Genomic DNA, 68,999 nt, shown 5'->3' on the forward strand with positions numbered 1-68,999 from the left:
GCAATAGCATGCTTCCTTCATAGTTGGCTAATCATGGCAGAGCGTTAATAAGCATTCTGGGTTTTTTTCTAGTGTTGCAGCATGTTAATTAAGTTAATTTAGCTCTGTGCTTCTTCTGAGTCACCAGCTGGTGACTGCATTGGTGGAAAACTGCAATTAGTCTTTATTTTTTCCCTTTTTTCTTTCTCTTTAAAAATTCTTTGGCATGTATGGAATGTCTGAGAGTGGGTCCATTACTATACACAAAGTAAGTACTTGTGTCTAATTATATAAATGCACAGCTATATGATTATATATGCAAATCTCCTTTCTTCAGTTTCATCTCATTTGCCCACATTAATGCATGAAAAATTAAGCCGCCTCTTCAAAATATTTTCTTGATAGGGAAACTGTAATTTCCCAATAAAGTTTCCAGTCCTGCTCCTATTGATTTTAAGTTGTCATTGACTTCACTAAGAGCAGGATCTGACTCAAATAAGGACAGAGAGCTGGTTTCCATTGGACTTTATCTTCCATGCAATACATTGTAGTTCAAAGGAGGTTACATTTTGGGCCTTTTTTTTTAAAAGGCCCCTCTGTTTTATGGGTAGAGTATGTTGGAACTCTGCATGTTCACGTTTGAGTCCTTTTGTTTTTGTCATTTGCCTCTTACAAATAAAATATCAACACACACACACACACACACACGGTGGTAGCAGCTGTCTTCTTTGACTTGCCCTTCTGGGAGATGAGCCATCTGCTCATGTACTAGAGAAACCTGAACTGCTGAAGAGAAGATGACCAGGCGGCTCTTCCCACTCCACAAAACAATGTTATTGTAATAAATCCGAGGAAGGTCTGGACTTCAGATGATTTCACTGCTACCATTTCAACTCTGGCTTCAGCTGAAAGCATTTACATGGCATGCTCAAGCAGCTTGCTGTTGTTGGAAACAAAATCGTCAGTCACCGGGAGCAGGTAGCTGATGGGGTTTAAATAACTTCTTAGAAAGTCGGCAGTGGCATCTGAAATGTCTAGTTATTCATTTTTAAATAACCTAACCAACAGATTGTATCATAAGGGGGAATGAAGGAGAATATACAGTATATTTTCTTCTTTCTAGTCAGAGACTGCATTTCGTTGGAGACAGCTATGTATGTTGAGGGTTGCAGGACAGTACAATTTACCACTACCCCAAACCTGTGTTCTTATATCAGTACTGGAACCCTTTGCATGGTGGGCTGTAATCACATCAGCCAAAAAGGTGTTTAAAATGTTGGGTGCCAACATGTACACCACCCAAAAGTCAGGTAGTTGGTATCTAACTCTTACCTCTGACATCTTGAGATACTCGTGAGTCTAAACTAGGTGACGCTTTGCTCATGTAGCGGTCCTATACTAACAATCATAGTTCTCTTTTGAATACTTAATGAGCCATTTCCTAATCTAATATTGGACACTAATCTAGGTATTTGTAATAGTAAGAACAACAGAGCTGACTTGCACCCCCCACCCTTCCCCAAAAACAGGCTGTAATAGGAGGCCACCACACTAAAAGCTAAAAGGGCACAGCTGAGCAAACACCTATTGCTGGAAGTTTCAAGCTATTAGGAGCCTAAAAACCAGGCACGGGACTATATGTGACCTCCTGTGGTGGCCATTTCTATGCCTAACAATTCATGCATCCCTAGCCCTATCCCTTGTCATTGCTTTGAGTCAGGTGGGTGGGAAGGTGATGGGGGCCAATCCGGGTGCCATTTCCCTGCAAGCCAGAAGCATGGGGAATAGTTTCCCATGAGGCAATGGGGAGTGTATTAGTTTAGTACAGCTGGCATAAAGAGGGCTGCTGATTTCAGACACAGCTCCCCACTCAGTCAAACCGCTTCCTGATGGAGGAATTCCTGAGACGGCAGCTTTGCTTTGCTTTGCTTTTTGTGGGTTGATGGGGGTGTGGAGTGAGACGTGCAATTGTTTAACACCGAGGACAGATGATATCTGGTCCTCTTCACTCATCATCTCCCTCTCTGCGAAAGAATTTTGTAACCAAACACAAGTGTTGCCCGAGGAAGGAAGGAAATGTGTGGGTTATGGAAGGCCCTGTATTTTTTAAGTTGAGTCCTGACTACAAGACCTTTGGAATTTTTGATATGTAATCACTGTTTCATATGGCTGAATTGGTGATAGCTGCAGTGCTGGCTTTCCCACAGACATGTTTTCAGTCAGTGGTGTAGCAGAAGGCTTTGACCAGAGGAGCCCTTTAAAGGCATAGGGATACAGTAATTGGAGTGTATATCTTTACCAAGACAGTAACAGCTAACTAGCCAAACCCTTTGGGCACGTGATGTTCTCATGAGAAAAGGTGCTAGGCTAGACAATGGATTTCCTGGTGACCAGCTGGGAAGGGTTATGTAATAAAAGCTTTCAGTGCTGAAAATGGCATTTGCATTCATTCTGTACCAATGCTTTAGGTTCCCTTGTTATTGTGATCCTAGAGCATATTTTAGTGCTGAGTGGGGAGCTTTCCCTTGTGAATGTGGGGGTCTAGATGATCTATTTCTGCAGAATTTAAAATTAAAAAAAAAAAAAAAAAATCTAGCCCTTATGAGATCTTTTCAAATGTCATAGCAAATGTAAACTAATACCGTGTTGTCTGACTGCAGACTCAGGGAGACATCTCTGGTGTTTTTGCTGCTGCTCATAGCTTTGCCAAGCAGCACAGAATGAAATCAATGTTCTGGCTGGTTTCCCTGCTGCTCTTGAGAACCCTAAAGGCAATAGTGACACTGTTCAGTGATCATGTGAAGTTTATGCTGCTCTGCTTTGGAAATCTCTGGGTACCAGAGGCAGACACTGGAATATGTTCAGTAAGGAGTAGGGACTCTAAAAGGAAGCTGAGGTAGGGGTAAGCTAGCAAAGTCCTCTTGTTCTTTTACCTGCTCCCAACTACACTCACAAAAGAACCAGGAGGCGATGCAAGGGGTGTGAGAGTAGAGACCTGCCCCCCTCAAAGACAGAACTGTGGAGAAGAGAGAAAAGACACATGCTCCTTCTTCCAGCAGCTGAACTGGGGGCAGGATCTCTAAACATATCAGTCACTTGCTAACCATCTGGCTGGTACCTTTTGGGAAATCTTCCAGAGCCTAGAATTTCTACTTTTTAAAAAAGCTCCTACGTAAAATACATAGGCACAGAATTCTGATTTTTGCCACTCAGCTTGTATGAGCCATATCGGGATCCCTGCTGGCTGCAGGCACTTTTTTCAGCGCCATATCAATTGGCATGGCAGCCTCTCTGCTTGGACTCTGAACTAAGGGTTTAACTTGGTGGTTCTCAACCTGTTTATCCTGCATGTTGAGAACCACAGCACCCCCGACCCCCCCACCCAGAGACCCCTCCACAGAGGGGGCAAAGAGTGGAGCCGGGCAGTCAAACTAGGGATCCTGTAGCGCAGGGCTGGACCCTGCCAGCCAGACCCCGTCATGCAGGGCTGGGTAACCAGCAGCCAGACCCCAGGTGTGCAGGGTCTGGCCAAGAGGTGCTGCAGCACCCCTGCAAACCCCTAGTCTCAGTGCTCCCCATTTCCTCGCTGCCCAGAGACCCACTCTTCCCACCTCCTCTCCCCTGCAGTATTCACCAGCCCCATGCTGGCAGGAGTGCGCCTGCAGGCTGCCTTACGCTGTCTCCCCCTCAGCCAGCCCTGCTCCCTGCCAGACCAGGGTGGTAAATTTTGAATTTTTTTTATACACCTGGGTCGCAGCTGTGTGCTAATCGGTCTGCATGTGGGCCGTGGGTTGAGAAGTGCTGGTCTAGCTGAACCAGTGGTAACAATGGCATGAAAATTCTCTCAAATGTGTCTAGCTTAGAGGAGAGGTGAAATTTTCAAAAATGCTAGGGTACTTGGGGACTTTCAGAAACATTACTGAAGACCACTGTAGACTTCCACAGCATCCTGCTTCAATCTGGTGACCCTGATATGGACAGAGTCATTGTCCTGCTTCCTTTTTTTATGAAGGTCAAAAAGCCCCAGGGGCTGTGGCCAGTAACATAAGCATAAGTGGCCATGTTTCTGGAAAGCAGAGATCCAAGGAGAGCTGCTTCTGGCTACATCAAAATATGCTGGAGGAAAATTCAGGAGAACAGATGGGCAAAAATAGTGACTAAGACCTGGGTGGGGGACCCCAGCTAAACCCTACCATGTTCCGGGAGGTGTAAAAGGGAATAGTAACTATATTGCAAAGGTAAACATCCCTCTAGAGACTGTTCCACAAGCACTTACAGTAAAAGAGTCAGTACAGAAGAAGAAAATAAAATGGATCAAGGAGAAACTTCTCCAGAGGTGATGTTTCCAAGAAATCCGTTCACATCACAAAACAGACATGACCCCTAGTACAGCTGGGTGGTAAGACTCTCCTCCTTTGTAAAGAAATGGCTACCCACCAGATTAAGCAAATGGTTTAGCATGAGACACGTACTCAGCAGACTTTACCAGAATAATAATACCAGAGGTCTAGATAATACTTGGTCCTGCCATGAGTGCAGGGAACATGACTAGATGACCTCTCGAAGTCCCTTCCAGTCCTATGGTTCTATGAATACACAGGACTAGCTATTTCTTGTAAAGCAGCACTACTGTATTTTTCGTGCTGATAAAGACAGTTCTTGGGGGCAAATTCAGGGTTTGTCTCAAGTCAGTTGCAGATCCTCTAAATCAGGAGAGGAGGTAACACTACAATCTTCCTGTCTCAAGCCATCATGGCCAACGGAAAAGCTACAGTAGGCTTGGGATGTCCACCAGTGATAAAATATATTTTCTAAACAAACATGAAGCATTCAATAGATCATACTCATTATTTGTGCTCTGTCACCTGGCTGAAAAGGAACAACGTCTTTAGCGCCTTCACCATATAGGCCATGCAAGGAAAAAAGTTTGTCAGCTTTTGTCATCACGCCATAGTCCCAGCCTCTTGGGTGGAGGCATACGCATCTTAAAACATCTGTAAAGCAGGCACCTGGTCCCTCATGCGTTCCTTATAAGTTCTTCAAAACTGATTTGCAAGCTAGGATTTGTTTGCCAGGAGGGGTGTAGCTCAGGGTGCAGGCGGGGTAGCAATGGGTTGTGTGCCAGGAGGGATGTAGCTCAGGGTGCAGGGAGGGATTGTGTCAGAGGGGATGCTGCTGCTGCAGAGCCCGGCTGTGTGCTAAGTCTCTAGTTGGCACAGTGGGGGCAGCTCTACTTCTTGTGGCTGTGTGCGTGCCAGGCAGGGCCATGCCGTCCTACACTGTCACCATAGCCATTGGAACCCAGTGGTTCACGGGCACCAAGGACTACAGCTACTAGAGCCAGAAGGGCACAGTGGCCATTACCCAGCCCACGTGGGGAAACTGATCTGGATGCAGCGAGGTCCTGGCATCGCTGCTTGCCTGCCTGAACATTCCTCTGTACCTAGGTAGGGGCTGGCCCTGCATAGCTGTGCTCGGGGAGGGAACAGGGCCAAATGGAAGTATGGAGGGGGCATACTGCTCCATGTTCCCCCAATCTCTGTCCATGGGAGGGGGGAGGTGCCTCCTCCTGCTCTACCTACATCGCACCCCTTCTCGTAGAAGTCAATGGGAGTTGGGCCTGGTCCAGATGACTAGTGATTTTGATTAGGCTAAACCAGGGGTGGGCAAACTTTCTGGCCCAAGGGCCACATCTGGGAGGGGAAAGTGCATGCAGGGCTGGGTCAGGGGGTTGAGGTGCGGGAGGGAGTGTGGGGTGTGAGTGCGGTGTGCAGAAAGGGGCTCAGGGCAAGGGGTTGGGGCAGAGGAGGGGTGCCGGATGTATGGGGGGGCTCAGGGCAGGGAGTTGAGGTGCAGGAGGGGTGCAGAGTGTGGGGGAGATCAGGGCAGGGGATTGGGGTGCAGGGTGGAGGAGGGGTTCAGGCTTCAGCCTGGTGCCGCTTACCTGGAGCGGCTCCGGGGTAGCAGCGGCGCACACCAAGGCCAGGGCAGGCTCCTGGAAGCGGCCGATACCATGTCCCTACAGCCCCTGGGGGAGGGGAGGCAGAGGGCTGCGGTTCCCCATTCCCGACCAATGGGAGCTACAAGGGGAGGTGCCTGAAGGCGAGGGCAGCGCATGGAGCTGCAACCTCCCCCACCACCCCCACCAGGGCCACAGGGACGTGGTGCCAGCCGCTTCTGGGAGCAGCGCGGGGCCTGCAGTGCCACGGGCGTGGCAATCCCACAGGCCAGATCCAGCGCCCTGAGGGGCCGGATCCAGCCCGTGGGCTGTAGTTTGCCACCCCGGGCTAAACCGTTTTCCTTCCCAGTTTACAAACTGCGGATGATCATCTGTGAGCTTTGCTGTGCTGAAGCACAGGAAAATGTAACTGTGCTTAGCTCAAAATTTCCTTTCTTGTAAGCTGTGCACAAGCCAACCTAGGTGAGATAAGGTTTGTGGTTTGGTAGGTAAGGGAATAACACATTGCATATGCACTTCAGGAGGCATAATTAGTCATTCATGCTATGCTCATAAGAATGTATTTGGTTAGAAGGGGACACAGTTTTCACCATAGCTGTGTAAATGCTAAACTGGCAGCAGAATTGTATCTCTGAGCCTGTGACTGATGGAACTGAGTTCTGCACCCACTACTGCAACAAGCAGGCTATAGGCTCTTATGGACCTGGCCAGCTGAGGAAAGGAAACTTTAGGTTAAGCATATATAAATTTTCCTAATACACATTGTGAAAGGAACATACGACTTGACCTTGGTGCCTTTCTAGCATCACTTATGGCGTCACTATTGGGCAATAAGAAGATAAATGCCTATGGGTTTTATAATCCTGTGACAAGCTGCTAATGTTAGCCTTCATCTAGTTATGTGGATTTAAGTGTTCAGTTTGTTCTTTCATCCTGTGTGTAAGTGGATTGTGCTACACTCCTTCATTGTCACAGAAGATTCCATATCTGTTTGTATTGTGACTGAGTGGCTAATTGTGGAAGTTTATTTCTGTCAGGTTCAAGTACTCTTATTAGTTTTTGGTTATGATCCTAAAACCTATACTTTATGTAAATCCACATTGTAATAGACTCTGCTTTTCTCTATTTGTTCTTTGGTATCTAAGGGCATTGCAGAATCCAATCTTTTGGGAGTCATTCTTCTGTTGTGGAAGTCTGTCTATGTTTTGCTATCCAGTGTGCTTCTGTTGGTTTCTTGGATTGTTTCTGATGGGCTATGTTGTAAGGTGACTTTGCCACTTTGTTGGATGATCTACATTTCATACCAAAATAAAGAGAAACTGTGTGTTTCATACTCCTATAAGAAGTAACTAGGTTTTTAATGCTTTATTCCTTCGCTGTGTGACAACTCCAAGGCCCACTAACCAGACTGAATACCCAGTTGGCGAAGAAGTTATGAAATTCTCTAATTGCCAGTCATAGCTATAATCTCTTTTCTGTTACATATAAATCATGCTTCATCATGACGAGGCTCCTAAAAATAAGGAAGAATTGCCTCAGCCCCTGTTGAGAGGATACTGTGGAGTGGAACAGGGCAGCTGTAATAGGTATCCCACCGTAACAGAAAGTGCCATGGGATCTTTAATGATCACACATGGTCTGGACTTATGTTTTACAGCTCAAGTAATCAGAAACTCTCTACTGCACCATCTTTGATCAGAGTTCAGAACTTGAGCATGTTCCCAGGCTAGCAAAGGCCAAGGAACACCTAAATAACATTTGTGTAAAGTCAGGTAGTATGGTTACCAATCTTTGATCAGCTCCAGAGGAAGCCACATCTAGCCCCTCTTAGCTGGAAGGATGTCTGGCTATGAGTTTGGTGGAAAGAAGTAAATGGAGAAGACAATAGCTGTCTTGCTGGGGATAGGGGTCTAGGAGGCTCATTTTGTGGTAGCTTTTCTCGTCCACATGATAGGTTTCCTACTCTTTTTTGTCCTGTTTACAACTATTTAAAGGGCCATTAAAAATGTATTCAAAGAACATTGCAACTTGGACATGAAAGTGGTTAGTTCCCTTCTAAGGAGAGCAGAGTTCTCTTGAGAACATCTACTGATAACATGGGGTTAGCAGCAGTTTTCTGTGTCCCATTGGTTATTGAGAAGGGGAAATGTGATATAAAGCAAGGAAAGATTTTTGTCACTTTTGACAACCAAACATCCTATTTGTCTTGCATTTAGATTGACAATGAATAAAAATGCCTGACACCTTTAGAACTACCTTAGTAGAAATCCTGATACATAGATGAAACCTGCCCATCAATCTGGAGATGGCAATTCTCTCCTGCTGGGCTGATTTCAATGATACTCAAATGCTTGGCTTTCTTACCTTGTGATTCTTCCCTCTTCTTTCCCCCCCACGGCCCCCACCCCCTGCTGAGAACAGTCTCTCTGAAGAGCTGTGTAAACCTGCATATCTGACCGTGGCCCCTCGCTCCAGTAGGCTGGATTCAAAACCTGTTCTTACACTAATAAGAGAATCTTAAAAGCAAACCGTGCAAAAGGGGTTGAGCATAGCTTTCTAAATAGCTTTTACTCACCCAGGGCTGTAATATCCCCTTGGGAAGCTTGAAATTGCAATTACCTAGATTGATTTTATTTCCCTCCATGGCTTGGCACAATGCTGTAAGTATCTCATCAACACGGAGCTCCATGCACTGTTCACACTTCTAGGAACCAGAGTTAAACCATTTTGGAGGAGGATGAGGCAAGAAATACATAGGAATTCTGTTAAGGTTTCAGATACATAAAAAAGCCAGTGGAAATGTGTGTGAACCATTTATCTTGTAGAGATGGCTGCCAGCTCCCCTGGTTTTAGGTTGCTTAACACCTTCCATTATAAAGAATTCCTGTGACATTTTTGAGACGGTGTGCAGCAGGCCTTTGAAATTTGGCAGGAAGTAAGCCTGAGGGCCAGAGAAGGGCCTTTTCTTTGGCTAATGAAACTCTGTTCAGGTTTGACAGAGAGGAATAACTTTGGAAAATCACCATTTCCCTTCTGTAGTTTGTGTTCGTGGGGAACATGATGGCAACATGCTACATTGAAGGCGAGCATTATCATTTAAGACTAGACCCCCACACTGCATTAAACCCAGCAGCGGAGAATGTCTCTCTGGAAAGAGAATTTGTCCAAACTCCTCCTGACCACGGTATTCCAGACACCGCACACAGTCTCAGTGGCCCATTCGCCCCTCTGGAGCACTACATGGAGAAGGAATTTCTCATATCTACATATCTTCTAGGGAAAGGGGAAAAGAGACATGCTAAGCTCTCCCCTGACCAAGTCTTCAGCACATAGCCCCAGTGTCACACCTGGAAACCCATCCCTCTAGTGGCACCACATAGGGAAGAGGGTCCCCTAGATATTCAAGGAAGGAGTGGGGAGAAACTGGGATGGGTTCCCTCAGTCCTGTAGCTCAAGGAGTGCTATGGGTGCTGAGTGGTCGAGATTCAAACCTTGCTCCCTGTGCACGATGAGAATGGTATTACAGTTGCAGAAAATAGATTTTTTTTTTCCTTTTTAAGACCCAATGAGTTGTATACAAAAAACTCAAATGTTATTTAGGTTGCAAAATCAAGCACTCAAAAGCTAGGAAATTCCAGAATTTAGATGATGCTAAGTCATTAAATGGAAAGTTTGGCTTTATGGCCACATATTCTTCATTTTCTGGGTACCATCTTGAGACACCCAGTGCCTGGTTTGCAGAGGTACTGAGCACTCAGCTGCCATTAAAGTCATTGGGAGCTGTGCACGTTTGACCCCTGTAGCATTTAAGACTGTGTGGGCTGGAAGAAGGACACAGAGTTGGGAGGTACTTAGCTCTAATTCTGCCTCTGCTACTGAGTCACCATTTGGCCTCAGGCATATCTCTTTGTTTCTGTTTCCTGGGGTAAAAATGCAGCTGGAAATACTCTTACCTCACAGTGGAGATGAATTGTTAATATTTGTGAGGCACTCAGATCCCATGGTAATAAGCGCCCTAGAAAAGTCAATGAGGAAATGACTAATTCTGTAATCATTGCATTGTATGCAATAAACAAGGCAGAGATTGCTGAATGATGGGGATAACAATATTCAACTGCTACGTTCCATGAGCATCATCCATCTTTTGCACTGAATGAGGCCATGGATTTCTGGAGGGAAAATAACGTGTGATCATGAAATTGATGACTGTTCCTTCTGATTCATACACATAAGGAGGCTGAATTAAGATTGCTTAGGTAACCTAAATTCTGGTATTTACAAGCTTTCAACTGCTTGAGTGTAACCTAACATTTTTAAAGTCAAGCTTTTTGTATGTAATTTATATAGCATCACAGGTGTGCATAGCCCTTTACAACAGAGAGCACAGCAAACAAAGAAACCCAACCCTGCTCAGTAGGGCTTCTGATCTAAAAGGCATGCGTGAATACAGTGCGAAAGAATGGAGACGAGAAGAAAAACTCATAATGCTTGTGTCTCGAGGGGACTTCTACACTGGAATAAAAGACCCATGGAACAACTGTGGCTGGCTGGGTCAACTGACTTAGACTCACAGGGCTCAGGCTAAAAATTGCACTGTAGACTCTCGGGCTTGGAGCTCGGACTTTGGGTCTCCCCCGCTCATGGGATCCCAGAGCTTGGGTTCCAGCCTGAGCCCAAATGTCTACAAAGCAATTTTCCAGCCTCTCAACCCAAGCTGGCTGACCAAGGGGTTTTTAGTTCCCATTGAGATGTGCACTTATTGCAGGAGTGAACAAACTTTTTGGCCTGAGGGCCACATCTGGGAATAGAAATTGTACGGCAGGCCATGAATGCTCACAAAATTGAGGTTGGTGTGTGGGAGGGGGTGAGGGCTCTGAGGAGGGGCTGGGGATGAGAAGTTTGGGGTGTAGGAGGGTGCTCTGGGCTGGGATTGAGGGGTTTGGAGAGCGGGAGGGGGATCAGGGCTGGGGCAGGGGTGCGGGAATGGGTGCAGGCTCCGGCTGGAGGTGTAGGCTCTGTGGTGGGGCTGGGGATAAGGGGTTTGGGGTGCAGGAGGGTTCTCTGGGCTGGGATAGAGGGGTTCGGAGGGTGGGAGGGGGATTAGGGTTGGGGCGTGGGGAGAGGTTCGGGAGTGCAGGCTCTGAGCGGCGCTTACCTCAAGTGGCTCCCGGAAGCAGTGGCATGTCCCTTCTCTGACTTCTACCCAGAGGTGCAGCCAGGCAGCTCTGCACGCCTCCCCATCCATAGACACTGCCCCTGCAGCTCCCATTGGAGCGCATAGGAGCCGGAGCGGGGCCATGTGGCTGCTTCCGGGAGCCGCGTGGTGCAGCCCCCGACCCTGCGCCCCAGCTGGAGTGCCAAAGCAGGGCAAGCCCCAGACCCCACTCTCCAGCAGGAGCTCGTGGGCCAGCTTACGGGCCAAATCTGGCCTGTGAGCTGTAGTTTGCCCACCCCTGCCTTAGTGGTTAGAGTCCATATGAAAGCTAACGATACCTTACTTCTGTCACCAGGGGTTGTGTTGAGCTGGTTGCTTCTCAGCAGTATGTTCCAATAACAGGTTTCTGGACCGATCTGTTTAAACTTTAATTTAAAAATGGGAGTGGGGGGAATCTTTGTTGGGACACTACTTAGAATGTGACCCACTACAGTCCCAAGTATGCAGACAGACATGATGAAATAGCTCGTTGGGCTAGATGCTTAAATCGCCTCCCCCTGCAAATGAAGCAGGCCCTAAATTCAGCAGAACCACTGTGATGGTGCTGTGCAGGGGAGGGGTCAGGCCGCTTGAGGGGACTCCACATAGAGTCTGATGTGGCTAGGGCAGTGCAAAGCAGTGGCTATTTAGCTTGCTACTAAGTGACTCTATACATCCCCTGTGTAGTGGGTGTACAAGTGTTGTGCCATCTGCTTCCAAATTTCGGGGTTGTAGCTATAGCACACCTTGCTACTGGACTAGAGGGAGGATTCCTTCTTCCCATGCTCCCCTGCTCCTCCTTAGGTCCTCTGTACAAATGCATCTGGTCCTAAGAGATATGACCTGGCGTCCCTCATCTCACTGTAATGTGTAAGCTGTCACTTTCCAAATTAAATCAGAATTAACTATTTCATTGGTGACCATTTTAAGTAATACCATCCAGTTACCCTGAGATCATGGGTGGAACTGTAGCACCATCACCCCTCTGCATGTGTCAAAGATATGTGTACGTCAAAGATTACAAGAGAGGGTGTGGGGAACCCACTGTAGTAAAAAGTAAAGCACTTGAATTTATTCAGGCCCCAAAGTGTTTTATTAAATATGAACAAGCTTCCTCACTAGGATTGAGATGTTGATCTGGATTTAAAGGGAGATGTGATGGACACTTCTCTCCTGCATTCGGTGTTTGTATAATGTAAGAATATTCGCTTCAGTTTGATATCTTTTTTTGCTGTCCAGCATACTGGAGGAGGAACACCTTCATAATAGGACGGGTTCCTCAGTTGGTGGTAGTAGAGAGCATATCAGAGACTCTGCATGCTGCCAGCAATAACACTAAGCTGCCAGAGGAGATCCTGTTTTCATGCCAATTTCCTCATTTTCTATTTTCCCCTTCTGTGGCTATTGATTATACTGGCAGAAATGAAGCAGAACTGTCTTCGGTTTTCCACGAGGCCTTAATATGTATTTGCCCCTTCTAAATAGACAAATTACCATGTTGTCAGTATGCTGCCCACTATGCACCTCCTTTTGAGGCACAGTGCTTCAATTGCTTGGCCTCAGTTTCCCCCAACAAGGCTTTCAGGAAGCTCTTATGGCTTGCAGCAGAGCCTTGTGGCCAGGTTACCACCCCCGCCTCACACACACACTTCTCTCTCTCTCTCTTTCTCACTCAAACAGCAGGGTTCAAAGTCAGTACAAAACACAAAATAAGAATCTATAGTGCCTATCTATAAAAAGGGAAATAAGGACAACCCGGGGAATTACAGACCAGTCAGCATAACTTCAGTACCCTGAAAGATAATGGGGCAAATAATTAATCAATCAGTTTGCAAACACCAAGAAGATAAAGTGTTAAGTAACAGCATGGATTTGTCAAAAACAAATCTTGTCAAACCAACCTAATAGCTTTCTTTGACAGGTTAACAAACCTGGTGGAGGGGGAAGTGGTAGATATGGTATGATCTTGGTTTTTAGTATGGCTTTTGATGCTGTCTTGCATGCCATTCTCATAAACAAACTAGGGAAATTCAACCTAGATGGAGCTAGTATAGGATAGACGAATAACTGGTGGGAAAACTGTTCCCAGAGAGTAATCATCAGTGATTCACGGTCATGTTGGAAGGGCATAAAAAGTGGGATCCCGCAGGGATCAGTTCCGGGTCTGGTTCTGTTCAGTATCTTCATCAGTGATTTAGATAATGGCATAGAGAGTACACTTGTAAAGTTTGCAGAGGGGTTGCAAGTGCTTTGGAGGATAGGAGTAAAATTCAAAATGACCTGGACAAACTGGAGAAATGGTCTGAAGTAAATGGGATGAAATTCAGTAAGGACAAATGCAAAGTTCTCCACTTAGGAAGGAACAATCAGTTGCACTCATACAAAATTGGAAATGATTGCCTAGGAAGGAGTACAGCCGAAAGGGATCTCAGGGTCATAGTGCATCACAAACTAAATGAGTCAACCATGTTAACACTGTTGTGAAAAAAGCAATCCTCATTCTGGAATGGGTTAGCAAGAGTATTGTAAGGAAGATAGAAGTAATTCTCCCTCTCTAACCTGCACTGATTAGGCCTCAACTGGAGTGTTGTGTCCAGTTCTGGACGCCACATTTCAGGAAAGATGTGGACAAATTGGAGAAAGTCCAGAGAAGAGCAACAAAAATGAATAAAGGTCTAGAAAACGTGACTTATGAGGGACGATTGAAAAAACTAGGTTTGTGTAGTCTAGAGGAGAAAGGACTTGATTAACAGTTGTTGAGGACTTAAAAGGTTGTTATAAAGAGGAGGGAGAAAAATTGTTCTAGTTAACCTTTGAGGATAGGACAAGCAGCAGTGGGCTTAAATTGCAGGAAGGGTTGGACATTAGGAAAACTTCCTAACTGTCAGGGTGGTTAAGCACTGGAATTATTTGCCTAGGGAGGTTGTGGAATCTCCATCATTGGAGGTTGAGTAGGTTAGACCAGTAGTCTCCAAAGTGGGATGTGCAGGATGATCCATTGGGGGGCGTAGCAGGAGAAGCGCCGATAGGGGGGTGAAAGCCCAGCCAGAGGAGGGAGAGAGCGGGGAAGCTGTTTCCCCTTCCCCACCCCCGGCAGGCAGGGCCACCTGGAATGCAGGGGCTTTGGGGCCCTGGCCTGCAGCTCTAAAGCCGCTTTTGGAATGCAGGGCAGCTGCGCAGTGAGCGGCTGGAGAGAAGCAGTGCTTTCTGCTTCAAAGCCAGCTGGAGAGAAGCGGTGCTTTGAAGGGGGAAGTGCCGCTTCTCTCCAGCCGCTGGCTGCGCGGCTGCCCCTGCTCCTCCTGCGTCCTCCAGCCCATGCTCACAGGGGCGCATTCCGAAAGGGGCTTTAGAGCTGCAGACCAAAGCCCCAGGGCCCCTTTAACCCAGGGCCCTGCAGCCCCTAAAGCCCCTGCATTCTGGGTGGCCATGCCTGCCTGGGAGGGGGCTGTGGTGGCTCCCAGAATTCCAGCCATAGGGGCGGTGCCACGCTGCACAGAGCCGCCTGCACGCCCCCTGCACCAAACAGGAGCTGCTGCAGGTAAGTGCTCTGCACCTCCTGCCTGCCCTAGCCCTGAGCCTCCTCCCACACCTCCACCCTGAGCGCCCTCCCACACCCTAACTCCCTCCCAGACCCCGCACCTCACCCTGAACGTCAACCTGCACCCTAACCCTAATCCAGACCTTTGAATTGCTGTATTACAAAGTATTAAACCAAGATTTTCAGAAATAATGAAGCATATTCTATCACGTTGCTCTCACTAAAAATATTAATATTATTTTTTGTGCGAGCAAAAAATTTTTTTTACTGTTAATAAACTTTTTTTAAAAAATTGTTCATTTCAGATTCATCTCATCCTTTTTTAATTTCTATTTTTTGTGTGTTTTATAATGTACATTAGTATACTAGTACATATATGTATATAATTTATACATAAATAAATATACATATTGGGGGTGCGTGCTCAAAAATTTTTTACTGATACGTGTGCGTGATCAAAAAAGTTTGGAGACCACTGGGTTAGACAAACACTTGTCAGGGATGGTCTAATACTTAATCCTGCCATGAGTGCGGGGGCTGGACTAGATGACCTTCTGAGGTCCCTTCCAGTCCTATGATTCTATAATTCGAGTGGGAGGAAACCATGTTCTTTCTCCATATCAAGTTGTACAGGCTGACTAAGGCGCCTAGACCTTAGAGAGAAAAGAAATTCAATAATGAAGTGACTTCATGGGGTGACATTAGAATAAGGACTTTATGGGCCTGTCTAGAGAGGTGTCCACACTTGAAGCAATTTACAAGTGGCACTGCTATGGATAACTCTTAGGGTATGTCTACACTGAAGAGAGAGGAAAAAACCTCATGGCAGTGTCTGCACCCAAATTTCAGTGTAGATGTTCCTGCTTGGACTGGAGCCGAGGCTTTGAAACCCAGCAAGGAGGAAGTGGGTCTCAGAGACCAGGCTCCAGCCCAAACCGGAACATCTACATTTATTTTGCCCTGTAACATGCAGGGCCGCGCAGAGGATTCAGGGGGCCAGAGGCAGGGCCGGGTCTTTGGCGGCAGTTCAGTGGCGGGTCCCTCTCGGAGGAAAGGACTTGCCGCCGAAGAATGAAGCAGCAGCAGCAGATCTGCTGCTGATTGTGGCTCTTTTTTTTTCCCTCCTCCTGCCACTTGCGGCGCTTGTACTAACTGGGCAGCGCTCTGAGGCATCGGCAGCACTTCAGCGGCGGGTCCTTCACTCACTCCGAGTCGTCTGCTGCACTGAAGGACCCGCCGCCAAAGACCTGGAGTGAGTGAAGGGCCCACCGCGGAAGTGCCGCCGAAAATCTGGAGCAGCTCGCGGGCCCTGGGGCAAATTGCCCCACTTGACCCTCTGCCCCCCCCGGGCGGCCCTGGTAACATGAGCCCTCAGAGCCCAAGTTAGTTGTCCCATGGATTTTTTTTCTTTTTTGCTGTGTAGACGTGCTCTACTTAACTTGTTTTTAAGTCTGTTTCTTTGATCCTTCCTCTACTTGGTGGCTAACTTACAGTATTGGAATAAAACCTAGCATTCAGCAACTGCACTAGATTTGGTAGGGGTGAACCCCAGGTAGTGGAGCGTCATTGTTGTATTATGGTGTTTCTTCCCATTTCTAGTAACAAAACACTTCTCAGAAGCTAGCAGGAATAACTACGAGCCTGCACCACATTTTCAGTTGATTTTGCAGTACTTGCACAATTGGAGTCCTCCTCTATACAACATTTTCGTGATGGGTTCTCTCCTTTCCCTTTTCCTGCAGTTTGCCCCCGTCCGCCGGAGCCTGAGAATGGAGGCTACAAATGCCATCCAACTCCTTGCAGTGACCCTCTGACATCTGACAGCGTCATAGAGTATGTATGTGATGAAGGCTACATGCTAAAGGGAGATTACAAATACTTGACGTGCAAAAATGGAGAATGGAATCCAGCCATGGAAATTAGCTGTAGGCTAAGCCAAGGTGAGTAATGCATTACAGCAAGTAAGGAAGGTAGCTTGCATTTTAGACTGACCTCTCTATTACTTATTATGTATTATTTTAATATTTGATATCTATATTCCAGTAATGCCTAAAGAACACAACAAGGTTGGGCCCGTTACGCTAGGTGCTGAACAAACAAAGTCAATGGGGATCCCAGCTCACAGTGTAAAAGACACACAACCTCTCCTACATTCTTCCTGTCAAAGTCTAGCCCATGTTCTTTAACACAGAAACTTGGTCTGTGAAGATGTGCGTCTGGATGCAGACCTCCATCATGGTTTGAGTGGAGGCTCCCATATTAGCCTGCTGAGATAACAGATTCCATCTTGCCTATTAGAGATAAGGGGGCAGTAAGCTGCTCTATCATGTGCACTTTCAGTGCTGTCCCTCTGGCTCCTGGCGAGCTGACAATACGTCACCCACCTTGTATCTCTAATATCCTGGGAACCAACAGGGCTGCAACAACACTGCAGACAATACCTTCCTCATCTGAGCAAACTTTGTCCACCTTGATCTGTGTGTGTCTTCACCAGTGCTTTCTAACGCCCGTTTTTGGAGGGGCTGATTTATTTGCTTTTGGAGCTTGCAGTCTGCTGCAGAGCTCCCTGGTGCTGTTTGTTTGGCCTGGCCTGATGGATGTTGCTGATGTTTTCTGTTTTCTTTCTCTCCAAATGCAAATTGACAACTTTTGTTATGTGGGACTTTCCCAAGCTGGACAGGAATTCCTCTCCCATGACAGGAAAGTAAAGCAGTCTGCAGAAAAATATTTGTTCTACAGCTGTAATTTTATTGTCCGTGGGATTTCTGCTTTAAAAAACATGCATACCCAATAAAAGCTCCTGTGGAGAGGAGTCCTTCTGAGCCCATATACTGGTGGAATGACTCAGCAGCAATGATTGGAGTCGCATCTTTTCTTCAGGGATTAGTGTTTATAACAGATTTTGCTTTTTGGTTTAACTTAATCAGAAAACAAACAGAGAAGCACCCTTTCTTGCAGTTCACCCAAGCTCTGTGGCCACTAGAACCTACTATATTATTCCCAAAGATGCCCTTTCCCTCCTGGCCACTCTTACAGCCCTTACTCTGAGCCTCTGTGCCAGGGGAGGGGAAAGTGGAATTCACCTGTGACCAGGTAGAACCTGAAAGCGCTGTGAGTTCAGTGTGGGATTGTAAGAATTCCTCTGTTCTTTCCTATCGCACTTCCTCTCCCAGTCCCTGCAAGAAAACTCTTCACTGTGGCAACTAGCCATGCTTGGACAGCATTCCTACATGATGGCATTTTACCCACTCCAGGACTGCATGTAGCAATGTGAATGGCAGTGACCATGTGGCTTTTCTCTGGTATCACTAGGGATGGGTTAATATCACACATGGCCTGGGTTGACCAGAAACGTAGACCCTCAAGACATTGGTGGAAGGGTAGTGAAAAAGCCATTGAGAAATGAGGAAACTGTGTTCAGACCATGGGCTTCAAAGCAGATGATCACATCTTAATTCATCTCTGGGTTTCACACCGCTTCACAGAAAATGCAGCCATATAGGAACATAGTGTTGAAGGTCTTGTCTACACTAAGTACCTATTGCCGAGTGTAACCCTAGGGGGCATAGTGAATTGCAGCAAAATGGAAGTTTAGCTTAACTGGGGTTCATTCAAATGGGGATGTCCTGTATATGAAGCATGTAAGAGCATTGGTCAGTGGACCTACAAGCGTTGTGGAGAGGGTTGGTATAGAAAACTTTAGTCATCATTTAGATGGGCTAGGGCAGTGGTTCCCAAACTCGGGACTCCACTTGTGTAGGGAAAGCCCTTGGCAGGCCTGGCCAGTTTGTTTACCCGCCACATCCGCAGATCCAGCTGATTGCGGCTCCCACTGGCCACGGTTCGCTGCTCCAGGCCAACGGGAGCTGCTGGAAGCGGCGATGGCCAGTACATCCCTCAGCCTGTGCCGCTTCCAGCAGCTCCCTTTGGACTGGAGCAGTGAACCACAGCCAGTGGGAGCCGCAATCAGCTGGAGCGGCAGGTAACAAACCGGCCCAGCCTGCCAGGGGCTTTCCCTACACAAGCGGCGTCCCAAGTTTGAGAAACACTGGGCTAGGGGATAGAAGCAACATATAGGCAATTACACCGTGCAGAGGGGGAGAAGACCTCTTTGGCTGTCTTAATTCGTCTCCCTGCCAGTACAGGGTTATTCCCTACTAGTTTGTTAGGTTATATCGCCATTAGCACTTACTGTGGGACCGACTTAAGCACCAGTGTAGAGCGCGCTATGTTGGCTTCTCCCATCAGCCAGCTCCCTTGTCATGTTTTACCTGTGCCAAGCCGTGGGGGTTCCACTACTTTCCTTGGGTCAGACTCTTCCATTGGCTAAGAATTCCTGTTAACAGGGAGCTTTTCCTGCTGTTCAGCCTAAAACGCCCTTCGGTTACGCTAAACAATTCGCTTCCTTCCTTATTGTCATCAAGCCTCTTTGTAGCTGTCACTTAGCCAAACTAAATGTTTGCGTTCAACTTATTCTCTCCTAAATCCGCCTCCCTCCCTTCCTCCACCATTCTGTTGCTCTTCCCTAAGACTTCCTCCATTTTTCAGAGGCCTTCTTCTGTATGTACCTTGTTCGCATGATGCCTGTTCTGAGGCATGAACCGTTTAATTTCTGTTTCTTTTGGTTTTGTAGATAAAGATTCGCCCCCGACAATCGGGGTGCCCACCCTCTCCATAGTGGCCTCCACAGCAAGTTCAGTAGCTCTGATCCTTCTCTTAGTTGTACTGTTTGTTTTGCTGCAGCCAAAGCTGAAGTCTTTTCATCACAGCAGGTGAGCTCAATGGGAGAAATTTCAACAGAGGGTAGGGGCTCGGGGATGTAACATTCATCTACATGTGCAGTCCACAAGGGTGTTGAGTTTGTCTCCTCTTTCTGTCATCTTAACCCCGTCACTCTTCTTTCCTTTCTCTGTCCTGTTCTCTTGTTTTTCTTATTTCCTTTTTCATCCTTTTCTGCTTTTCTTCATCACACTCTTTCTTCAAGTCTCTTGCTTTGTTGGTCTGCTGGGTTTCTGTATAATTTCCTCATGTCGTGATGAGCAGGGTCTGGTTTTAATGGCCATAACTTCTCATTCTTTTCCTTTAAATAAATGTACTGCTGGCAAAAGAAGCCATTGGGTTGATGACCCAAGACAAGACAGTATATTCTATTCTCATCTACAGAATAGATTTGCTACTGGCAGTCTTATCACAAGCTTCCACTGCCCTGCCAATGTACCTCAGCCTTTATCTGAAGAGGGTTTAGTCTCCAGATCTTGTCAGTCTGTGGTCTGTCCACTAAGACTACCAACAACGGGAATCAGTCAGCACTAATGTGTGCTGCTGTTTTTTTGTGATGTGAACGTAGTTTATTGGAAGCTGGGCCTATTCTCCCAAATTCACTTCCCGTAGGACAGCGCACTGAATGGAGTTAGGAAATGGTTATCCCCTGCCCCATTTACACCTCACAAACTCAGGACATAGTGGAACTGTGATTTCACACACACCCCACCCCCATGCACTCATTACTTTTAGCTGCCCCACTTACGTGTCTCCAGTGATGAGGCACAGGCAGTATTATGGGTGGAAAGAGTTCTGTGGGTAGCACAGTGTGTCCATGGGCTTCAGGAAACACAGCATTTGTGCACTGTGAAGCGTGTGCCCAGCACTTGTGAACCACTCCTCTTGGAGATCCCCTGAACTCAGCACCGCCCAATACCATTGCTGTACCCCTGTTTCTCCTTTTCTGTGGCTACCATTCTCCCATTCCACCTGATGAGCTATTTGCTATTCTATTTCTGTGTTTCAAAATTTTAAATGCAAGATCTTATCCAAACCATATTGGACTGTCCTCTACTTCAGCCTCCTTCCTTTTCCAGTGTTGGATGATTCCCAAGGTAAGAGTCTGTGTATTTTCGTCTGCCCCTTCCCCTGCCAGTGCCCAGCTCATTCAAGAGATCCCCAGTTGCTTCTGTGGCTGTGAATTATGCTGATATCACTAAATAAAGGTTCTGACCAGCCAGAGTAAATTGATTATTTTGGAGCTTCTGATGTATGTGCACATCTCTGATTATCCCTTGTGAGGGGTGGAGGGGAGGAAATAAAAAAAGTACAGTACGTTTGCCCTCCTGACGTGGGAAAAGACAGCTATACATGGAGGTGGGGAGGGTCCACATTTCAACTTCTCTGTTGCCAGAGGTGTGTACTATGCTATGCTGCCCTTCTTCCAGGTGGGTACAGATTTGCCTTCTGAACCAGTTACTGCTGCTCCTTAAATGGCTGGTGGGGTGACTGTTGAGCAGCCGGGCATTGTCTCAGTTGAGGGCACAGTTCTGGAGCATGCCTATCTCTTCTGCAGTGCCGTCCACTGTAACAGGAGGAGAACTAGTGTGTGGTCACTTGCATGGCAGTACAAGGAGGTGATTGCTTTCAATGGGATGTTGGTAAAATTCAGTACCTCTCCTCCTGAACAGGTCACTGTGGAGTGGTGGGATTGGGATAAGGAAAGGTTACTTCATGGCTCATTGGCTCAGTGCGGGGCTCACAGACACACACAGCTATCGGTCTGTGTATATGTTCTAAATTAGCTTTTTCCTCTTTCAAGACGTGATCAAGGTGTATCTGGGGATCAGGTCTCCATGATGGTGGATGGTGTCCAGGTGGCCTTGCCATCCTATGAAGAAGCAGTCTATGGCAGTGCAGGCAACTGCATTCCACCCTCAGATTCACGGGTACAGATTGTGCTGTCAGAGGGAGCTGGGCAGAGTGGAACAAGTGAGATGCAGCAGCAGGACCAAGGGGCTCGGGACTGCTTTGTTGGAGAGGACGAGGCCCCAGGACGCTCTGGACTGTGTGAAGCCAGTGGCTCTCAACGCTCTGAAACTGTTCTTGTACACCAGGCCACCACCTCTTCCTGGGTAGCTGGCATGGCAAGCAGTAGACCTGTGCACAAAGATGCTCAAGACTCAGAAAGCAGTGACATACAAAGCCTTTTATCACTTACTTCTTCGGAGGAATACACAGACGGTACGTGATATGAACAGGGAAAACTGAATGAGACACTAATGTGAATATGCACAGTCGCTGCCGTGCAGCTAGCTAGTATGAGAATTACAAGGGCCATTGATTCTTGTGCTTCAGGGCACAAGTTGGTCACCAGCTGAGTGTCAAAGAAATTTCCCTGCCTCCACTGTACAGTGTTACATAATTAGGTGCATTCCAGGGGCTCTATGTCTTCCTCCAAAGCATCTAGCATTGGCCAGCATCAAAGGCAAGATGCCAGACTAGAAGGCCCACGGGTCTGTTCTGCTCTGGTGTTTCCTCTGGTCTTTATCAAGTCATTTGCAAATAACGTTCTCCCCACCCACCCCCCATCAGTGCCATGAAAATGCAGGGCAGTCCTATTTAGGGGCAACCGCTTGTTGGAGGGGGGCACTCTTTTGAAAATGAGCACTTCACCCTTCTGAGGCTCCTCCATTTGGGGCACGGTAACTGACAAGGCAAGGGACTGGCTAGCATAGTGCTTAAAGCACTACAGTCCCAGAGCACAAGTCTAGTTTGAAATCCCAGGAGGAATGAGTTGTGATGCTCTTGTGCTTCAGTCTCATAGTGGACAGGAGTCCGCATAACACGGACCAGCCCTCTGAGTTCTCTGGACTTTGCGGAAGGAAAGGCCTTACAAGGACGGAGCTAATGTGGAAACTCAACAGAGCTTTGCTTCTATAGAGGTTAGGCCCGCTAGGTCAAGAAACATAGATGATTTGTAGAAGTTTATTTTCCATTGCTGCAAGCCCTATAACCGTCAGTAACATGACTTGGAACCCTATTCAACAATAAAACCCCAAAGGTTATTTCTCCTACAGGGAGGGAAATACCAAAATTCCCAAATATGGAAGGAAAACCTCAAATGTAGGTAGCAGAGTTGAGGGATAGTGTTGCCGTAAGCCGATCCAGTGGGCCGTTCAGACTCTGCAGAAAGAGGCAGACGGTCCTTGTGTTCTGCAGTGTCTAGTGCCGCTTTTAAATTACTGTTTAAGGCACCTCTTAGTGGAGCAGATTGCTATAAGCCAGAAGCTGGGAATGGACGATGGGATGGATCACTTGATAATTGCCTGTTCTGTTCATTCCTTCTGAAGCACCTGGCACCAGCCACTGTCGGAAGACAGGATACTGGGCTAGATGGACCTTTGGTCTGACCCAGTATGACGGTTCTTATAAGGAAGACTAACCAAAAGGTTAGCTTACTGTGTCAAGATCATGCTGGAGCTACCTAACTCCCACCTACATGGGAGCTTGCACTGGTGTAGTTAATGGTTAACTTGCCACAGACCTATTTGCAGTCGTCTGCTGCTGCTGCTCGAAGGCGTGGGGAGAAGTGATGCCTGGTGTTGGAGGGGAAACGCTGCACTACTGTTGTAAGAGGTTGTCTGTCTGTCTGTATGGGGATGTGGGAGGGGCTGTAACATACTCATCTGTGCACTTTGCTGCCACCCATTAGAAGCTCCGTGGAACGACCCATGTAAAGTCTGAGCCCTTTTTCTTTTTCCCTCCCAGATATTCCATTGTTGAAGGAAGCATGAAGCCTACTGCACTTGTTTAGCCTTCTCCCTCTTGGTTTCCCCTCTTCTTCCTTGGGATGCAAGCATTTTGTGCAGCCTTCCTCACCTTCATGAGCCGGGCCCTGGACACTTCCAAGCAGAGACCCTTCAGCAGAAGATCCAAAGGATTTTGCCAGGTTGTCTCCTCGATGTGCCATTCGGGTTGGTGCGGTGTCGGCCTTCCCATTCCATCTGCATTAGGGGCTTGAGTAATGTAATGGATTTGAGCTCCTCCCTCCTCTTCCCTCCCCGTGCCAGATGTTTCACTGCAGCCTCTGGAGAGCTGCTATTTACTTGTGCCTTTCTCCTTCTCACACCGGCTTGTTGCAGCTTCTCACAGGACTCGCTCGCTCTTCAGCAGCCCAGAGAGCAGGGACCAAGAACTGCTTGCTCATTGGGTGCAGACATAGTTTATATAAAGACCTTTCTTCCAGTATCCTCTTGATGACTAGGGCAGGACAGAACTCTCCAAGAGAGCTAAATCTGGGCTTGGGAGAAGTCCCAATATGGGTAATTTACACTATCCAGCAGTGCTCATAGTTTTTAAAAATAAAGTGGTATGTTCTGTAACTTAGATGCATATTAACAATTAGGCATCACTGACTATTGTAAAGGCAGAGAAGTCTGACATCTTTTACAAGATTTTTTTTCTTCCTCCCTTTCATGCCTTCTTTGTTATCCCCATATCTTCCCCACTAAATACACCCTTGATGTCACAGAGTAACAGTCTCTCTGCAAGATTCCATTCCAAAAAATTCCACCGTCTCGTTCTTTCATCGACCTCACAATCCACTCGGTTTTTGTTTCCTGAAGTCTAGGGCTGTGTCTACTCTGAGAAATGTCACCAGTTCCTTCCAGTGCTGGTCTAGCACAGGGGCAGCGGCTGGTGCTAAACTCAAGGAGAATTTCTGCAACAGGCTAGTTGTAGACAAGACCTAGAAGCAAAAAAACAATACAGTACAACCCTGATTATCTGATCTCTAGTTAACCAAGCCTGTGTTTAACTGCAGGTTCGTCCTGTTCTGCTGACACACTGTGCCATGATCATGGTCCAGTTTATCCAAAGGCCTATTCTTTTGCAGTTGTCGGGTTTCTGACACTTCTTTAAAATATCAGTTTTCCTGCATAACTGCTTGGGTTTGCCTGCCACCAACAACTTTTAACTTGACATGACTGTAAAAATGGAAGAGTCATTTAGAAACATTGTCCCTTACTCCCTCAATTTTCCAGGAAACTTAAGGGCTTTTTAATGTGTTCTCTGGATTCATTGGCCCTTTTTTATGTTTACAGTTTTGTCCGCAGAAATATTGTCAGCTAATGCTGGGGTTTGTGGTTAACATCCCCGATTACCTGGCAGGAGATACCATAACGCAGGGTACTCAAATACAGCATTACACTTTCTAAATGGTTGCAGCATGTCTTCATAACCTTAAATGGAAGGGGTTGTACTGCTGTTTTATCCTAATGGGACCTCTCTGTGCATTTAGAGCTGCTCCCACATGTGGGCCTCTTCTTCACAGGGAGGGTAACAGTATGTTTGCTAAAATCCCTTCTGAAGAGTGGAGTTGACACAGTTTGGTTGCATGGCCATTATGGAGACGACAGAGCAGTTTTTAAACAGTTACCTGGAGCAGGACCCTCCCTAATCCAGAGCATGAGTTTTAATGACTCTCTTGACAGAACTGTCAGGTTGTCAACCAGCAGTTGCCTCAAAAGGAAGCGGTAAATTTTGTATTTGAAATGGAGGGAACAATGAGATGTGGCTTTGCTCAGCAAGTTGTGACATCTGGGTGAATACTTCAGCCCCCCCTTCCTCTCCCCTTTATAATTGTACTCCCTACCCAGAGCAGTGATTATATCAGAATACTTAGTGTTATATAACATTTTAAAATGGATTATTGCTGCAGTAACTGAGGTTAGGCTCCAGCTGCAGTGGGCAGGGATTGGCTGCAGTGTATAGCCAGCAACCTGCCTCCCCTGCTCATTAAATTCCCTAATGCATTTGCCTGTTAATTCCCAGGACAGCTGTAACAGTGGGTATGTACAGCTCTATTTTCCCCCATCCCATGTATCTCGTAAATTAAGTTGCAAGAATTGTTTTAGAGACAATGTCAAGTTAAAAACAGTAAATTTTAAACAAACTTCTTTACTTATTTACTTATTACAACACCCTCGGTTACTGCAAGAATTTGAGAAATCCAACTTTCACTATCCTTGGTGGTTTTGTTTCTGTCTCAATTTGGACCATAAAAAAACAAACTTTTTTCTTTTCCAGCTTAATGGTGCTGCAGTATTTGGCTTTCAGACAGTGCAGGCATAAGTGTATTAGTTTGTAAACTGTTTTCATTAGAATTTTAAAAAACATCAGCATGGAAATATTTCCACTTGTTAGTTTTAAAATGGTTGTTCTACAAAATCTCATGTTTGAAATAAGTGTCCCTATAATCTGGTCTCTCACTTCTTATCAAAGTGAAAAAATAGAATGAATTGCTTTCTAATTAGCTTAAGGTTCCCTGGTAACCAAAGCTGTCACATAGCAGCCTGGGTGCAAAGGCCAGGTGCCACACTTTTCGGCTGACAGAAGAGCATTCTCTTAATGAAGCTGGAATTTGATCCCAGGGCCTGACCTTGCTTTGAACGCTGAAACTGACAGTCATGCACCTAACAAAGCGCATAGTGGCTGTGTCCACTAACCTCCATTCACAGTAGTGTGGTTAGCCACCAGTCTGAGAGAAAAAATCAACTGGAGAAAAACAGAAGGGGCCCTTAATTTTGTTTTATAGAATCCCTCAGAGTTTCTTTCCCGGGAGAGAGGGGTTTGGGGCGAGGGAAAAGATGTGGCTGTAATTAGCAGAAATAGACAATCAATGTCTCTTTGATTTTAAGAGGATAAAACAGCAGTTACTGATACTGGAGCATGGCTTTTCGTGGGAGGATCTAATTGTACCCTGTTGGCTGGTAATCTCTGATGCCCCTAGATGCTTTGACGGTTGCAGAAAACCAACGTGCCACTTTCTTCTGTGGAAACATCCATGCAGACTAGAGACATTAGATCCGATGCAAGCCGGAACAAGCAGAAACAGCTTTTGAGTTCTTGTGTTTCACCTTCCCAAGCATTCCACTTTAGAGTTTACTTTCATATAAAATGAGATCGAATGAGGAGGGGAAAAAAACCTGTTTTAAAAGTCCAGCAGATAAGTTCTCAAAGAAAAAACAACCCTTTTTCTTTACTGAGCAACATGTGGACCATTACCTTCATACCTTTAAAGTCTTAGGGAGACTTGAAGGGGCAGGAATCAATTTCTGGGAAGGGAAGAGAGCTAGAAAGATAAATGAGATGCTGCACACTCAGAACTCCCATTTAAGTCAATGGGAGCAAGAACTGCAGAATTCAGCCTTAAAGAACCCTTGCTTATGAGCTCTCCCATAACTTGATAGCATTAAGTTGGAGTGAATACAACATTTCTTGCTGGAATCATAGACCAGAGTAGTCAAAAGGAGGCTGTCCCCTTATTGCCTTCCCAGCATGATGCAGTTTTGTGTTGCCTTACACATGCTGTACCCTGAAATGCTTAACAAGAATATTCAAATGATTTAATTATACCTGAAAATTAAAAATAATGTAAAGGGACCCTGTCAGGAGAAATTTACAAAACACTGTGTGCAAAAGAAATTCTTCCATGATTTCCTTTCTATTCCAACTGAAAAGTGTTTTTTCCCCAAACAAGGATATTCCTCTGCCATGTTTGCAATCCATCTATTACAGTACCAGGCTAGTGTGGGAGATCAAAAAGGGAAACTGACTACAAATGAAAGTGAACTGGGTTGGTCTCGTCTTAGTGCCCAAATTATGAAGTGCAGCGTGAATTAAAAGCAAACTTTAATCATGGCAGTGTTGGGATAATATAAAGGGATTAGTAACAGGTAAGGGAACTTTGATGATTTGGTTTTGTTTTTTGTTTATTTAAATAAATAAGGGCCTCTCTCCACTGCGGTTGGAAGGAGCAGGGTTCTGCAGCATTCTTCTCCTTTGTAGGGCTGCTGCACAATCAGAGCTCTGTGGCTCTGGGATGGAGCAGAGCCAGAGGATTCCCATCCTTTTAAACCAACAGCAAACTTGCAACATAAAATTACACTCTGTGCGCATCATCTTACGTACTTCCCCTTGGAAGTGAACTATCTCTCAGGATTTCCCCATTTAACAGTTTGACAACTTAGCAGGATTTTTATGCCTCTGGAGGTGTGACTTGCCCTCACAGCACATGGATTAATTTGGGAGATGAGAAATATTGACATTATTCCAGAAGGAAGTACAAGACTCCCCCCAAGTGCGGAGAATTTGGATTGATTTGAATTGGGATTCAGTGAGCGCTGCAAGTTCTGCTGTAGGACATAAGCTGGGCTGGGAGATCATTGCTGTGAGTACAAAAGACAGAGCACCTAGAAAACTTGGGGTGAGTGAGTAGTAGCTGTTATTAAAAGCTCCGGCAAGCCCTGTAGGTGGCTCAAACTATTGGATGCAAATGCGTATCATTGTGAGTCCATAAGGAAGGGTTCACTGTGCCTAGATAAGATACTAAAAACCAACGACTCCACCATGTAAAATTGTGAAGACACAGCAAAATAGAAATGTTCAGATTTCCTTGCTATCTGTTTACAACAGGTCATGTTAAACTAATTTTTCAAATTAGTTTTTATTTTTGGACAGCAATTGTTTTATTAATATTCTTCACTTCACTCAGCCTGAACAGCAGAACTAGTATAATCCGTTTCACTTCCTGGTTCTCAGACACTAGCACAGTAAACTTCATCCTGCAAAGAAGGAACTGCCAATTAAATTTGATGAAAACATTTGTTCACAGAAACTTGTAGTTAAGAAACTTCACTTCTCTCTGTAAAAGGCCTTGGAAGCATAGAAAGGCTGCCTAAGGCGGGCTTCATTTGAGGGAGTGTTTTTATATTGGAAATGAATCTTCTGCCAACATTTCAGAACCTTGTGAAAAAAGCAAAACAAACCCCAAGAATGATTGTCCTGCTCTCACCCTTCCCAGGACAAAGCATGTAAGTCTCCCAGACCTCTCTTCAGAGCTCTGTCCTACATACTGCTTCTAACTTGGCCTTCTGGATAACTTTAAGAGGTTACATTTGGTTGCACCAGAGTGGATGTGTCTGAATTAAATTGATGCACTTCTATTTTAACATACGCTTTTTGCTTCTGTCCAAGGGTGACCCAAGGAGAGGGGCAATCTAATTCTGCTGAAAAGTAATGCTTTATTTTTGATTCTCAACTTTACATAAGAGTTCAAACCAAACACAAAGCTGAACTGTCTGTGGAGCAGACACTGTGTGATGCAGTGGGCACGCTGCAGGTAGTTACAGATAGGGAAGCTTGGTTGCCTTCAATGCATTAATTTGTTTTCTGGTTTTTATCTGAGTTATACCACTATGGAATTGTTTGCAGAATGGTACTCCTAGATATGGGATTTTAAAACAAATGGAACGTAATTGATGCTGTGCAGGATGTCACTCAATCAGTTTTATTTTTGCTTTATTTTATATATATTTTCTGGTCTCCTGTACATTGCAGTGGGTGTGAAGATAGTGTTTTAATATTTGTACAAAGTTTAATTTAATTTTAATTGTTCTATGTATATAACTGCATTTCTAAATTAAAAATTCTTTTGAAGTGAATGTCTACCCTCTTGCATGTGCCTTTTTTAAAAAATGCTATTCTTTGGCCTCATGCTGTTGGGCTGGAGTGGAGAGTCCAACCAGCAGGTTATTTGCTAATACTCTATTCTTCTTTAGAACCTTCCAGCTGGGGATGTCAAAGCTTGTTGCAGACAACAAATGAAGCCTCACCGCACCTGGGAGCTAAGGGGGTACCGTCTCCATATTACGTATGAGCAGACTGCACAGTCACCTTTTCCATGCGTACACATAGTAGGGCTCAGTCTTTCCCCTACGTAATACATAAGGGGTGGAAGGTGAATGGGCAAAGTAACTCTGGAAAGGGGGTGGGTGAACGAGTAGGAGGAAGGAAAATTCCAAGACGAGTGAGGTGTTCATTGAATGTGGTTTGGTGGAACTGCCAGTGAAACAACTGTTGGTATTGAGTGCACTTGGTTTGGGGGAGAGATAATGAAGACTACAGAGCTTGCCTGGTATAAATTAGCTTTAGCCTAAGAACAGGTTGATATCTTGATCGGAGCGCCAGATTTTCTTAATCTCCTGACAAATTGGAGGGAGCCTAGATTTCCTGAGACAAACTCTGGGGCCATTTTCTGGCGCAGTTCTTGTGTGTACCCATCCCTATTTGTTTTCCACATATGCCATGTGTAGAGCTCTGACCCTGCATCAGGATGCCCTGCTCTAGTCCCAGGTGATTTACTAACTTGCTGCATGATCTTGAACAGTGGGTCTCAAACTTTTTTTTACCAGCAACCCCTTTCACACAGTAAGCCATTGAGTGCAGCCCCTTCCCAATAAATTAAGTACACTTTTTAATATATTTAACACCATTATAAATGCTAGAGGCAAAGCAGGGTTTGGGGTGGAGGCTGACCGCTTGCAACCCCCTATGTAATAATCTCGTGACCCCCTGAGGTGTCCTGACCCCTAGTATGAGAACCCCGATCTTGAACAAGGCACTTTGCTTCCCTCTACTATTAATTGCTGTAGCATCATTGTGTTCATGCAATTTACAACTGTGTAGGAACACTGAGCTAGGAGCCTAGTGAGCTTGTGTGTCCTAAATTAGCAGATCAGAACCCATCAAAAACTGTGGCATAAGAGCAGGCAGCAGTGGCAAACCAGCAATGGAGGGAAGACGCTTGATGTGATTGTCTGCCTTTTCCAAGATACAGAGGGCAACACGAAAGGCCCTAATCCACGAATGGGGAAAAGGGAAGATGGGCAGAGCGCTGTGCATGAAGTAGGACTGGAAGAAAGCCAGGTGAGATGTAAACAGGTTGGAGCAGGTCAGAGTTTGGGGGATGAGATGGTGCTTGCACATGGCTTAAGGAGACAGGAAGTATTTGAGGATGGTGGGGTATTTTGAGTGGCAGCACAGTGGTTATTTTAAAGTTGTTTCTCAGTGCCTAGCACGGGAGATAGACCCTCGAGGCACTACTGCAGTGCAAAGAGCAGTAATTGCTGCAACGTTTCGATAGACTGGAGTGGGAAGAGTTGAGAGGAGGGGGTTACAATAAACAAGAAGAGAGACAAACGGGTTAGCAGTTGGGATGAAGGAAAGGGAGGATGTTAGCACTGCTGTAGGAAAGGGAGGATTTGGAGGGGAAGGATAAAGAAGAGCTGAAGGAACGACAAGGTTGCAAGTCTCAGGGTCAGGGAAAGTCTAAGGGTCATAGACAATGGTGGATTTGGTAGTGAGAAGCAGGAGGGATGAGAGACTTTCTGGAGGAAAGGTAAGCTCATCTGCTGATACCCTGAATTGGAGATAGCAGTGGGACAATAGGAGGAGGTATTGGAGAGGCATTCCAAAATGCAGGCAGAATACTAGGGGATATGCAGATCTGAGTCCCAGAGTAAGGACTGGAGGTGTGACCCCCTGTCTTAGGGCATGTTGCCTCTTTAAGACAGGTTGCAGGACCAGCTCTTCCCTGTTCTGGGTAGAAGCTAAGAACAGATGGATTCTGGGAATTGTGGCCCAGAAGGACCATGAGAGTTGGAGACTGTCCAGGAATGCTGGGAAGAGAGCCAGCTGTATATAAGCTCTCTGCCTGCAGTCCGGGGCATTTGGGGAAGGAATGATCTCTCTCCATCTTGACCTACACTGAGAGACAGCTAGAGAATGGAAGCTGGAAAAGGAGTCATTTTGAAACTGTTGGCGTGGGGAGCCCCTGAGCAGCGTGACTTGAACACTGGGGCAAGCAATTATTTCCTTCTTCAGGGCCACAACTTCAGCAGACAGGGAAGAGATGCTCTTCTCCATTCCCCTGGACTGAGAAACCAAAAGCCTATGGACCCTCCAGAGACTGGGGTTTTATGGGCTCCTCTTCCACATGTTTGTCCTTGAAATTTTGTTACCCAAGAGAGAGAGGAGTTTCTGGTTTAGCTGAAGGGGCTACCAGCAAGGGGAAATTGAGGCAGTGAGCACAGTTTCATGGTAATCCAGGTAAGACTCCCTCACAGATGCTTGCCTGAACTTCCCAGAAATCTCCAAAATGAGTCAACCATCCCAGACCGAAAATGAGACTTGAAGCCATACTGGATACATACCCAAGCTGAATTTTGCTGTCTGTCTGGCCAATGGAGTCTCTGTTGGCCAGGGTAAGGTTTGGGATTTCTCAATCCTGCAAATATTAATCATGTTTCCAGGAATCACGATCCTTCCCTCAGTGACCTATATTATGGGAGTCTGGGGTCTTGCATCCTTTGATCTATCCTAAAATACAAGACAGACATGAGGATGGGGAAGACATTCAGAAACCACAAAGAAATGGAGACCATCAAAAGTTTTGGCTTTGTGACCTTCCCCAGGGTACAATCTGGACTGTTAAACAGCTGTATCTCCTTAACTCTCTAGCCTGGGGTGCCTTTTATGCTGCTTTGCTGTCAAAACAGCCACTCTTGGCCTGCTCACGCAGCCTTCACTCCCAGATAAATACGTGAGCACTCTGACCAGCCACTCATGAATTACATACAGGCTGACACCTGCAAAGTCCTAGTCCCAGTCTTGTCCCCCCAAAATATGCATCTTGTACTGCTCAGTTCTGAACAGTACAAGCTCATACAGTCCATTTCATCAAAGGAAAATGATAATGCACTGACTTTGTTATCCCAAAAGGAGTTTACCACACACACTAATCCAAACACACTGGTTAAAATAAAACAATAATATAAATGTATTCACTACAGTGAGCGAGTTTTTAAGTGATGATGCATAAAACTCAGAATTAGTTACAAAAGAAAATAAGAGTAAAATGCAAGCTAATACTTAACAAGCTATGTGAACTTAAAAGCAAAAGGTTTTGTCTCAGCACATATTGCTGTAAATTTCACAAGTTGGGTCTCCTGTCAGCCTGGGACCCCTCCCCCTTACTTGAGCCATTCAGGTTTTCATTGATATCATGAACAGGAGATGGGAGGAGGAAAGAGGAATGAAGTCAAGTGTTTTCCTCCCCTCTTTATAATTCAATTTCCTGTGCTAGAAACATCCTTGCTGAGTCATGGTAACACACAGTCCATTGTGGATGCGAGGTTTGAACTGTCCCTGTGATGAAATGTAAATCTTTTTGTTTACACCTTGTTGCTGGAGAATGGCCGCTTAAGTGGTGATAGCTCTTTAATACCTGGCTGTGGTGCTACTGTATCTTTGTTTTTGAAAAACTGGTTTGGGCCTGTTTGTCTTAACCTTGGAGCATGTTATAAGGAGACACAGTGTATAATCTTATAACTTCACATGCAATATTGATACGCACATTTTACCTGGGCAATAATTATGATATTTCAATGATCCCTCACAAGACATACTTTGTACAAAATTTATCATAGTCTTGTAAAAGTGGTGAACAAAATGGTATCGCTTATCACAGGCTTCAATTCCCAAACTTATCTAGCCTGTTGTAGTGGTGCCTTAGGAAAGCTCTATAACCTGCTTATCTTCTCTCCTGTCAATGGGATCCTATTTTCAGAGGGCAATTGGGGTAATTTGTTGCTTTGTACTGACATGTTGGGATGTGATAACTTTTCTGCTGGGTCTTTGAGTGTGAGGAATTTCTGAGTATGGGGGATTGTTGGCTATATTAGCAGTTATTGTGGGAGGGTTTCACGTGGGCCAATATGTCAGACTCATGGTACATACTTAAATGCATAGTCCAGGATGCCTTTTTTAAAGAAAGCTGATCAGCAGCACAACATTCAGGGGAAGAAGATAGTGTCTGGATTGAACAAGATGGTCTGGCTAAAATAATCCCTAAGTTTTTTTCATAATTTTCTATAGAGTGATAACTTTTGTCATGGATTTTTCTGCATCCCAAATTCCAGCATGGGAAGAAGAGTTAAGTGGGAAGAAGAGGTGGCATGTCTGCTTATGTACCACAATGCATCCTCAAACATAACTTCTGGACACCGCATTGATGCTGTAATACTTGATGTTCTGACATGGAGGATCCTTCTCCCAGTCCCATGGCATCTATGGGCATTCCTGTGTCAGATAGGCGGGTGGGGCTGATGCCTTCTGGGAACAAATTTTTATGACCCTGTGTTTTGCACAGGGCTATGGCTGCTTGCTGCTGCCAGCAGCTCTTGCAGCCAGAAATATGTATCATTATTCTGCAGCTTTTATCTGCTAAATGTATTGGAAACAATTTGTCATTTTGGGTTTGTGCCAATAGCAAGTGAGGGCCATGTGCAGAAAAGCCTGACTAAGCTGGTCTGCAGCGGAGAGGGAAAAGTCTGCAGTACTAGGCACCTCAAGAGCCAATGCTCAGAGGAGGAGTTCAGTTTGCAAAGGCAGCCACACAAAAATGCCCCTGCCATGCAACTGGTTTGAGGAAACCTGCTCAAAAGAGGGAACAGACATACACAAACAAGACACCCTCCTAAATTAACCCGGCGTTAAGCCAGGCATTTCAGTGTAGTGCCCAAACCCTGGGAAGGACATTCTGGTGTGCATAGATTATCCATGAATACAAAACCACCAGTACATCAACTCCATCGTAACAGTGCGTGAATCCTGTAACAAGTCCACATGAGCACCAGTTTTGCTTGTGCCTTCCAATAGGATTCCAGCTCCCTCCTAATAGTTTGTCCTCCAATAGGTCACAGTTTTCCCACTCCTTGGCATCTCCTGTGAATCCTCAATTCCCTTGCAACCTTTGACCCACCTTTGGGGCTACCCCAGGATATGAAAACAACCCCCACCCCCATACTGGTATGTTAATTGGGGCTAATGGTTTTGTGCTAGAGGCTGTTGAGCACAGGGCTTGCTTTGTGTTAGGAAAAGTGTCTGTTAATGGAAACCTTCCAGGGCAATGCCCTGGGGAGCAGCAGAAGGGATTATCACTAGAGCATGGTGGTGGCTCTGTCACTGGAAGGCATCATCACTGACCATTGTTAGCCAGCAACTGTATGCACCAAAATGTGCTGGCCCACATTAATGCGGTCTCTCTCTGCCCTGAGCCTCGGGGCACCATGCAGGACTCTTCAACTCTATCCCCTTTCATTCTGGAATGACAGTGACTAGCTCAAGCCATGTTCCTGCGGTTTCAAAAGCCCAAGCCTGACAACACACTGTGAGCCCAAAGAGAGGACAGTGGAGCTGAAGAGCCCAGACAACATCACAGTCTACACAGGAGCCCAGCACAGTGCCCCAGGGCATGAAAGATCAGGTCTTCAAACACTCTGAGAAGCCAAAGGAGCCTGGGCCATGAAGAGCCCAGGCTGTCTGTCATCACAAAGCACAGGATCCTCAGAGTTGCAGGCCTGAAGCTGCATTCACAACAAAACCCACGATCCCTCCACCATGGCAATGTGGCACAAAGACTCATGGTTTCCTGGTACTCTCCTGTCTGTACCAATCTGTTGGCACTTGTCTTCTACGTAGATCATAAGCGCTTTGGGGCAGGGACTGTCTTGTTCTGTGTTCGTACAGCGCAGTTCACGGGTGGCATTCCATCCACTGTGAAAAGCCTTAACCCCCCTCACGTTCTCTCCCGCCCTCCCCTGCTGACCCTGGTAATCTCTCATGCATGCTGCCTGGCAGTGGGACAAGGGCCGCTGCTGGCGCAGTGCAGGGTGGCCAGGCCAAGCGGGATGGTGAAGGGGAAGCTCACCACCCTGTTCTGTTCTGTTCTCAGCCCTTCTTGGCAAGCTGTGTTTCCATGGCAACTGGGAGGACAAGGTTCCCAGCTCATAAATCTGAAGTGACTGTGTGGGTGACCTGCCTGGTGTGAGACACATGCTCTTCCTGTCCCTGAACTGGCTGATGAGAGCCGGGGTAACCATGCAGAGGGAGGGTGCCACGCTGCATAGGCCATAAATCCAGTGGTCCAGAATGAGGGCAGGTCATTTTGGGCAACAGTTCAAGCGCTGCCTGAGAGCCAGGCAAAGCTCGCGCTGGACGAGAGAATCATCAGCCAGCTGGAAGTGACATGCGAGAGGCAATGGGTCAGTCTCAGAGCACCAGCAGGTGAGCAGCCTTGGGAGCCGGTTATGGCTGTGAGGAGGACACGGTGCAAATTGGAGCAGAGCAGTCACTTCATGGGTCACTGAGAGAGGCAGCTCTGCAGCAAATGAGCTCTCAGCAGCATTTCACCCAATGCTGTCACTAACTCTATATGCTGTAATTGGGGTGTTATACCTACATCACTTCCATTGGAGTCAGTTACCTGTAAATGCACCCCTTAGTGTCAGTGTGACAGCAAAGGGCTCTAAAAGGAAGGATGTGGGGCAGAGGTAAAGGACTGGGCGTAATGGGCTGGCTTTCAATGCTTGACTTTCTTTCATGTGTCAATTGCAGTCTGTGAAACCGACTGCATAGCGCGAGCTGGGCTGAGGTGAAGCCACGGGTTCCAGCAGAGGCGTTCAGTCATGCACAGCCGGCTTTTCCAGTTCCCCTCTGTATGCTGCTTAATCAGGCTGCACGCATGGGCTGGGCCTGAAAGGCAGCTCTTCCCTTAGAGGAGTTCAGTTCCCTGCCTATTTTTAGAGCTGTTTGTGTAAACTCTTAACAAAATAATACAGGTAAACCCTGATCATCACTCAGAGGTCAGACGTGAATGCTCCATGCTCAGGGAAACAAACCTCTGATTTCACAGCCCTCTCAGACAATGGGAGTTTGGTTACTCAGAGTTTGCCTGCCCTAACTAACAATTTGACATGGACCAAACCCAGGACACTTGAATCTGGGAGATGAGAATAATAGGGATTAGGGGTGGGGGTGAGAGTGGGTTTCAGTTCTAATTCATAGAGCTCATCCTGTCCCTGGGGTTTGGGTTTTGTTTTGGTTCTCAGACTGGAGGAATGCACATCTCAGTTGTGGTTCAGGTGTGACAGCAGTCTTGCAAAAACAACTGTTCTCTGTTCCCAGGAGATGTCTGCCCAGAAGGGCAGAAGCTGCACAATAACAGCTGCTCTCAAGAGACTTACAACAATTGGGGCTGAAGTCTCATCAGGATGGTTTCTGAGATGTTAGCGCCTTCCTACATCCCAAATCCCAATCTGGATCCATGTATTGCTTCCTCTGCCAAACTGTAAAAAGAATCATTCTGTGGATTAAGAACACTGTGCACTTCTACAGTGCCTTCCATCCCAGGGTCTCCAAGCACTTTGCAAAGTCATGAATTCATCTGTGCAACATCCCATAGGGACGGTCAGTATTATCTCCGTTTTACACATGGGAAAGCAAGGCATAGAGAGGTTGAATGTCTTGCTCAAGGTCATACAGGAAGTCTGGCAGAGCCAGGAAAGAACATAGTTCTTCTGACAGCCCCCCTATACCCTCATGGCCAAGGCCTGTGCTTTAACCATGATGCAATCATGCTTCCTTCACTAAATAACATACATACAATGAGCCAATACTAATGCACAACTATTGCTTCAATGATTTCAATGAATCCAAATCCAGAGTGTATCACACATGGGGGTGAAGTGGATGAAAACTTGAGATATTAGCGCTCTATTCATAGTGCAAGTAGGTTAATGAATGCAACACCTCGGTACACAGCTTCCAAATTACTACTGTGCTATCCTGCTTCTGGGCTGAATGATCCTCTCCCAGCCTGAGATGAGACCATTACAGGCTGCTAGCTGGAAAAGAATCCCTCCTCTTTGTAGTTCAGGGAAGGTCAATGGAGCCTCAGGAAGAGCTGGAGTCTAGAGAGCCATCCAGGAGAGCTGAACCAAACAGCCTGGATCTTCCCACTTGCAGCATTTTGGTAGCAAAATTAAGAGTTTCCCAAAATGGTATAAAATGTAGCAATTGCTGAATGTGGGCATCTGGGCAGTGCCAACACTTGGTGCTGGGACACCAGTAGGAATTTTCCCCTCTCCCACTTCAGTAAGAATCAAAAGTTCTCATCACTTGTTGACTAGTTGGGGTGTGATTTTTATCATCACAATCCCGGTTCCGATGGCCCGGGGTTCACAGTACAAACCCCACCATTGCAGTTGTCCCCCTTGTTGGCAGTCTTGGCAGAGATGCCACGGACTGAATGGGCCACAGTGACTGAACCAATTTCTCCCTTTCTCATGCAGACCTTGTCTTCCTCTCCCACTCCCCTGTACCCCCCTCCATTCCGGTTTACCACCTATTTTGTGCATTGAGAGTCATTCTATGGTGGGAATCTTCATTTGCTTTTGAAGAGGCAAATCAGTTACATTTCACCAATCATAGTTGAAAAATTATGTCCAGATCATGATGCATTACCCCAGCTGTGGTGCACTGTGAGGGGAAGGCTAGTATCTGTTGGGATGTTATCCCACTGGATGATATTGAAGGCCAGGGTTACCTCACCTCTGGTGCTAATAATGTCTTTGTTTTGCATTTCTAGTGATAATTAAAAACCATCACAATAAAAACTTTGATGACTGCAGATAGATCAGCTTCCCTAACACTGTCCTGTGTCTTGGCCACGTCTGCTGTGCTCAACTGTGCCCTGGCAAGGGCACCAGGAGGACAAGCAGATTGTAATAAAGTGCTAATGATAGGGTTAACTGGGCTACCCAGCGTAATATGGGATTAATCCATACTCCACTCCTCCTTTACTACATGTTTAATCAGTTGTGATGCAGTTACATCAAGTAGTGAGTTATCAGCCTGCAGTCCAGTGCATAGACTTATTTTTGTTGCACTGAGCAGTCCTCTTACGAAAACGATAGTTCAGTTACCAGATCTGTTTGGTCTTTGGCCTCTTTGAGACACACCCACACCCACACCCTTCTCCCCAGCTCATTCATTTCTAGATGTTAACTATTGACCTGGGGTGTGTTAACTGTTGGACTGGTGACCGAGAAGTAAACGGTTCTAGCTCATTACTACTCACTTAAATCGCCTAGTGCTCCTTACAATGCATAGTAAATCCAGATCTGAAGGTTTATTATCTATTACTATTGTACTGTGAGATGATTGCTGAAAATATCTGATCATTGAATGCCTAATTATATTAGCCAAACTGTCTTGTGAAACATGACTCATTAGCCCAGAGGCTTAGGCATCACCACCCATGCTATTGCAAGGGAAGGTGGAAGGACTAGCAAATGCCTAGAGAAGGGTAGATTATTAACCAGAACGTGCTTCCTTGGAAATCAGTGCAAGAAAGTTAAAAGCAGGCTGCATAGGACACGCTATTACTGAAGAGCACTGTTATTGGAAAGACTTTCACTTCACTGCCATTCTGAATTAAAGTTAAGCCATTCTAATCAGGACCAGGAGTTACCAGCAGATCCTTCTGAGGTCTCCCTAACTTTAATGATGCTAGTAGTCTCCCATTTAGTGATTCTATTTATACTGTGTTGGTTGAGAATAAAAAAGCCTCTGACAGAGAAACCACTGTGATTGAATAGCACCATCTCGTGTTCAAAAGGAATGTTTTCTACAGAAAGTGAAGAATGGGAGGGATTTGTTTACAATTTTGATCGGCAAGTCAGGTGACCAATGATAAGTTCATTTCACAGCTCAGCAGAACAGGAGTTTGAGAGGCCAAAGCGTAGGTTAGGCGACAGCATGGCCCACAGAGTAATACAGAACACAACAGTCATGTCCCAGTCTCATTTTAAGTGTGGAGATGGGGTCAATGGAGCTACCTGAACCAATTCCAGCCTGAAATCCTTAATGTTCACCTAAACTGAAGCAGTGCAAGCTTGCACCGGCAGCCTTGTAGGTCTTGTCTCTGTATTATTAAAGATGAGGGTGGCTGCAAATCGCTCCGTAGGTGAATTTTAGGTAAATTAAATGCAGCTCCTCTTGGTAAACGGTCGTGGTGGTTTTTATGGAGGCAGTGTTTGGGCACCTCTGCTTTTAAGGTTCTGAGATGACCTTGCCCCAGTTGGGCTGCACGGGATTATCAATGGCTGGCTGTAAAAAAAAACAAAATAATCTGCTTTGTATGAGAGAACAGATGCAGGAGAGGGACCTAGGTTGCAGCACAGAGCTGTCATCTGCACACACAGCTGATCTGGTGGCTTTATCATGAAGATTTGTGTCAGACATTACAGGAAATGGGGAACTGTGTAACAAAACAAAACCATGACTTTATTAGCTAAACCATATCCAAGTGGAGAGCTGAGGCAAGAACCCTATGTCTGCAGTTCCATAGCTTCCGCCTCAACCACGTAATCTAATGAAAAACGTACCTAGTGTTCTTTCACCTGTACATCTCAAAGAGGAGTCAGCATTAGCCCCATTAAACTTGGTCTAAGAAAGTATAAAGATTTGAAGTCATCTGTGTCAAAGCACTATGCCCCAGTGGATGAGATATGGGTTACACAGGCTCCTGAGGTCCCTTCCAACCCTGATATTCTATGATTCTATGAAGAGCTCTGTGCCCGGTACTGCCAAAAATTTCACCTTTGCAAATTGCTTAAACACTGTGTTAATCAATTAAAAATGAAACTATGCAAAATCTCCCCTAGACAAATAAGGCATTTTGGCAGGGACTGAAGGAGAAATTGTTTGAATACTAAACCAAAGTAACAGACGAATTAAAAAAAAAAAAAAAGTTCTTCTATTCCTGACATTGAAAACTTCCTCCCTCAAAACCTAATGATAAAAATTACCTAGTTTTATATGTTGTCATGTAATTTTTTTGGGGGGGGGGGAGGGGGATTGGTTGGGCAGATCAAGGGGTACAACAAAATGTTAGACACTCCAAAAATCAGCCTTTCAATATCAAAAAGAATGTATTAAATATAATCAAAATTTCTGGAAAACAACTTTAACTCTGCTCCCATGGGAAGGGGAAAATGTGATAGAAGGAAGAAGTGATAGAAGCATGGCATCTCTATGGGAGCAGAATTAAGATTCTAATGTTAATGAGTCGTACAAAGCAGGCACAAGGACGGCTGAGAATCTGGCTGTGTTTTCCAAATACATTGTTGGCATAACACACTACACAAATGTTGAAGAGGTGTAGAGGGAACCAAAGACCTTGTGTCTACCAAAAACAGATACTTCAAGCATTTGCCCAAAATAGGGCTTCACGTGAGCTGTCTAGGCTAAACATTCTTAACATTCAAGGGCAAAACAATAGAAGACAGTTGGCAGTTTTTCAATGAGACATTATTAAGGGCAAAAAAGCAAACTATCTCAATGCATAGGAAAGATAGGAAGTATGGCAAGAGATCACCTTGGCTTAAAAATCAGGAAAGAGTCCTACAAAAAGTGGAAACTAGGTCAAATTAAAAAGGATTAATATAAACAACACAGGTATGTAGGAACAAAATTAGAAAGGCCAAGGCACAAAACGAGATCCAACTAGCTAGAGCAGTGGTCACCAACCTTCTCGTCTGTTGGGCGCCAGATGAAGGACTATGGCGGCAGTGGAGCATCCGCCGAAATGCCGCTAAATTTCTGCGGCATTTTGGCGGCGGCGCCTCTCGATGATGCCACTTGCTGCCGACAAGTGACGTTATTGAGAGGCGTCGCCGCCAAAATGCTGCAGAAATTTGGCGGCATTTCGGCAGATGCTCCACCGCCGGCCAGGACGCAGGTGCATTTAGATGCCCCTGTGGGTGCCATGGCACCCGTGGGCACCGCACTGGGGACTCCTGAGCTAGAGTCATAAAGGGTAACAAGAAAATATTTTACAAATACATTAGAAGCAAGAGAAAGACTCAAGGACAGGGTAGAATGGAGTTGGGGGGAGAAGGGGGAAATAACAGAAAATGTGGAAATGGCAGAGGTACTTAATGATGTCTTTGTTTCAGTTGTCACCAAGAAGGTTGATGGTGATCAGACATCTAATGTAGTGAATGCCAGTGAAAATGAGGTGGGATCAGAAGAAGCTAAAATAGGGAAAGAACAAGTTAAAAATTACTTGGACAAATTAGATGTCTTCTATTCACCAGGGCCTAACGAAATGCATCCTAGAATACTCAAGGAGCTGACTGAGGAGATATCTGAGCCATTAGCGATTATCTTTGAGAAGTCATGGAAGATGGGAGAGATTCCAGAAGCCTGGAAAAGGGCAAATATAGTTCCCATCTATAAAAAGGGAAATAAGGACAACCCAGGGAATTACAGAACAGTCATCTTAACTTCTGTACCCAGAAAGATAATTGAACAAATAATTAAGCAATCAATTTGCAAACATCTAGAAGATAATAAGGAGATAAGTAACAGTCAGCATAGATTTGTCAAAAACAAATAGTGTCAAACCAACCTGATAGCTTTCTTTGACAGGGTAACAAGCCTTGTGGATAGGGGGAAGCGGTAGATGTGGTATGACCTTGATTTTAGTAATGCTTTTGATACTGTCCCACATGGCCTTACCATAAATAAACCAGGGAAATGCAACCTAGATGGAGCTACTATAAGGTGGGTGCAAAACTAATTGGAAAACCGTTCCCAGAAAGTATTTATCAGTGGTTCACAGTCAGGCTGGAAGGGCATAAGGAGTGGAGTCCTTCGGGGATCAGTTCTGGGTCTGGTTCTGTTCAATGTCTTCATCGATGATTTAGATGACGGCATACAGAGTACACTTATAAAGTTTGTGGACAATACCAAGCTGGGAGGCATTGCAAGTGCTCTGCAGGATAGGATTACCATTCAAAATGATCTGGACAAACTGGAGAAATGGTCTGAAGCAAATAGGAAGAAATTCAATACGGACAAATGCAAAGTACTCCATTTAGGAAGGCACAATCAATTGCACACATACCAAATGGGAAATGACTGCCTAGGAAGGGGTACTGCAGAAAGGGATCGGGAGGTCATAGTGGACCACAAGCTAAATATGAGTCAACAGTGAAACGCTGTTGCAAAAAAAGCAAACATCCTTCTGGGATGTATTAGCAGGAGTGTTGCAAGCAAGACACAAGAAGTAATTCTTCCGCTCTACACCATGCTGATTAGGCCTCGACTGGAGTATTGTGTCCAGTTTTGGGTGCCACATTTCAGGAAGGATGTGGACAAATTGCAGAGAGTCCAGAGAAGAGTGACAAAAATGATTAAAGGTCTAGAAAACATGACCTATAAGGGAAGATTGAAAAAATTGGGTTTGTTTAGTCTGGAAAGAGAAGACTGAGAGAAGACACGATAACAGTTTTCAAGTATGTAAAATGTTGTTACAAGGAGGAGGAAGAAACATTTTTTCCCCTTAACCTCTGAGGATAGGACAAGAAGCAATGGGCTTAAATTGCAGCTGGGGAGGTTTAGGTTGGACATCTGGAAAAACTTCCTGTCAGGGTGGTTAAGCACTGGAATAAATTGCCTAGGGAGGTTGTGGAATGTCCCTCATTGGAGATTTTTAAGAGGAGGTTAGACAAACACCTGTCAGATATGGTCTGGATCATTGGTTCTTAACCTGGGATGCACGCACACACCCCCTGAGGGTGTGAGATGCCCTTTCTGGGGGTGTGAGACATGCCAGATTTTTTTAGAAGGTAAATCTTCAAAAACACAAATTAAGCACAGACACGTAAGTACAACTACTTTGTTTCATCAAACCCATGTATTTATTAACATTATACATTTTTTTAACAATTACTGTAATATACAAACAAATATATCTAGGTTTAAGGGGTGTGAGAACATATTTTTTAGGTTTAAGGGGTGCGAGAACATATTTTGAGAACCAAAGGGGTGCAGGCTGCAATAAAGGTTAAGAACCACTGGTCTAGATAATTAGTCCTGCCATGAGTGCAGGGGATTGGACTAGATGACCTGACGAGGTCCCTTCCAGTTCTGTGATTCTATGTCTACACCTGTCCCACAGGGTCCTAGACCCTGAGCTCCATCCTGTGCCTGGAAGTCTACACAGCAATGAAACAATCCCACAGCTGAGCCCCGCAAGCCCAAGTTGGCTAGCACAGGCCAGCCATGTGTGTCTAGTTCCTGTGTAGACATACCCTCCATTGCTATTGTGGAGAGACTTTGCAGGTACTAGCAATGGTGGAAGTACAAGAGTAGAGCCATTAGCTGCTAGTATTTTAACCACTGTGACCTCTAACCCAGTTCAAAGAATTTCTAGAAGACACAACTGTTAAAATATCAGTAGCTATAGGGTAAACTAGATCTCCCATCTTGATCTCTGCTAAGCTCAGTGGAGCTGTAGTGATGATAGCAACAGTGGGAAATACTAAGAAAAGAGTCCTGTGGAAACAAGACTCGTGAGATCCCTGTTTTAATCTGGTAGGTGAGATCAGCTGGGGCATTTGAGCCAACTCAAAAAACTTGTTCATCTGCATTTGGGGAAGGAGATTCTCAGTAGAGGGCCCTCATTTCTGGAACTTGCTTCCTTGCTCAGTCTGACAAGGAGTTGTCTTAGTATTGTTAACTTTTGCAGTGTAGTTCTAGCTGTGCTGGTCTCAGGATATTAGAGAGACAAGATAGGTGAGGTATTTTTTTTTTTTTTTAATTGGACTAACTTCTGTTGGTGAAAGAGACAAGCCCTCTTTGAAGGAGAGCTCTGTGAAGCTGGAAAGCTTGTCTCTCTCACTAACAGAAATTGGTCCAATAAAAGATATTACCTCTCCTACCTTGTTGTTGACTTTGACAGTTCATCTAGTGGAGGGGCGGGCAAACTTTTTGGTCTGAGGGCCGCATTGGGTTTTGTAAATTGTATGGAGGGCCAGTTAGGAGAGGGGGTCATGGCCCAGCCCCCACCTCCTATCTGCCCCCTCCCAGGACTCCTGCCCCATCCAACCCCCCCTGTTCCCTGATGGCCCCTCTGGGATCCCTGCCCCATCCACACACCCCTGCTCCCTATCCCCTGACTACCCCCCAGATCCCCGCCGCCCCATCCAACCTCTCCTCTCATTCCTGATGCCCCCGTCCCCAGGACCCTTGCCCCCATCCAACCATCCCTTCTCCCTGTCTGCTGACGGCCCCCGGAATTCCTACCCCTGACTGCTTCCTGATGCCCCATCCAACCTCCCCTCTTTCCTGACTGCCCCCCCGGGATCCCTGCCCCCATTCAACCCCCTTCCTCTCCTGACTACCCTGACCCCATCCACATTCCTGCCCTCTATCCAATCCCACCTGTTCGTGCCCCCTTACCGCGCTGCCTGGAGCACCGGTGGCTGGCGGCGCTACAGCTGCGCTGGCCAGGTGGAGCTGGGCCACGCCACCGCCACCACGCAACACAGAGCACCGGGTCAGACAGGGCTCTGCAGCTGCGCTGCCCCAGGAACTCACAGAGCATTGGCCCGGCAATAGAGCAAGCGAGCTGAGGCAGTGGGGAAGGGGCTGGAGGCTAGCTTCCCGGGCCAGGAGCTCAGGGGCCGGGGAGGATGGTCCCGTGGGCCAGATGTGGCCTGAAGGCTGTAGTTTGCCCACCTCTGATCTATTGTATAGTTTGTGTCGGTAACTTACATATGACAATGTGCCCAGTGAATGCCAAAGCTGTGCAATATATAGTGCAAAAATAAATACATTATTTTGCTGCTATGAGCCTGTACTGCCTGTATGGCAGAACCAGCCCTGCTCTATTTGTTTTACCAGACAACTCTGAGCCATTTTTTACAAGAAGATATAAACTCAGACAGAGACTGGCAACTCTTTTGGGCAACTTTTGCTCCTGCGTCTTAATTTTGAGCAGTCAAAATTCTATTTTTTTAATTTTTATTTTCAAAAAATCTATATATCAAGACAATGTAGCTGTGAGTATCCATAACCCTAAATAACTCCTATGTGTGACCTGCAAACGATTGTTAAAGAATTGAACTTGTCTTTTTGTTGTTTGGGTTTTTTTGCTGCTTTATTTTGAAAGCATGAAAAGACTGTTTTTTAAAAATGTTTTCTTTCTGCTTATCTTCTACCTTAGCAGTATCAGGAAAGTAAGGTCTGCCTTGTGCCTCACAACATGTTAATTGTGAGTTCTTAAGAGAAAAGTTGCTGAAGCTTTAACAAAAGGATGGTTCACACAGTTATTTAATCTTAATTAGTCATTGAAGTTAAAATAGATTTAAACAAAAGAGAGTCTTAAATTGCTGGATGAAATACGTTCCCCTCTCATTAATACAGCTTCCATTCTCTTGGTCCTTATGATGGCTTCATTTCACTTATTCTCCAGTTAGCCTTGCAAGGTAGACCATCGTAAATTTCTTCTCTCTATATATATCCTCCAACATACTGGATATCATAGTATCTGAATGCCTTGCAATCACTAATGGATTTTATCCTCACAACACCCAGGTCTCTCGAGTCCCAGTTCAATTATTTAACCACAGTTCTGTCCTCCCTTTCCCGAATGTAAAAATAAACAGGAAAAATCACCCTCCCAACCCAAATCACTTCCCCTCCCCCTTTACAAGCCATCTTTTAAAGAAATACAGTAATCCTCGAAAATGCTCCAGCTTACCCAAGTTTACTACTGTATGTTAAACCATTAATATGGATTCCCATAGTTTTTTACTAGGGAAAGCTATTCTTCCCCATGTTAAGTAGTGTCCTAGTGCCTAGTGACATAGTACATATTTTTATCTTGCAGATGTCTGAGGGTAGGGTTCATGAATCTCGCTCTAATTAGAGAAGGAGCCCATTTTTATACCTACCTTAGCAGCACAGTTCAGACTGGCAGTTTTGTCAGATCTGCCTGATAACATGTAGTCACAGTTTTCCCTCAAGAAAAGCAGTCAAAGCTTACCTGGAGACACAGATGGTGAGGGTGGGGGTGGGACTGAGGGGGACAATATCTATGTGTGATAAATGAAGGAGGGGTAGCTCCCTTTTATGGACACCCAGCCAGTCAGTTAGCTATAAAATCCCTATTAGTAGCTGTTCTCTACTTGCTTTACCTGTAAAGGGTTAAAAAGTCCATAGGTAAAAGGAAGGGAGTGGGCACTTGACCAAAAGAGCCAATGGGAAGGGAGAACTTATTAAAATTGGGAAAAAACTTCCCCTTTGTCTGTCTATGGGGTTCTCCCAGAGAGCAGAGACAAGGCTGGAACTCTGCTGTAAAAAGCTTTGGGCCAGGTATGAAAAACATCAGATCATACCTAGAAACTACTCATTTGAAACCCTAGATATGTAAGTAGATCAGGAAATATCTAGGAAGACGTGATTAGGTTTATTTCTTTTATTTCTTTATGGCTCGTGGACTCCCCTGTGCTAACCCCAGGTGCTTTTGTTTTGCTTGTAACCTTTAAGCTGGCCCTCGAGAGCTATCTTGATGCTTAATCCTTGTAATTGTATTTTTTTTTTAACCTAGCAAAAAGCCTAAGTTCCAAATGTATTTTCTTTCTTTTTGTTTCTAATAAAAATTACCCTTTTTTAAGAATAGGATTGGATTTTTCTGTCCTAAGAGGTTTGTGCATATGTTGTTTAATTAGCTGGTGGCAACAGCTGATTTCCTTTGTTTTCTTTCTCAGCTCTTCCACCAGAGGGTGGGACAAAAGGGCTTGGGAATACCCCACAAGAAGGAATTCCCAGGTGCACCTTCCTGGATTTTCAAAGGGGTTTTGCACTTGGGTGGTGGCAGCATCTACCCATCCAAGGTCAGGAAAAAGCTGTAACCTTAGGAGTTTAATACAAGCCTGGAGTGGCCAGTATTAATTTTTAGAATCCTTGCAGGCCCCAACCTTCTGCCCTTGATACCATGTATTCAAAGCAAACTAGTATTTATTTTTGTATATAAATACTGCTGTACTGTTAAATCTAAAATCCAGACAGACTTGGGGAAGATCATAGAATAACATTATCAGAGGCTGGAGAGACTCATCCTCCTACACCCCAAACTCCTCATCCCCAGCCCCACCCCAGAGCCTGCACCACCAGCTAGAGCCCTCACCCCCTCCCATACCCTAACCCCAATTTCGTAAGCATTCATGGCCTGCCATATAATTTCTATTCCTAGATGTGGTCCTCAGGCCAAAAAGTTTGCCCACCCTGGGCACTTGCATCTGCCTACACTCAAACAAGAAGACTACTCTACAGAAAAACCACCACATCTATTTCATTTTACAAGCCCTTCGCCCTTATGCACATGATGCCATCTAACACTATACATTCACTTATCATTCATTAATCCCACGGATCACACTCATCTCCCACTTAATGGCTGACAATCCCCATGGCAACAAGACCCCTGTACCCTGATACTGATAATACTGATGCACCACAGTTCTCACATAAGACATACTGAATCTCTCAGGGTACTCATGCACCTTTCCTTTGATCACACACTTGGATGTTAGCCCCCCAGATTGCCTTTCCTAGCTCTGCCAAGCTGCTTCACAAATCCCTACACCAGTGGTTCTTAAACTGTGGGTCCGGCTCCCAAAGTGGGTTGTGACTGTTTTAATGGGGTTCTCAGGGCTAATGTTATACCCCAATGCATTAGGCTTGCTGGGCTCAGGAGCAGAGGCTGAAGCCTGAGCCCTACCGTCTGGGGTCAGGGCCGAAGCCCTCGTTGGCAAAGCTCAGGTTATAGACCCCCTGCCTGGAGCTGAAGCCCTTGGTCTTTGGCTTTGGCCAACTTACCTGGGGTGGTGTGACTCATGCTTTGCCTCCCCAACCCTGGGCGGTGAGGCTTGGGCAGGCTCAGGCATCTGTCCCCGTCCCCCCCACCCCCTCCTGGGGTCATGTAGTAATTTTTGCTGTAAGAAGGGGGTTGCAGTGCAATGAAGTTTGAGAACCCCTGATACCATTCAGTATAGCTACACCTAATACAGTGAATTCAGCTGGAATGCATGCAAATAATTCCCTGTGGTATTGCCAGCTTCAGGAGGGCAGATTTAGGGTTGCATGGGTATGTATCCTAATTTTTCATTTCTTGGTTTTCAGAAGTTTTGAGTTTTGCTGACCTAGACATTCTGGAAAGGCACAAGACATCACTGGGTAACCTTAGCTCTACATTAACAAAGTTTTTTGTCAGTGAATAGCTTATTCCTGTATATTTACCAAAATAAACATTTCTGATTCTAAACACTTGTATACTGGTATTACTACATCCACATTAAAGAGCAGTATTGTTTTAAATCTATCTGTTCTAAACCAACGTAGTTATACCAGTCCAAAATTGTGTGTAGGCCAGCCCTAAGACACAATTCCATGCTGTTCAGACTGTATAGGAAATTGCATCTTGAATTTTTTTTTAGATACAAGACCTTGGGTGTTGGAGGTTACAGATAAGAATAGACACCACCTCTGCATGTGAAACTCTCTCCTCCTGATATGCAAATAATTCTGCTTTGCTAACATTTGCATAGTAACAGTGTTTTGTTACTCCAGCTCGTTTAAAAATGGTTCTTATAATCGTAACCACAGTTTAAACAGTTTGTCTGGGCTGTGTAGCGGAAGCATAATCACTTTAGTACTGTGTTTAACGTTTCTCTAAAATTAGCACACAAAACTGCCAACAGTTAAGGTTGTGGCAGGCCATACTCTATCCACTCAAAACCTTAAAAGCATGGAATTTAGGGCCTATCTACACTTGAAATGCTACAGTGGTGCAGCTGGAGGTACAGTGCTGTAGCATCTCAGTATAGACACTACCTACATCAATGAGAGGGGTTCTCCCATCAGTGTAGGTAATCCGCCTCCCTGAGAGGTGGTAGCTAGGTCAATGGAAAAATGGTTCCATCAACCAAGCGCTATCTACGCTGGATCTTATGTTGGATTTATGATGTCACTCAGGGGTATGGATTTTTCACACCCCTGAAAGACATAGTTAGGTGGATCTAATTTTCTGGTGTAGACTCTTAAGTTGTTAAAGGGAAAGATTTGCGCATTCCTTTCCACCTTCACTACTGTTACATGTTTCAGAGTGGTAGCCATGTTAGTCTGTATCAGCAAAAAGAACGAGGAGTGCTTGTGGTACCTTAGAGACTAACAAATTAATCTGAGCATAAGCATCCAATGAAGTGGGTTTTAGGCCATGAAAGCTTATGCTCAAATAAATGTGTTAGTCTCCAAGGTGCCACAAATACTCCTCATTCTTCTTATTGTTGATCTTTTCCCAAGAGTCCCTCTGCTTCCATCTCCCACAGATACCAAAAAGCATTATGTACCCCTAACTTCTTCAAACTTGTAGTCTAACGCAAAACCTTAACAGTGACCTCATATGGTTAGCAACTGTCACATATTCCATGCCTTTGGGAAGTGATTCTCCATTAACACTACTGAGGTCACTATTATTATGGGTTGGGTTAAACCTAGTTATGCATTCAGTTAAACCTCACTGAAACTTGTGTGAATGAGCCTTCATTGAAGACAACTGTCAGAGACAATTAAGGAACCAGGAGGTTGCCAAAGTAGCATGCACTAAGCAAGGTTGGTTTGTTTTTATGAAGTTGGGTGGTAGTTTTCATGCAGTTGCACTTACAGCTTTTTTTCCACTTGTCTCTAGAGCTGCTTTCTTTTTTCTTAGACTATGCTCCCTATTAAGGTTTTGCCGTAGACAACAAGTTTGATTAAGCTCATGTTACTTTCTCATTTGATCTCCACCTGGCAGCAAATTTCTCATCAAATTAAAATCTAGCAGTTTAGCTTGGTGCACTTTTTTCTATGATGGCTAAAGAGTTATAAATGTTCTGTAGACAAACACCACTATCAATGTATATCTAACTCACCAGAAATCCACATAGGGAGTATCAATATAGATAAACGACAAGTGCAGAGGGTTTTAGATTTCTTGCAAAATGAATAAAAAAATGGGAAATCCAGTGAAAAACTGCCAGGATTCATTCTTAAACATTCTCTGTTTCATCAAATACCATGAAAAATTCAAAGAGCATGCAGAGGTTATATTCTGTGTTTTAATTTTCGCCATTTCAGTGAGACTTTTAAAACAAGAACTTCATTATTGCTCTCACCAGTGGAGGTACACCAACAGTAACAATAGAGGAGTCTAGCACACAAACGTTAGGGAAAACGGACAAAGTATGAATAGAAGAAAACAGGAATGCAGAAAAAAGGAAATAAAGCTACAGAGAAACAAAGAAGAGAGAGTAATGTGAAGAGACTAGAGAAAATGGAGTAATGAAGAACAAAACACTACTTGTTATTGAAGGGAACTCAAAATACATTTCTGCTTCTGTTTCCAGCACCATGAAAAAGCAGTGAGTTCTGCCTCACATGTCCATGTAGTCTTAGTTTTTACTCCTATCTTTCAAGGTTTATCCAAGAATTAAAGGGCCCATCCCATCATGGCAGTCTCATATTTTAGCTTCTCACAGCCTCTCAGCAAGAACCTGCTCTCCACCCCAACAATTCAGTCCAAACTAGAGGAAACAACTCAACTGGATTATTTTTGTAACTTCCAGATTTCTTCCACTTGTAGAAATCTTCCAGATTTCTTCTTGGACCCAGTAGGCCATTTGTTATCTTGACTGCAGCATTCCTTTGGAACCAAACTCAAAAAAAAAAACAAAAAAAACCCTAGGCCAAATTAATCTCTAAAATAAATGGAGCTAAACCAGGGCTGAAGTTAGCCTATGTCTTTACTTTGTCACTATTTGCTTGGTTCTGAATTAACCTTAATTATTTAGATCTCTCCTCTACTTTTAATTTAGTGTTTTAATAGGCTGATGGGCAAGAGCACATTGCTTTTCAGTTCATGTCTGTCGCTGTGCTGAACATGAGATACTCAACAGAGGAGCAGTTCATAATTTGTTAGAGCATCAGAAGATGAGATAGCAAGAAGGGTTAACAAAATATTGGGCTACTAGCTTAGCATCTTATTTCAGGTTCAGTCACGCCGCTGCGCTACGAAGCATGATGAAAAGAGAGTTGTTTGTGTTCCACCGCAGCCCCAAGATGGCTTCCCGGCTGATGCAATGTTTAACCCTTTTTATTCCAGACTTTACTGTCTCAGGACAGTTTTTTACAGCTTTTTCTCGCTCGCACACAGACAGCTTCAAGTTACTGTTGATGTTTGTAAAGGATCTTGCTAAACAAAGGCTCTTTTTAAGAAGCAGGCTGGTCCTGACTTTTGTATGGTAGAACAACGCTGGATTTGCTGGACTCGTCAGCGGCGGATTCATCACCGTGCTGCAATGGACAGACGTTGGGCCAATAAACGAGAAGACCAGTCGCACCTCGCTCCCCTAATCCCTCTACTCCACCGTCAGTGGGGCTAGCCCGTAGACAGGAAGTTTGGGAGCGGGGAAATGTCGCCAAGGGAGGGCCTGGGGCAGCCTGAAGGTCTCCCCGCCCGCTAGGGCTGCCCCGAGCTGAAAAGGGGGAGATATTTCGCCTGACTCCTGTGCCGAGCGTGCAGGGAGGCCCGGGCCCGCTTTACGGGGCTGCTACCGCGCAGGCCGCCCTAGACTTGATGGGTCCCCGCCAAGCTCCAGGGGGCCTCTCCTAGGCCAGCCCGCAGGGTCCTCCAGGCCCTGGAGTTAGTCACCGTATGAAAACACACGTAATCCGGCAACTGCCGCGGGACCCGCGCAGGGCCGCCGGGGGTGGAACGGGCACCGGGCGGGCGGTGTAAATAAAGAAATGGCGGGACTATATGTGCCCGGCCCGAGCTGTTCTCCATGGGCCCAGCGCCTCAGCCCCCTCACAGGCAGGTCCGCGCCAGGCCTGACTAGCGAGACTCGGGAGCGCCTGCATAAGCCCCGCCTACCCGGTGACCTAGATTCTCTCTGCCAAGACAGGCACACCCCCCCCAAGCCTCTCCACCCATGGGGGAGCCAGAGGTGGGTCACGTGGTCCCAACGTCACGTGCTAGCAGCCTCCATTTTGTGGCGAGGCTACGCAGCAGACTTGCCAGTCGGGAGTTAGACGCCGTAGAGAACGGATCGGGCAAGTGAGTGACTGATCACCCTACTCGCGCACCCGTCTGGCTTCGGCACGCACCACGAGACTATCGTAGCGCAGGTTGGTGAGGGGATGGTGGGTTCCGCTACGGATAGGAGAGTGGGGAGCAGGGATTGGAGATGGCGGGGAACGCGGGACGGGGGAGGCCCCAGGCGGGGAGGAGGTGCGCTGGTGGGGACGGCAGTCTCCGGTTGGGGGAGTGAAGTGGGGAGGAAAGGCACGGTGCTGCTCTCGCGTCCTCGCTGGTGCTTAATTCCCACCGCTGGGAGGTGGGTGCTAATCTCGACGCGGGGGAGCTGATCGTTGCTGTTCTTTTTGGGCGCGGCTCGGGCGGCCATTTTGTGGAATGGAAATGGTGGTGTCTACTGCTTTCTTCTCCAACTCGGGAACTGCGCGCATGCGCGGGTCGCTGAGTCCCGCAGAAAAGACACCAGGGGGTGGGGCGGGACCGCACATGGCTCATTCCGATTGGTATAGGGGAGGGCTGGGGTCTTACATGGCCGTTTCCCATTGGATCTGAGCGGAAGGGCGGGGCCGGCCGTCGATCTTCTCGGACTTTCTAGACTGCGGCACAGGGCTGGTTTCTGCGGCTGCGCAGTGAGGGTGGGGTGGGCGTTGCGGTTCTTGAGGCGGGGCGCGGCGGGGGAGAGGCGGACAAAAGCTGATTGAGGTGGGGGGGGGGGTCATCGAGTGCCTGTTCCCTGGCCCCCGCTGCAGTTATCACCTGGCACGACTAATGGTCTCCTTCCTTCTCTTACAGCCGATTTAATTGTGACAACGACGCCATGAGTGGCTGCCGCGTATTCATCGGGAGGCTGAACCCTGCAGCCAGAGAGAAGGATGTGGAGAGATTCTTCAAGGGATACGGACGCATCCGGGACATAGATCTGAAAAGGGGCTTCGGGTTTGTGGTAAGAGCTGTTGCAGCAAAACTCATCTCCCTGCAGAGGCTGCTGCATTCCTTCAGCAGCTTGTAATGTCCCTGAAATACACTAGATCTACCTGATAGGTGAGAGAATTAGGCAAATTCGTTGTTTGGATAAGGAATGACCTAATTTAAGTCTGTTTACTTTCCAGCAAGTAGTTGAAGCATGGTTCTAGTCCAGTAAAGCATGTAATTTTGCATGCTTTTTCTGGTTTTGTTTTTTTTGGGGGGTTTTGTTTAAATTGAGATGGCTGGAAGTTGGGGTAAGGGTAACGGATTTTGCTTGTCTGTGATGAGAGTTTATGATGCAGTACAAATATGCTGAAATGCAGCCTGTAAGCTTCACTTCCATTAATTTTTTGTCCAGAAAGTTAAGGTTTTTACTAGTAATGGAATATATGTAATCATTTTTGCTGTAGTTTAAGGTTTGTATACATTTAAAGCACTGCAGTGGTTCAGTGAAGATACCACCTATGTCAACCATGTGGCTTCTGTCAGTGTAGGTAATCCACCTCCCTAAAAGGTGGTAGGTCAGTCATTCTCCTGTCAACCTAGCTCTGCCTACACTGAGGTTAAAGTTGGTTTAATTGCATGCTCAGAGGTATGGATTTTTCACACACCCCGGTGGTGTAGTTATATCAGCTTAATTTCCTAGTGTGGGCTAAGGCGTAGTTTCATAAACTGGAGACCTGCTTTTAATGTTTTCTTTTATAAGGCTGTAGTAATCTCTAACAGTTAGGCAGATTGCATATGTTTTTTAGTTAAATGTCAGTATCAAAGATGCTGTCTTTTTATGAAATAGGAATTTGAGGATCCAAGGGATGCAGATGATGCAGTCTATGAACTGGATGGAAAGGAGCTCTGCAGTGAGAGGTAAGTGTCCTGATGTTAGTAGCATTCAGTATGCTGCTTCATATGCAGCTTTAAAATAAAACTCGAGTAAATCAAACTGCTAAACTTCATAAATTCAATTATACTCTTCATATAAAATATGAACATAAGTTCTCTTGTATTTTTCATTAACAAAAGCACACAAGCTTGTAACAAAGGGTACGCAGGTGAAATGGAGTCCTGTTTTCTTGCAGGGTTACAATTGAACATGCACGGGCGCGTTCTAGAGGTGGCAGAGGCAGAGGGCGATACTCTGATCGCTTTAGTAGCCGACGTCCACGTAATGACAGGAGGTATGTATAGTTGAATAGTCTTAATATGTATGGTCCAGTTAAGTGTGTGTCATACCACCATCTGACTGTCTTCCCCCCAAGTATTTGAATTGATGTAGCAGTGCCCAAGGTAGTCATTATGTGAAATAGATATGTTCTGGCTTATTTTATAGGTTACTTTGTAGTTTATATTTTGTCAGAGTACCTGGTTTTAAACCTCAACCTTTTTTCATTGGCTCTGCAAAACTTACTTGAAGTTTTAGTGTTCTTGACTTTAAATGCTGTAGATGAAACTAAATATCTTTCCACACAGAAATGCCCCACCTGTACGAACAGAAAACCGTCTGATAGTAGAGAATCTGTCTTCTCGAGTCAGCTGGCAGGTTTGTTAAAACATAATTGACTATTTTGCCTTCATTTAATAGGTATGTAATGTAAAATATATTTTTTACTAAAAATACTTTATTAAAATATATTTGGGAAATTATTACTGTAAGCTTAAATAACTAAGGTATTTTCAGAACTAATGTAATATGTAAATAGTGTAAATATTAGGAAATTTTTAAGTATATATATTTATATATATTTTTCTTGTTCAAAATCAATTTTAACCACATATTAAACCCTTTATTTGCCAGCCTATCTGTGTCGTTGGCCTTATGACGAGGAGTGCCTGTGGGTTATCCTAATCGTTGTCTTGGTCACTCTTGGTTGGGCCTGGTTGACTTTTCCAGTCAGCTCCTACAATGTAGCAGTTGGCCACCTCTAGATCTGTGTTTGCTGGTCTAGACGTAATCGATGCACTTCCTTAAAGTGCCAGTTTGCAGCGATCCCAGAGAGTTAACGAGATCTGATCCTTAAGTTGAGAGCTGTTCCTCCTGTAACGCTTCCGAATAAGAGGTCCTGGTCGAAAAGAGTTGAAAGATACGAATTTAGGTGGTCGGTCGTTGGAATCCTGATCGCAGTAAAGTGGTCCTTGGTAACTCCACGAGAGTAGAAAATGTCTGCATCCGTCAGTAGTCTGCTAATAGGGAGGGCTGTGCGATTAAAGGCTTCCATCGACTGGGTAGTGTTCTTCAAATGGGTGGCGAAGAGCCAGTCGGGCATATATCATGACGGTATCTTCGATCGCTTAATGCAGTTTGCTGCTTGGCTAGCCTAGGGAAATTTTAATGAAGGTAAAGTAAACTATATTTTTATGACATATGGGGCACAAAATAACTGGTGTGTTGTAAACATTCTGTATAAACATAAGGCTTATTCTATTGCAGTCTCTTTACACTTCAAAAATATGTAGGTAATATGCACTCAGTTCCATATATAAACTAATACCTTCTTTAATGTTAAAATTATCAGCATTTTGCTTAAAGCAATGTGCTATTTTCATTTATTTCGTGCCCTGATGTAGATAATTCAATAATTCAATTTTGATAGAATACAAGTATGGCAAGTGCCATGTTTGTAATTTATCTAACATCTTCTCTTTCAGTAGTCATGTTTCTTATCTTTTTTTATATATGTAAACAGTAGTTCTGTTTCTTTGTATAACAAATTTGGTCTCGTGTTAGGATCTCAAAGACTTCATGAGACAAGCTGGGGAAGTAACCTTTGCAGATGCACACAGGCCTAAGCTAAATGAAGGGTAGGTATCTGAAACTTCTCTTAAACTTGTTGAACATTCATTACTAGATTCAGATATTTCTAAATACTGAATCTAGTTTCAGCAGTCTTAATGGGTGCCCACAGCTTGAGTTGCAAAGCCCCAAGAGATTTCAATAAAAAGGCAACTATTAACTCACAATTCGTTTGGTTGACTCATTCATGTCAGTAATCTTGTAGCAAAACTTAAAAGATTCTGGCACATGGGCTAGGTGTAATTCCTGGTACTTAATGTGAATAATGGTTGGTTTGTTTTTTTTTGTTTTTTTTAAAGGGTGGTTGAGTTTGCCTCTTACAGTGACTTAAAGAATGCTATTGAAAAGCTCTCTGGCAAAGAAATCAATGGAAGGAAAATTAAACTAATTGAAGGCAGCAAAAGACACAGGTATGAGTTTTTAAATCTCCAAATGATGCTGAAGTACAGACTAAAATAGAATTTGAAATGTCATTGTGAACACTCATATCTGCTTGACACAAAGTACTCAGAATTTTAGTGCCTTTGTACTGCTATATCAGTACTTAGTAGCTAACTCTGGTTTGTATAACTTCATTAGTAGGTCCAGAAGCAGGTCTCGTTCCCGTAGCAGGAGCTCGTCCAGGTCTCGCAGCCGTTCTCGTTCCCGAAGCCGCAAGTCTTACACCAGGTCCAGGAGTAGGAGTCGTAGCAAGTCTCGTTCAGTTAGTAGGTCTCCAATGCCTGAGAAGAGCCAGAAACGAGGTTCTTCTAGTAGATCAAAATCTCCGGCATCTGTGGATCGGCAGAGATCTCGGTCAAGGTCCAGATCTGTTGACAGTGGAAATTGAACTATAAAAGTAACTTGCCCAGGGGCCTTTTTTAAAGCATACTTGCTAAAATTTGTGGTAAGTATGTGATTTTTCTGTGGGGAAGGGTTGGATGTGGGGGAGGGACAACTTTGTAGATACGGACCACTGCGGGGTATAAAATGTATTAAATGTCTTTTGATAATCCTTTTCTTGCTCATGTTTTTGTGGATGTCAAGTGTATAGTTTGTGTATTTGGGCAGAGCTCTTTATAACTAAAGCTAATAACTTCAATTTTTTGTACTCAAAAAAATCATCTGAACGTTTTAGTTCCCAGTGTATTCAAATATGTGAATGGTAATTCAAGATTAGTTTAATGTCTCCAATTAAACTAATAGCTTTAGACATTTAAGAGCTCTACATCTGTGCTGTACATAAGCTTTATATCAGAGGGTTTTTGTGCTTCCAGCAGTTTTCAGTTGAGTCAGCAAAATAGATTATGCTGCTCAAGATTGATAATAAAAACCTTTTAATTTTAAAAACTGTCTCGTTTTTCATTTAAAATGACTCTTCACTCAACACTTGAACCCAAAACATCTATATGTTGTTCAGGTCTAATGACACAGCTCATTTAACAAAAGGAATTCATTCTGTCTGAGTGGGAGCTCAGGACTTTTGAACTAATGATACTAGGATGTTTCAGTTTTGACAGAAGACTTCAGGGGGAATGTGACAGAGGTCTATAAAATCATGACTGGTGTGGAAGTGTGCGGTGGTCCTTGTAACACAACCTTTAGGGCTCACCAAATGAGATTAATAGGCAGGTTTCAAACAAAAGTATTTCTTCATAAATACATAGTATGGAACTCTACCAGAACATGATGTGAAGGCCAAGACTAACAGGGCTTGAAAAAGAACCAGATTGGTTCTTTTTTTAGGATAGCTCCCTTGATAGCTATTGGCTGGGATGGGCAGGGATTGTAGCCTCTGCCAGAAGCTGGGAATGGGCTATTGGGTGGATTGCTTGATTGCCTCTTCTGCTCATTACCTCTGAGGCACCTGGCATTGGCCACTGTTGGAAGACTGGATACTGGGCTAGATGGGCCTTTGGTCTGACCCAGTATGGCTGTTCTTATAAGCCACCCTGCCTCTTTCATGTCACATGGTGCCTAGCCACATATACATGGGAACCTTATCACTGAAAGTCTGCCTTTTTATGTTCAGAAAGGCAGGGGCATTGAGAAACTAGTGATGATAACAGTTGGGCGTAAAATGGACGCTCTCTTACTCCTTTAAAGCTGCAAAGGTAACAGGAAACAGCTATTAAGAATGCAAGCTTGAACTTGAAAAGGGGGAACACTTAAAACACGGGTACTTGTAGTTACATACTTGTGGTATATTCCTCTGCATTATTTACATGCCCTGGTACTTAAGCTGGTAAGAAGCAGGAGCAGTTCTTGGAGTAGTGGGGCCTTGTTTTAGGATAGAAAGGTGGAGCTCACTGAGGAGTGGTATTGATCATAAAGTGGTAGTCTTTCAGAGCACTAGAGATTTCATAAAAACCTCAGATTGATATTAACTGACATGAAATCTCGGGCAATATTTCATCATTTTGGGTTAGGGTCTCAGTAGTAGCAGAGCACTTTGGCATGACCCGAAAGCTATATAGATGTAACTCTTTGCCAAGTAGGCTGAGGTCTGCTTTAAACTCAAGTGAGTTGTGAATTTTTGTTTTCTAACAATTATCAGAGTGCCCAATACTAGAAATAATGATCCATAACTAGCTGCCATCTCTTGGGGTTCAGTCATAATATAGGACACTCTGGGGAAATAAGTTTGTATGCAACTTGTCCTAACTGCATGTAATAGAGGCTATGTACTGTAACCAGCTCCAGTTGTCGGCTCTGGCTCAAGAGTTCTGTCATTGCTACCATTCCCATTTTATGTGTCCACAAGTCAGTGACGGTTCTAGGTAGTCCCAGATTTGTTGCAGTTAAGATTTCAGACAGTGAAAAAACAGGACTTTCCTTATGCTTTAAAAGAAGTGATACCTTAAGTACACTTACTACTTGTTGCAAAGGGTTGCATACTTGGCACTGAAAATGCTGTCCCTTATCAATTAAAGTGAGTCAGACTTTCTACCTTTTTTTTTTTTTTTTTTTGGTTTTGATTTTTTTTGGGGTATAAATGTGTCCATGTGCAGTTTCTTCCAAGGGTGGTATTACCAATTCAGTGTTGTTGCAAGACTTGCAATATATTGTTGGCTTTAGTCACTTAGGCAAGTGTCTAATAAATCTTTATTAAGGCAAACACTTAGTAGCAGTCAGTTACAAATGGGAAGCTCAGTTGCATGACCTCATCTGTTGCTTCCAGCACTAGACAATACAGGTTTAACCTACCTTTGTTACATAAACATCTCTTATGCATATGTATTAGTTTCTCATTTCCATGTGAACTTCCTCTCTGTACAGGTTTAGTGTTAGTTCAAACTGGCCTTCTAGCTTTTGTATCACTTTTCTTGGTCTCGCAAACATGGTTACGCTACAATTTCTTACACATACATAGTTCAACTTATGCTTACACTGTTACCTTAACAGAACAGTCTCAAAATCCACAGCAAGCTTCTGTCAGGCCTCTGCTCCCAAAGTATATGGTGTTTTATAAGGGTTTTCCTGACCGAGTCTTTTTTTTATTAAGCTTATTTCTTGACTACTATGGCTGCTGCTAATGTGAGTGGAGCTAAAGACCCAGCTGGTCACAGGCTGCTACCAGTGAAGACAGTAAACACTGTTTCCAAGGGGCTGAAATCCATCTCCTCTCAAGGGAGATGGCTCCTACATGAGGACTCATGGTGGCTCACCAAGTAGAGAACAGGAGAAAGTGGAGGGAATTGTGCTGCTGAAAAACTGGTATTTGAAAAAATGCCCCACATCACTTTTAAGGCAATCCCATGCTTTTTTGAGGGGGGGGGGGGAGGGGAGGTCTGAGTTTTGAATGGTGGGTTTTGGCAGTTAGTAAAATCTTTAAACTCTGCATCTCAGGATAGTCTGGCTATAAAGGGATACTAACCATATGCAATTGCTGCATGTCGGAAAGCTTTATCCGGTAGCGTGTGGGATAAAGGTCTTCGGAATGCAAGTGAGACAGCCATTGAACAGCTGGTCAGTGACTAAAGATAACTTGCTTCTAAAGAGCTTTAGGACTATGATGGGTACCAGCATGATGGAAGTCAGTGGAAAGGCTCTGGTTCACTTCAGCGGGGACTGAACCAGGCACTGTGTGCAAAAAGAGTTCTCGTCCTTTGCATCACCAAGGGCTATTGGCCTCCTGGCATCTAGTTTACATAATGTTATCAAAACTACAGCAATTGTAAGTCAAAAGTTTGTGGCTTTGAGTTTAATATACTCAAATTATTTGAGGTACAGTGAACCACTGGTCTGAGCACAGAACTGCGAACCTGGAGCTTGAGTTCTAATGCTGTCTTGTTACTGAGTGTATGACCTTGTGGCTTAATGTTGATATGATGCTTTCACCAAAGTTCAGTATTATGTCAGATGCTGGAGTGTTCTACAAAACAAGGCACTTCGGGACAGGTGGTACTGTCCTTGGGCAGACCAGTCTAGCAGTTAGGGTACTAGCTTAGGATGAGGCAAACCCAGGTTCGGTTTCTTGCTCTGTCACTGACCTACAATTTTTGGGAAAGTTAAGTAGCTTCTGTGTGCCTCAGTTCTCCTTTTATAAGATGTGAATAATAGCCCTTAAGTGTATGAGGCAGTCAGACATTAGGGTCAGCATTAGAAGTATCTTAGAAACCTCCCCATGTTAAATTATAGAAACCATAAGATTGGCTGCAGGTCATGTTTTGGGCTCCAATGCCTACAGTTTGGGGACCTTACATGTACAGAACTGCTAGGGTGAAGGGGAGTGCCTGTGATTGATAGTAGTAAAGGACTCCTAAACTAGGTTTGGTCACTTTTCATTTGTGGATCCTATGTTGAGAAAATTCTAGGCTAGCTTTTAGATGTCAATTAGAGAAATTAGCTTGAACTTCTGAAAGGCTTTTGCCTCTCTCACACAAAATTATGTGCACAGAAAAACAACTCGAATGGATCTGGCTCCATTAATGGTAGCAACCAATAAGCTATGTCATGATATTGGTTCTAAGGTCTCTCCCACAGAGGTTGTGGGAAACTCGGAGAGAGCTCACTGGGATGGACTGCACCATTTCTTCATCAGCCAAAATATGAATGTTTTGGAGATGACCAAAAATTGGTTAGTCCACTGAGTCTCAAACTATAGTCCAGCAGTAGGCAACCTATGGCACGTGTGCTGAAGGTGGCACGCAAACTGATTTTCAGTGGCACTCACACTGTCTGGGTTCTCGCCTGGGTCCAGGGGGCTCTGCATTTTAATTTAATTTCAAATGAAACTTCCTAAATATTTTAAAAACCTTATTTACTTTACATACAATAGTTTAGTTATATATTATAGACTGATAGAAAAAGACTTTCTAAAAAAGTTAAAATGTATTACCGGCACGCAAAACCTTAAATTAGAGTAAATAAATGAAGACTCGGCCCACACCTTCTGAAAGGTTGCTGACCCCTGCTATAGCCTGTGGCACTTGGTGCCCCTTCTGGAGAACATCCAATGGAGGAGAGGGGGCAGTGGGCCTGTAAGAGGATCTGCTCACACCTTTGTTTTAAGAGCAACATTGGTGCACATTTCATACAAAACTGGTGGAGGTCAGCAAACGGTGCAGAAGCTATAACCCGGAGCATTGGTGGGTGTATCAGAGGTGTGGTGCTTCTGTAGTATCCACCTATTTTGCTGGTGGTTCTGTTTCTTGTGCAATATCATCCACAGCTGTGTAGATCATTTTTGCTGTATCTAAGGAAGAGGGGGGGGGGGGGGAGTTAGGAGACCATTGTCCAACCTGCATCACTGGAAGGTGATGCTGCAGGAAAGATGAATGGTTGTTGTAATGCAGGGATTCCTATATTGCATTGAGCGATGCTTGGCCCTCTAGATCTCAAAGAAGCCCAAGAGACAGCTGTGCAAAATAAAAGTAGCAAGCTTCCCCTACCCCCCCAAAAAAACAAAACTGGAGCTATTTTGTTTCAAGTCATTTCATAAACCAGACTTTGATTTGCATGGAATTTTTAGAAAAGAGTCCATTTAACAGTAAGTGGAAAATGTCACCTTTTTGTATATGTTTCCAGTGCACACTGCTTTTCCATTTAAAAGAAAGTGTCTGTCAGCAAACTAGCTGCATTTACAAAATATGACAAACCACTACTGCACTCCAAGGTGCAAAACAACCTCTGCTCTGCCTCCCAAAGTAGGTGGAGCCAGCTGGCTAGGGCAGGGACAGGATTAAGATGGCTGCTAGATGTTCTGCTTGAGTGACAGTGGCTCTCCCAAGTAGTTTGTCCCTGTAAGGCTGAATGGGTTTTGAAGTTGTTCCCCACCTGAACCCCAGAGGGAGAGCTGCAGTGGTACAGTACTGGAACAGCTGTCCTTATTGCCATGAAACTGGCTTACAGCGTTTATTTTTTTTAAACCATAAAGGCAGCTGCTGAATTTGCTTACACACTTACAACCAGTCTCCCCTCTCAGCTGCAATACTTTTCTGCAACCTGACCAAAAAGCAGTCCACTCATTTGGACTAAGCATTCTTCGCTTCCTGTCCTAAACTTGTATATTGATCCAGAAGAGCACCAGCTGGCAGAGGTAAGTGAATTCATGTTCATGAAGAACTTCAATGACACAATCAACTTATTTTTGTAGACCACTGTGATGGGGTAAGATGGTCCCATCCTGTGCTAGAAAGGGTTAAAGGCCAGACTTGGACTCAGGTAGCCACACTTGCTGCTCCTACAAAACTAAACTATTCGAGAGATGCAGAGCCACCGTGCAATGGCTGGCAATTTCAACACTGGTAGAGCCTGGCTGGGCAGATGATTCCTTTGTTCTGTGTCTTTTGAGATTTTGTTTTTGAAAGATTCCTTTTCCTGGAAGGGGCTGGATGTGTTGAGGTCCCTTGGCTGGAGGGCTGGCTGATACTATGGCTGGAATAGGCCATAGTATCTATGGGGTAAACTGAGGCAGAGCAGTCCTAGGACCATGTGCCACAAAGAGTTGCACGCTGTCACAGTGACCTGACAGTTGTCAGATGGTAATGAGCATGATCTTACTGGCCGGGACTGGGTAACAAAAAATAAAGGTGAAAAGCTTCTCATACTACAGAGCTTCCAGTCATAGAGCCTCTAATTTCTATTCTCTGCAGAAATTTCACCTGGCATTTACCTTCTAATGACATGACTTATGTGACTTGCATATGGGGTGACCCATTCCTTTCCTGCCCCTCACTCAAAAACATGTAGCGATACCCAAGGTGCATCAGCTGTTATCTACCTCATATTTCTCTGTTTCAAATGGACATGATACTCGTCTCCTTTAAGTTGTATTAATAACAGATTCCCTGCTTTTGGAATGTGCCTGCGCACTGAAGCACAGGACTCTCTGGAAAGCTGTGACTATTGGTGGGTTACACAGACAGTACCTCACACTACTAAACTTTTGATAACAAAAGTTGTGGTGCCTAGTATCCTCAATTCCCTATGCAGTATCATCTGGAGAGGCTATTCTTCACTTCTAGCTGTTGTTTAGTTTTGCTGTGTGGAGGGGAGATGGTTGGGAGATGTCCAGGTAATCTCCACTCCGGAATTCAGCATTGAGAGGGAAGAAAACAAAGTAAGAAAAGATACAGCCGTGGGCAGAAGAATGGACATGGGAAAGAAGGGTAGTGTAGATACGAGTCTAATAGGTGATAGTGGTGGTAGAATGTCTGTGCTTAACTGGGTAAAGAATGTCAGCGAAGCCAAACAGCAAAAATTAAGATGTCTGTACACTAATGCGAGAAGCCTAGGTAACAAAATGGAGGAATTAGAACTACTGGTGCAGGAAGTGAAACTGGATATTCTTCGAGTGCTTGCTCATATCCATTCCAATTAGGTGTGCGCGCGCCGCGTGCAGGTTCGTCGGAAGATTTTTACCCTAGCAACGCCCGGCGGGTCAGCTGGGCGCCCCCTGGCCTGGCGCCGCTATGGCACTGAATATATACTCCTGCCGACCCGTCCGCTCCTCAGTTCCTTCTTACCGCCTGTGTCGGTCGTTGGAAAAGTGGAGCGCGGCTTAGCTGATCTCCACTTCCCTAGCTCTTCACCCGTTCTTGTACTTATTGTGTATATAGTTCTATACTTATAGTTGTAGTTTATACCTTATTAACCTTTGTTAATGTAGTTAGTGTATATACTTTAGAAGGTTGGGGATTAGCCCCTTCCGGTACTCCACACGGTGGTCTAGCTCCCGGCACCGTTCCCACTGTAGCTGCTCTCACCATCGAGCTTATCGATCCCGGTCGACCTCCCGGCACCGCGCTGGTCACAGGTCCCGGTCTCCCCCTCGGCACTGGTATGACTCCCGGTACCGCTCTCCAGTGCGGCATGACGTATGGTACCCTGCGCACAGGGCTCCCCCTCACGGACTCTCTGCTCCGCCATGGCCATCGCGGCACCCATCGGAGTCTTCACGCACTGATAGCTCTGTGTATGGGGATTCAGACCCACAGAGCCGGGTCCTCCAGGAGGCCCAGGGGACGAAACAAGCGCCTCAGTGGTCCTTCTGGATGCCTTGAGCATATCACCAGGCCCAGGCCGATCCCATGGTTACATCTCGTTCCGCCCCGTCGGAGCATCGTGCACCGGAGGCCACTGTTAGCCGCCCTCCTCCAGCGGGTACAGACGTTTCGGCTCTGGCGCAGGACTCTCAGGTGTTCCCGGACCCTGATGCTTCTCTGGAACAGGAACCACTGCACGAGCCAGTCGTGCCGGGTCTGTCGTCCTCCTCTTCACCAGACGAGACAATAGCCGGTACAACAGCATCGGGCCTACCCCCAATTGACCTCCGAGCCCACCAAGACCTTCTCTGGCGAGTTGCTTTAAATATCAACCTGCAGGGGGAGAAGGTCCCGGAGGTGGAAGACCCGGTCATAGACATACTATCAGCAGATGCCCCAACTCGCGTGGCTCTGCCATTCATCCGGTCTATCCAAGCCAAAGCAGACACTATTTGGCAGTCTCTGGCATCTATCCCTCCTACGGCCAGAGGCGTGAAAAGGAAATACATGGTACCCTCTAAAGGGTACGAATATCTATATACCCATCCTCCTCCATGCTCTCTGGTCGTTCAATCTGTGAATGAGAGAGAGCGCCATGGCCAACAAGCCCCTGCCCCAAAATCGCGGGAAGCTAGACGGATGGATCTATTGGGGCGTAAGGTCTACTCCGCCGGGGGCCTTCAACTGCGGGTAGCTAACCAACAGGCCCTGCTCAGCAGGTATAATTATAACACCTGGCAGTCAGTGGGTAAGTTCGCTGAACTGATCCCACAGGACTCTCGACCGGAATTCCAAGCCCTTCTGCAGGAAGGGAAGAAAGTAACACGGACTTCCCTGCAGGCCTCACTTGACGCTGCTGATTCGGCAGCCAGAACCGTAGCCTCAGGGATTACAATGCGGAGAATATCGTGGTTGCAAGTCTCGGGTCTACCCCCTGAACTGCAACATACTATTCAGGACCTTCCGTTTGAGGGCCAGGGCCTTTTCTCGGAGAAAACGGACTCTAGACTCCAGAGTCTCAAAGACAATCGCATTATCATGCATTCCCTCGGAATGCATACTCCGCAGATAGAACGCAGGTCCTTCTGGACTCAGCCTCAATGCCCTTACCCCCCATCGAGGCCTCGACAAGACTTTAGTAGGAGGCATGGTCGCGGGAACCGCAGACGGCAATCGGGTTCTCAAGGGGGCCAAAATAATGGTCCCGCCAAACCATCAGCGGGACCAAAGCCAAACTTTTGAAAGTACGCCCGAGAGCAGAGCACCAGTCCTTCCCCAGGATCCTCTACGTTCTCCAACCGTCTTTCCTCCTTCCTCCCTGCGTGGGCCCAATTAACCTCAGACCGTTGAGTCCTACTCACTGTGGAATTTGGATATCACCTCCAATTTATTTCGCCCCCTCCCTCCCCCCCGCCCTCCCCGTCCCTCTTCAGGGACCCCTCTCACGAGCAACTCCTGTGGCAGGAGATTTGTATGCTCCTCTCAATCAGAGCTATAGAGGAGGTGCCGGAGGAGTTCAGGGGCAAGGGATTTTACTCCCAATATTTCCTAATTCCCAAGACAAAAGGAGGTCTCCAACCCATCCTGGACCTACGCGGTCTCAACGTCTTCCTGAAGAAGTTGAAGTTCCGCATGGTGTCCCTGGGGACCATCATCCCATCCCTGGATCCCGGAGACTGGTAGGCTGCTCTCGACATAAAGGATGCATGCTTTCACATCTCCATTTACCCTCCGCACAGACGGTACCTAAGATTTATGGTGCATCATCAACACTTCCAATTTACGGTCCTTCTGTTTGGCCTCTTCACTGCCCCGCGCATGTTCACAAAGTGTGTGGCTGTAGTGGCCGCCTTCCTCCGTCGTCGGCGCATACGCGTCTTTCCTTACCTAGACGACTGGCTTATTCGCGGGACCTCCGAGCTCAAGTCTCCAGGCAAGTTGCCATCATCACGGACCTATTCGAGCGATTGGGCCTGATGATCAATATAGACAAGTCCACTCTAGTGCCCGCTCAAAGAATAGAATTCATTGGAGCCATTCTAGACTCCACACTCGCAACAGCCTACCTTCTGCTACCCCGGTTTCGGGCAATAGTCGCCACCATAGAAAGCCTTCAAACTTTCCCGATGACCTTGGCCCGTGCCTGCCTCAGCCTTCTCGGCCATATGTCTGCGTGCACTTTTGTGACCAAGCACGCCAAACTCCACCTACGTCCCCTTCATGTCTGGCTGGCCTCAATTTACCGCCCACACAGGGATTCCATAGATATGGTTGTCACCATTCCTCAAAGTGTCTTAGGCTCCCTCAGCTAGTGGCTAACACCTTCCCTGGTGCGTGCAGGCATGCCGTTCCATCCGAGACAACCTTCCGTATCCCTAACGACGGACGCGTCGTCTCTTGGCTGGGGGGCACACATAGGCCATCGTTGCACGCAAGGCCTCTGGTCTGCCCAAGAGCTGGCGTTGCACATAAACGTCCGGGAGCTAAGAGCAGTCCGCCTTGCCTGCCAAACGTTCCAATATCATCTGCAGGGCTGTTGTGTTCTAGTGCTCACAGACAACACTACTGCAATGCACTACATAAACAAGCAGGGAGGGACTCGTTCCTCCCCCCTTTGTCAGGAGGTGATCCAACTGTGGGAATTTTGTATAGCCCACTCTATAGACCTGGTAGCATCCTTCCTCCCAGGAGTCCGGAACACACTGGCAGACCATCTCAGCAGATCGTTTCTCGCCCACGAGTGGTCACTTTGCCCGGACGTGGTTCATTCCATCTTCCAGAAGTGGGGCTTTCCCCACATAGACCTCTTCGCTTCCCGCAACAACCGGAAGTGTCAGAGGTTCTGCTCCTTCCAGGGTCTCGCCCCGGGCTCAATATCGGAAGCCTTCCTAATGTCTTGGGCGAACCACCAGCTTTACGCCTTCCCGTTGGTGCACAGGGTTCTCGTGAAGCTTCGCAGGGACAGGGCTCGACTGATTCTGATCGCCCCTGCGTGGCCCCGGCAACACTGGTACACCACGTTGCTGGACCACTCGATAGCCAACCCAATCCCCCTGCCCCTCCATCAGGACCTGATAATGCAGGACCACGGCAGGCTTCTCCACCCAGACCTGCAATCCCTCCATCTTACAACGTGGCTCCTGCTTGGTTAACCCAACTGGAGTTACGCTGCTCTGCCCCGGTGCAAGAGATACTCCTGGGCAGCAGGAAACCTTCCACTCGGTCTACCTACTTAGCCAAGTGGAAACGGTTTTCTTGCTGGTGTCAAGCGCAGAATGTTGCACCTACGGAGGTTCCCATCCCCACTATATTGGATTACCTCTGGCATCTCAAGCAACAGGGCCTCACAATCTCATCTTTGCGAGTACACTTAGCGGCTATCTCTACTTTCTACCCCGGAGAAGGCGCTTACTCCGTTTTCTCCCACCCTATGGTCTCGAGGTTCCTCAAGGGGCTGGAACGTCTTTTTCCCCTGGTGCGATGCCCCGCCCCTTCCTGGGACCTCAACTTAGTTTTAACGAGGCTTATGGCCCCCCCATTCGAGCCATTGGCAACCTGCTCACTCCTATACTTATTGTGGAAAACTGCCTTCCTAGTAGCCATTACATCGGCTAGGAGAGTCTCTGAACTTCGGGCTCTGATGGTGGACCCACCATACACGATATTCCACAAGGACAAGGTACAGCTACGCCCACATCCGGTGTTCCTCCCCAAAGTAGTCTCGACCTTTCATCTCAACCAGGACATATTCCTCCCGGTCTTCTTCCCCAAGTCCCATACATCACGTAGGGAGCAACAGTTGCATTCGCTGGACGTCCGTAGGGCACTCGCCTTCTATATTGACCGTACGAGGACCTTCCGTAAAACGCCCCAACTCTTTGTTGCAGTGGCGGACCAGATGAAAGGCCAGCCCGTCTCTTCCCAGAGGATTTTGTCCTGGGTAACGGCGTGCATCCGGGCTTGCTACGATTTAGCTCACGCCTCTCCGGGCCACGTTACCGCACATTTGACCAGGGCCAAGGCCTCATCGGCCGCCTTCTTAGCTCGAGTGCCTATTCAGGAGATATGTCGAGCAGCTACATGGTCATCGGTGCACACCTTTACTTCCCATTACGCCCTGGTCCAACAATCCAGAGACGATGCAGCCTTTGGCTTGGCAGTCTTTCACTCTGCAGTTTCTCACTCCGACCCCACCACCTAGGTAAGGCTTGGGATTCACCTAATTGGAATGGATATGAGCAAGCACTCGAAGAAGAAGACGGTTGCTCACCATTGTAACTGTTGTTCTTCGAGATGTTTTGCTCATATCCATTCCAAAACCCGCCCTCCTTCCCCACTGTCGGAGTAGCCGGCAAGAAGGAACTGAGGAGCAGATGGGTCAGCAGGGGTATATATTCGGTGCCATAGCGGCGCCACGCCAGGGGGCGCCCAGCCGACCTGCCGGGTGTTGCTAGGGTAAAAATCTTCCAATGAATGTGCACGCAGCGTGCACACACCTAATTGGAATGGCTATGAGCAACACATCTCGAAGAACAACAGTTACAACGGTGAGTAACCATCTTTTATAGGGATAACAGAAACATGGTGGAATAGTAGTCATGACTGGAATACAAGTATTGAAGGCTATGTGCTGTTTAGGAAAGACAGAAATAAAGGCAAAGGTGGTGGAGTAGCA

At 45.7% G+C, this 68,999-nt stretch overlaps 2 protein-coding genes across 4 annotated transcripts in view; both read left to right on the plus strand.

The window, feature by feature from the left end:
• The window catches only part of SUSD6 (sushi domain containing 6), a 118,804-nt gene extending 89,867 nt beyond the window's left edge, over window positions 1–28,937 (plus strand). For both annotated transcript variants that reach the window (XM_032774811.2, XM_032774812.2), the window contains 4 exons: window positions 16,413–16,610; window positions 19,304–19,442; window positions 21,254–21,675; window positions 23,203–28,937. In XM_032774811.2, coding sequence (XP_032630702.1) covers window positions 16,413–16,610; window positions 19,304–19,442; window positions 21,254–21,675; window positions 23,203–23,228 — 785 coding nt within the window. In that variant the 3' untranslated portion in view covers window positions 23,229–28,937. The remainder of the gene's footprint in view (window positions 1–16,412; window positions 16,611–19,303; window positions 19,443–21,253; window positions 21,676–23,202) is intronic.
• Window positions 28,938–50,122: 21,185 nt separating this feature from the next.
• On the plus strand, window positions 50,123–57,185 carry SRSF5 (serine and arginine rich splicing factor 5). Of its 2 annotated transcripts, XM_032774815.2 has the most exons (8): window positions 50,123–52,194; window positions 52,895–53,045; window positions 53,862–53,932; window positions 54,145–54,243; window positions 54,536–54,605; window positions 55,791–55,864; window positions 56,156–56,266; window positions 56,436–57,185. In XM_032774815.2, exons 2-8 carry the CDS (start codon window positions 52,920–52,922, stop codon window positions 56,683–56,685), a joined length of 801 nt encoding a protein of 266 aa, XP_032630706.1. In that variant the 5' UTR covers window positions 50,123–52,194; window positions 52,895–52,919; the 3' UTR covers window positions 56,686–57,185. The 2 variants fall into 2 exon arrangements, with proteins under 2 accessions (XP_032630706.1, XP_074921500.1); XM_075065399.1 differs by lacking the exons at window positions 55,791–55,864; window positions 56,156–56,266; window positions 56,436–57,185 and adding an exon at window positions 54,861–55,309.
• The last annotated feature ends 11,814 nt before the right edge of the window (window positions 57,186–68,999 follow it).

This window comes from Chelonoidis abingdonii, chromosome 4 (genome assembly GCF_003597395.2).
Source record: "Chelonoidis abingdonii isolate Lonesome George chromosome 4, CheloAbing_2.0, whole genome shotgun sequence".
Taxonomy (NCBI): domain Eukaryota; kingdom Metazoa; phylum Chordata; order Testudines; family Testudinidae; genus Chelonoidis; species Chelonoidis abingdonii.

Bases quoted from the DNA above. Each gene is read 5' to 3' on its own strand.
- SRSF5 (XM_032774815.2), top strand. From the start codon at position 52,920: ATGAGTGGCTGCCGCGTATTCATCGGGAGGCTGAACCCTGCAGCCAGA. The intron at 54,244-54,535 runs GTATGTATAGTT...CTTTCCACACAG, and splicing joins CGTCCACGTAATGACAGGAG to AAATGCCCCACCTGTACGAA. The intron at 55,865-56,155 runs GTAGGTATCTGA...TTTTTTTTAAAG, and splicing joins AGGCCTAAGCTAAATGAAGG to GGTGGTTGAGTTTGCCTCTT.